Genomic DNA, 67,085 nt, shown 5'->3' with positions numbered 1-67,085 from the left:
GAGCTCCCACCTGCTTGACCCAAGCTCTTTGGGGACTGGGTCAGGTGGGTGTGGCTGGAAACCCCACAGGCAGGTGGGGGGGCAACCTCAGGGGGAGCCAGGGGCCCCCAGGCACCAGTGACCTTAGCGCCTGTCCTCGGCCTGTCCTCCTGTCCTCGATTGAGCTGAGGCAGTGGGCGTGGGGCCCCCAGAGGCGTGAAGGGTGTGGCCCTGCAGGGGCTCTGGAGAAGTGGGCGGGCAGCCAGTGGCCCAGGCCTGGAGCGAGGGGTGTGGTAGGAAATGGCCGGAGAGTAAGGTCAGCCGGGCGTGGTCTCTAGTGAGACTTAATGAGAATCGGAGACCCGGGGTCTGGGGGGTGGTGACAGGAATCGTACCTGAGCCGCTGTGCTGAGCAGGGCGAGGGGAGGGGCCGTCTGGAGTCCAGGTGGGCACTCGGGAGCCACAGCAGGGGCAGGGGCACCGTGGGCCTGAGTGACCGCATCTGCCTTGAAGGGTGGACCGGCTGGGGGTGGAGGCCGCAGGCGCTTGGCGGGAGGGTAGAAATGGGAGGCAGAGGGTCCGGCTTCCCTTGGGAGGAGGTGCCTCTCCCTGGTGCGGTGGGGGGCCGCGGCTGTGGCCCCCTAGACCCTGGCTCCAGCATCCTGGAGAAGGGCAGGTGTGGCAGGGATGCTCGTGGAGGGCTGATGCACTTGGCAGAGAGCCGGCCAGAGGCCACGTGTGGGTCTGGGGTCTGTGGCTCGCAGGGGTTGAGTGATGCGGTGGGGGGGGGGAGGGGGGGCGTGATGATGGCCTAGGGGTGGTGTGTGGATGGGGGGGGAGGTGGGTGCTGAGGAAGGGCTGCAGGGAGCCACCCTGAAAGTGGGGTCTGGGCACGGAGGGTACGTGCCTACATGCTGACCTTTGCCCCCACGCCCGCCTGCCCACTGGGCCTGTGGCTTCTCCTGCCAGCGGCCTGGCTCCCTGGCTCACCTTGCTGGTCCCTGCAGGCGTCAGTCGTCGCCTGGGCCCCGCAGACTCCCTGGCCGTGTGTTTGACGTCCAGAGGGGGTCTGGGTCAGGCCGATGGCATTTGTCCCCGTTGTCCTGGCGGTAATGCCCCGCGGTTTGGTCTTCACCGTAGAAGGTTCTGCCTTTGGGTTGTTATTTCCTACACGTTGGTGACGCTTTCCCTGCGGCGACCAGGTGGGTGCTGCCCACGGGTGACCCTGGGCTTCCTGTGCCTCAGTTTCCCCACCGGTGAACTGGGATTGACCGCTCAGATGCCTCCATCCCAGGACCTCTGGGAGGATCGACTCAGTGACCCAAGCAAGTGCTTATGACAGTGGTCCAGGGCGAGCTTCAGTAGAGGCGGGGATGTAATCCGGGGCTTGAAAAGACGCGGGGGGCCGCTTGCCACGCCGCTCCCGGGGGCTGCACTCGGGACTCGCTTGTAAAGAAGTGAGTGGAAAGCGGACGAGGGTAACCTGACCGTGGAGAAACCCGGCAGACCCCCACCTTAGCCAGGGGTCAAGGTCACCTTCTGAGAGATGCTGAGTGGCTGCGGGGGCCCCTGATAGGATGGGACCAGAAGGGCCCCTCACCTCCAGGTGTAGGTGTGTCCCCGTCCTAGCCTGTGATACCTATGAGTGTGACCGTACATGGAAAAAGTCTTTGTAGGTATGACCAAGTTAAGGGTCTGGGGATGAGCTCACCCTGGATTCTCTGGGGGGGGCTCTAAACCCAATGACAAGGGTCTTCCATAAGAGACCCAGAGGAGAAGCCACGTGATGACCACGGGGGGCAGGCACTGGAGGGACGAGGCCAAGGAATGCCTGGAGCCCCCCAGAGCTGGGAGAGGAAGGAAGGACCCTTCCCTGGAGCCCCCCAGAGGAGGCGGTCACACCTTGACCTGGAGGGCTCCGAGCCTCCGGGCCTGGGAGAGGATGAAATCTCGTTTAGACTTGTCCAGCCCCGGGAAACCAGACTGACTGCAGGAAAACATCCCACAATCGGGGACACACCGCGGGCCAGCTGGGGTGGCTCATCCTGGAGGCTCTCAAGGTCGTGAAAGCTGTCACAGCCTAGCAGAGCCCAAGGGGGTGACCAAACGCCACCTGGGGCCCTGGGTGGCGTCCTGGGGCAGGGAGAGGATGTGGTGGCACGGGAGCCGCGTCTGGGGTTCAGGCCACAAAGCGGCGTGGGGGAGGGGCTCTCACGGACTTCGAGAAAGGCGCCTCGGTGTGGCCCCGCCGGGGCCCGGGTTCGGGGAGCGGCACGGGCCAGGGCTCAGAGTGGCCGTGGGCTCTGGGCGCAGGCTGACCTGGGGCGGGGGACACGAGTGCTGACCGGCCCTGGCCCCTCGTCCCGTCCCAAGGCTCTGGGCAGCCCTCCGCCTGCACTGCCTTTTCCGTCACTTTTTCCTTCTAATCTGATGCCCGGTGCTTCCATCGCGGCTGTTGGCGGCTTGTGTGAGCAGGCGTTAGCTCCTCTCCTTCCCTGCTGCACCCCAAACCCCGGGAGCTCTGCGGCACCCCGGCCGGCCTGAAGCAAGTGTCCGCGTTCTCTTGCCGGGCTGGCTCCGAGGAAACACAGAGTCTCCTCGGGGTGGGGAAGCTCCTGCGGGAGTTGGGGAGACCCACAAAACCAGCACCTGAGAGGTGGTTTGTGTTCTCTCTCTCTTAACGTTTTATTTATTTTTGAGAAAGAGAGAGAGAGACACACACAGAATCCGAAGCAGGTTCCAGGCTCCGAGCCGTCAGCGCAGAGCCCGACGCGGGGCTCGACCCCACGAACCGTGCGATGGTGACCCGAGCCCCAGTCAGAGGCTCAGCCGACTGAGCCCCCCAGCGCCCCTCAGATGTCTTTATTCCTTCAGCCTGGAAAGTGTAGCACCGCGGAGAAGCCTGGCGGGTGGAACAGCCCGTCTGGGGTTTCTCATTTCATTGATCTGTTTGTGTTCTCCGTGTGACAGCACAGCTTCTGGTGACTGTGGCTTTCTGTTCTGAGAACTGCCAGGACCCTTGTTCCCGCTTTTCTTCTCTGTCGAGACTTTTTCAGCCGGTCTCACACAGTGACCCCTCCAGTACCCATCACCCTCCCGTCCCGCCCTCCCCCTTCCCTCAAACTGTCGTTGAAACGTGGTGCTGGGACGGCCGCTCTAGCACAGCATCAGCCAGCACAGGTAAATGGCCAGACAGCGGACGATTTCTTCAGGCTGCACAGTCTGTCCCACTTCCTGAATCCTGTCTCAGCAGCACGGAAGTGCTGTAGTCAACGCAAGTGGATGATCACGGATGCGTTCCAATAAAACTTTCTTTGCAAAAGCACGCGGTTGGCCAGTGTGCCGGCCCCCAGGCATCCCGTGGTCCCTTATGACCTTTAGAGTCTGTTTGTCAAGTAAGTGCTCAAGGGATTTATTGGGGGGGGGGGTTGGTCCCCCTCCGATACCAGGCTGGGGAGAACGGGCAGGTTAGCACACAGAGTATCTGGGGCACGGTCTTTCTGTCTTTGTTTAGGGCATTTGTGTTCTTAGGATAGCTTTGTAGCTTTCTTCATATAGTTTTCTTGCACGTTTATTGCTGATTTTTGCTCCTGTATTTTTTTTTTTTCCTCTGTTGTGAATAATCTTTAAACACATTTTTTTAAGTTTATTTATCTTTGAGAGAGAGAGACCTACACAGCGAGCAGCGGGGAGGCCGAGAGAGAGGGAGAGAGAATCCCAGGCAGGCTCTGCAACGTCAGCACGGAGCCCGATGAGGGGCTCGAACTCACAAGCCGTGAGATCATGACCTGAGGTGAAACCGAGAGCTGGGCGCTCAACCCACTGAGCCACCCAGGCGCCCCGAATCTTTAATCTGATTTTAATTTCGATTTAAATAGCACTGTGTGGGGGCCCCTGGGTGGCTCAGTCGGTGAAGCATCCCACTTTGGCTCGGGTCCTGATCTCACGGTTTGTGGGTTCAGGCCCCGCATCGGGCTCTGTGCTGACGGCTCAGAGCCTGGACCCTGCTTCGGATTCTGTGTCTCCCTCTCCCTCTGCCCCTCCCCGACTTGTGCGCGCCCGTGCGTGCTCTCTCTCTCTCTCTCTCTCTCTCTTTCTCCATCTCTTTCAAAAATCAGTAAAATGTAAAAAAGGAAAAAAATTTAAATAGCCCTGCGTGACCAGGAGCAACCACATTGGGCAGTGCAGTCCTAGAATTTTCAAATTCGAAACCATGTGGTGGGCAGATTATTTCTCTCCGTCCCTCCTGTTTGTGCCGCTTAATGCTTTTCTTGGTGCATTTCTGGCCACGGGGCATCGCCCCCTGACGGGGGTGGAAGCAAGCCACCTTTGCGCTCAGTGGGACAGCTTCGCTGAAGTTCCTCTCTGTTCCCCGCCTGCTGAGAGGTGTCCTGAGGTGTGGGTGCGGGGCGTTACTGGAGTCTGGTCTGTTTGACCCGACGGCTGTCTGTGCAGATGTGCAAGCCTTGTGCCCTGGCGGCCGCCACCCCCGAGGTCCCCCCCGCCCCCACCCAGAATGCCAGGCCTCCCCGTATTTAGCCCGCTGTCTGTGTCATCTACGGTATCCTTCGTTATTGCGTGTGAGCGGCCCCTGCACGCTCGAGCCCGTGTTGTTCAAGGTCAGCTACAGCTCTTTTCTTTTTATTGGCAAGTAATTCACGCGATTGCTGAATTCGGTGGTACGAACGGACCTCCGTCTGTCCCTTTGCCAGCCGGTGGGTGTGTGGGCTCTGTTTTTTTCACTGTCACGAATCACGCTGTGTGAACGCTGGTGTGCAAATCTGGTCCTGTGGTCTTGGGTCAGCACCTCGGAGCGGACTGTTGGGATTCTAGGGTAACTCAGGTGACATTTTCAGAAAGTGCCGGACTGTTTTCCGACGCGGCCGCGGCATCTGCGGCCAGCCGTGCTCGGGGGCGTCTCCGTTTTCTGGGAGAGTCTGCCTGCGGTCACTGTCACTTCCGGCGTGATTGGGAGGGGTCCCCCGTGAAGCCGTCTGGGGACAGGCTTTGCCGTGGGGTGAGATCGTGTTCCTTACGTTCCTGAACGATGTTCCCACCCTTGCTCCTGATTTCGGTACCTCGCGGCCCTCCCGTTTCCAGTGGTTTCTCTGCACCCCCTGCCATCCCCATGCCCGATTTCACGAGGTCCTGTTCCCACCTTGGCTGTTCCCTTCTCTCCGTGGGTTTGGTTTACTCTCCATTTTCTGGACTCCTGATGCGGAAGCTCGCCTCGCGGATTCCTGGGCCCTAAATAGACGCGTGGCGTGTCCTTCGAGCTGCGACCCTCAGGTCGGCCTGTCGCACTGTGGTCTCCTTTGCAGCCAAGATCTTTCCTCGCTTCCTCGCGTTCCTTCTCGGACCCGTGGCTGCTCCCACGTGGGTTCATTTGCAAGCATTTGGGGATCTCTCAGACTTCCTCTGGTTGCGGCTTGGTAATCGAAGTCGGCTGTGTTTGGAGACCACGCTCTGGCCGACGCCAGCGCTGCCCGGCACACCTGTTGGCCCCGAAGGACGTCCCACGTGTGCAGGCAGGGTCCCCGGAAGGTTGGTCGGTTCCTGCTGGCGGCCGGGGGCGGCCAGGCTCCGGGGCCTGGGCTGTGTGCGGACGTCTGGTCTGCCCGCCACTCTGCCGGCATCCGGAACGTTCCGGAAGCTCCAGCGTGGTTGTCCAGTGGCCTCGTTCTCCCGGTGCCGCTCAGCTTCTGCCTCGTGTATTTAGGGACTCTGGTGCCAGGCGCGCGTGTGTGTTTGTAACTGTTACCGATCCCGGGCGTACCGGGCTCCAGACGTCAACAGCCTCCTCGACGGCCGTGGCCTCCGCTCCGGCTCCCATCCCTGCCGCGTGTGTGGATACAGAGCAGTGATGTGCGCCCTCCCCGGTGGCCGTGAGCGCTGTCCCCGCGGGACGCCGTGGGGCTGGGCAGACCCCCTGTGTCTCCTCCGCTTTGCCCGCTGGCTGCCGGGCGGAGGGCTGAGGATCCGCCCCGGAAACGGTGGCTACTCCGTGTCCGCCGTGTGGCCGTTTTCTGCGCTTCATTGGCTGGAGTCCTGATGGGGGGGGGGGGGGGGGGGGCGGGGAGGGCTGGCGCTCACTCGGTTCAGTCCCCACGGACCCCCGGCCGTCGCTCTGTCCCCAGCTCGGCCGCGAGCTCGCCGGGTGGGCGCCGCGTCCGCGTTTCCCCAGCACGTTGGGAGCAGCCCTTTCCTTCTGGCCCCGCAAGAGACTCCGAGCCCGTCGGGTCCCCCCCCCCCCCCCCCCGCCCCGGAATCCTTTCTCCAAGGAGCCTGGACCCTCTGTGGGTGTGGGATTTGGACACCAAGCTCCGGGCTCTGGGCATCCCCTCGCTGCTGGGCCGTCCTCGATTGGAGCCCCGTGTTCGTTTCTGTGGCTTGATGCCCACCTCCGCATCTCAGACTCCTTGCCCGCTGGCGGGGACGCCCGGGGTGCGTGAGGTCCGTGCCCGTCCGCCCCGCGTCGGGTGGCTCGGCCCTGACGTGCCGGGTACAGTCAGCAGCCTCTTCTGTGTTTGGATCCGTTTTCCAGCAGGAGATTGAGGTGCTTCTGGGAAGGCACCTTATCTAGGGACCGTGTGCGGGAGGACAGCGGGGCCTGGGGACCTGCCGCGGTGGCGTGAGAGCCCAGGGCCTCCGAAGACGTGGGCGAGGCTGGCCACGGCAGGGACAGGAGCCCACCCGGTGCGGCTGGAACCTACAGCTCGGGGGCGCGAGAGCCACACGGGGTCTCCTGCCCCAGCTCCGGGGCTAGGCGTCGGAGGTCCTGGTGTCAGCAGGGCTGCACTCCCTCCGGAGGCCCTGGAGGGCCCCCCCCCCCCCGCCTCCTCCAGCTCCTGGGGTCCAGGCGTCTCCTCCAGTCTCTGCCTCTGTCCTCACGTGTCCTTTCCCCGTGTCCGTGTCCAGATTCCCCTCTTGCAGAGACACCAGCATGGGGTTAGGGCCACCCTCCGTGCCCTCGCCCGAACCAGTCACATTCTACAAGGACTGTTCCCCAGTGAGGTCCCGTTCTGCCTTGCCGGGCGGACGGGATTTTGGGGGGACGCTGTTCACCCCACTGCACTCGGGTTCCCGTCCGTCTCGGGTCTGGTCCTCGGATGGGATCCAGCCGCCGTGCCGCACTGTGGCCCAAACGAGGGCCGGAGTCGCCGAGGGAGGGGGAGGGAGGGGCCGGGGGAAGGGGTGCTCTGCCCGTCAAGGGTGGGGGGCTGCTCAGCTTGGGGCAGGCAGAGGCTGGGGAGCAGGACGTGGGGGCTGGCTGCGCCCCGCCTGCAGATGCGTGCCGACCCGGAGGGCTCTGAGCCGGGGTGGCCGCTCGGAGCCCTGTGTTTGTCCCCACGTGGACCCGGGAGTGGGTGGGTGTCCCGGGGACGGTGCCTGGGCCACGTGGGGTGGGCCCCGGAGGCTGTGCGTGGACAGCTCAAAGCGCAGGGCGGGCGGCGCCTCCCTGAGGTCGGCCACCGCGGGGGCCTCCCCACGTCGTGGTCCTGCTGGAGGGTCCCCGGCTGGCTTGGGGGTCCCCGAGTGGCCACACCGCACGCGACAGAGCCCGCAGGCCTCCTCGCGGCCACCGCCTCCCGAGGCTGCCCCGGGGATTCGGCCCCGCTCAGGTGCCCCTGCCAAGCCTTCCCTGACCCTCGCTCCTGTCGCGGCCTTGGGTTCTTCCTGCCCCACAGTCAGGCTGTCCCTGCACTTACTGTGTCTGCCCCACTTCAGGATGGCCGGGACCCTCGTGCCCACGACCTGAGCGCGGGACGTGCGTGCAGAGCCGGGGGGTGGACGGATGCGCGGACGGGGCTGCGGGGGCATGAGGCCATCCTGCCGTGGGGCCGGTGACCTCACTCGTCCCGCCCAGTGTTACCACTGAACCTTCTGAGCAGCCTTGCTCCAGAGTGCGGCCTTCTAGAGCCATCTGCCAGCAGGACCTGCTGGGCCGGGGTCTGCCGGGGTGCTAGCCGAGGTCGCTCCCGCAGCATCTCCTATGGGGACCGCCGCCCCCCCCCCCTGCCGCCGACAGCCCCTGGGGTCAGTAACGGGAGCAGTCAGGGCCACGTGGAGGGTAACCTCGGTCTTCTCTGACACGCCAGGTTCGTGCTGGCCGTGGGCAGTGCTGTCTTCGACGCCATGTTCAACGGGGGGATGGCCACCACGTCCACCGAGATCGAGCTGCCCGACGTGGAGCCCGCTGCCTTCCTGGCCCTGCTCAAGTAAGACTTTCTAGATCTTTCACACTGTGGGGTGGGACGGACCAGCCTGACGTTCTAGAAAGTACACAGAGTTCAGGAAGAAGGTACAGAGACCCCCAGGGACGGCACCTCCGGAGCCCCCGAAGATCTCCAGAATTGCCTCTGAAGTGAGGGGTGGGCTCTGGGGGCCCCCACCCCATTTTCACTTTCGCAGACTTTTCATTGAGATGTGATTCGCACACCGTGCGATTCACCCGTTGACAGTGTGCTGTTGAGCGCTTTGCGGGCATTCGCGGGGGTCGTGTGCCCCTCACCACTGCCTCATTCTACCTTCTCATCGCCCCAAAGAGCAGCCCCGTCCCCATCGGCCGTCACCCCCTCCCCCGGCCCCCACGAGCCCCCTTCCCGTCCGTGGATGGGTCTGTTCTGGACGTTTCACACACGCGGACTCACACCCCACGTGGCCTCTCGTGTCGGGTTCCCTCCCTGAGCGTCGCGTGTTGAGGCCCGGCCACGTTGCCGTGCGCGCGAGTCCCCGTCTTCATCTTTTGGAGTCGGCACGAGTTTCGGAGGAAGTGAGACGTTGCAAGAATGTTAAATGCCACCTCTAGCTTTTCCTTTTTTGAGCCTCAGAATTTCTCCTCAAGTACTTTAAATAAACACGGTGGATGCCCAGGGTGGGGGCCGCAGGCAGCCGGCAGCCAGAGGCCACAGGTGAGGCCTGGCCGCTGGCTCTCCCGAGCTTCCAGACTGTTCTCCTTGCTCAGCCGAGCACAATTCTCTTGCTTCCAGAAGCGCTGGGTGTGAATCACGGTGGGTAATTTAAAGATTACCCCGAACGGTTAAAACGTTTTTGTAAAAGCAGTTTATTTTTTCTCTCTTATAATGATAAAGATGGCACAGGTTCACAAGAGAGAGAGGAAGGGAGGGAGGGAAAAGGGAAAAAAAGAAGGTTCCAGAAGAGCATAAGGGACAGAACAGACCTGCCTCCCGTCTGCCGTGTCCGAGGCCATGTGCTTCTTGGCTGTGCCCCCCAGCTGGTGTCCCTGAACCCCCCTGCCCCTGGGGAGAATTTTGTTCCGGTTGGTTCCGTCTGTGGATGCCCCTTAGTCCTTGACGCTGACGTGGTTGGTCCTGTGCGCTGCCCCCAGCGTCTTCCCGGTGACAGGGAGCGCTTTTGGGAACAATCTCATGGCTGCGTCTCTATGTAGCTTCTCAGACCGCTAAGGCCAGGGGCGGCCGACTGCCCGTTTGGGGCCAGACGGGCTCTGTCACCACCGCTCACACTGCCGCGGTTCCCGGAAAAGCAGACACGGCCTATTCGTAAGCTATGGGTGGGGCTGTGTGCCGATAGAACTTTATTGACAAAAACAGGTGACAAAACCATAAGCGACCACTTCGTACCCACCAGGGCGCCTATTACTAAAAAAACCAAAAGCCAGAAAAGCCAAAGGAAAGTAACAACAATTAGGAAGTGAAGACATCGGGGCCCTCGTGGCCTCCGCGGAAACAGTCTGGAGGCCCCTCAAAAGACGTAAACGTAGAGTCACCCTGTGACCCGGCTGTTCCACTCCCGGATGTCTGTGCGGGTAACCGGAAGCCGGGGCGCGGACGGATGCTTGCACCCCGGTTTCACAGCAGCAGCGTCCGTGAAAGGTGGACGCAGTGTCTGCTGGCATGTAACAGACAAACACGGGGTGTGCATTCACCCCCGGAGGATGACCCAGCCTCAGGGAGGAAGCACGTCCCGCCGCCTGCCGCAGCGTGGACGGGCCCGGAGGTCGCTGTGCGCGGTGACCGGAGCCGGACACAAAAGGACGCGTCCCGCGCGACCCCACTCACAGGGGATCCCCGGAGGAGTCCCGTCCACAGGGACAGAGAGCGGACGGTGGGAGCCAGGGGTGGGGAGTCCGTGCTTCGTGGGGACAGGGTCTCAGTCTGGGGGGATGGACGGTTCTGGGGGCGGATGGCGGGGGTGGGTGCAGGACAGTGTGAGTGCGCCCGATGCTGCTGAAGCGTATGCGTAGAAATGCTTATGATGGTTTAATTAAAGTATTTTTTTAAGTTTATTTAATCTCTACACCCCATGTGGGGCTCGAATTCACGACCCCAAGGTCAAGATTTGCGTGTTCTTCTGACTGAGCCAGCCAGGCGCCCCTGTGTTGTATTTTATTGTAACGAATAGAAGAAAAGTGATAGCCGTGAGAACACACATACGCACGCACGCACACACACACCCCCCGGCAGGGGACAGTTTAGATGGAAGTCTGGTGACATACGGGTTCCGGCTACAATCTCCCTGCTCTGTCTCTCCCGCCGTCCCCCCCCCCCCCAACCTCTCCCGGCTTGAGTCAGTTTTGCTGGGCTGCCCCCAAGAGGGTGGACACTGTCATAACTGGTGTGTGAAAGGCTCAGCCGTCTCCTGGCACCGGTCCTGGCCGTCCCCCCCCACCCCTGCACTGCTGACTTCCGGGTTGGGTCCGGGGTCCTGTGGGGGGTCCGGCAGCATCCCCGGTCTCCTCAGGTCCAGGGTCTCCCGGACCCCACAGGAGCGTAGCTGTTGATATGTGGAGCTGCGTTTGGCTTCCGGCACATTCTGCGGGGGGGGGGGGGGGGGGGGGGGGGGGGCGGTAGGAGGGCAGGCACACCCTTCCAGGTGTTTGCCCTTGTGGCTGCATCCTGAACCCCCTGCCAGCTCTGCCAGTGGAGGTACCTCCACTGCCTCGTTGTTTTTCAATTGAGCCCAAGTTCACGTCGCGGGAGGGGCGGTCATCGTGTGGAGTGTCTGATTCAGGCCGGCGTTTCTGGTCCTCTGCTCGCCCAGAACTCGCTGAGCTCTGCAGCCAGGCCTGCCGTCCAGGCCCGGAGGTGTGGCAGGCTCTCCCCAGGGCAGATCCCATGCAGGTGCCTCTGGGGGAGTCTTGGTGGCCCTGGTGCCCCCGCATCGGGGTGTCACCGGGAAGGAAGCCGGTCGCCGCACGGCCCCGCGTTCTGGTGTCCGAGTGCGGGTGGCTTAGCCTCTGGCCGGTTTCGAGGCAGATGGTCTTTGCCGGGTCACGTCGGTAGGCTACAGCGCGAAAGACACCGGCTCTGGAAGGTTCCTCGGGGCCGGGTTGGTGGGGCGGGGTCTGAGCGAGCGAGCCGTCTGTCTTGCAGGTTTCTCTACTCGGATGAGGTTCAGATCGGGCCCGAGACAGTCATGACCACGCTGTACACCGCCAAGAAGTACGCGGTGCCGGCGCTCGAGGCCCACTGCGTGGAGTTCCTGAAGAAGAACCTGCGGGCGGACAACGCGTTCATGCTGCTGACGCAGGTGCGCGGGGGCGGGGCCGGGCCCCGGGGGCGGCTGGGGAGGGCAGTGCGACCCGGCGGGGTGCTCTGCTCCAGAGAGGGTGCGGGTGCGTGCGCCGGGGCCGGGCAAAGGCGTGGGGGGGGGGGGGGAACCAGGTGAGGATGAAGGGGCGGGGAGAGGGGTGAGGACGCGGGGGCGGGGCCAGGCCGAGGGCGCGCGAGGCTACAGGCGCGGCCGCGCCGCCCACAGAGGGCGCAGGTGTGCTGCGGGGAGGGCAGGTGAGGGCGCTGGGACCTGGCGAGGACGCGGGTGGGAGGACGCTGGGACGCGGCGGAGACCAAGGTGCGCGAGGTGGGAGAGGCGGCGGAGACGAGGGTTTGGGGGGCGCCGGGGGGCGGGCGAGAACGCGGGTGGGCTGGGCGAAGGCGCAGGGTTGGGGGCCTGGGGAGGAGGTGCGCGCGGACTTGGGTTGAGGAGGAAGGTGTGGGGGAGGGGAAGGGCCAGGCGCGAGCACGCAGGTGCGGATAGGTTGCGGGGATGGGGGGGGGGTGGGGGGGGCAAGGGCGAGGACCTGAGATGGGGGTGGATCCCTGAATTTTTGATGTCCCTTAAATTTTGCCCCCCCCCCCCCCCTTCCTGACCTGGTGCCCTCGCAGGCCCTTCACGGGCGGGCACCTGGCACTTGTTGACTGAAGATTTTCCGCCTGCGTTTTTCCCTTTTCCAGGGGGCCGGGCGTGGCCAGGTGGGGCTGGTCAGGCCCAGAGCGGCTGCGCAGGGGCTGGCGGGGGTGGGGGGGGGTGTCCCTCTCCCTGGGGGTCCCGGACCCCTCACTGCGTTGCCCTGACAGGCTGGAGCTGGGCCCGCGGGGCTCAGAGCTGCGGCCACGCCGGCCCCAGGCTGTAGGGGTCGTGCTGGGTGGAAGGGGCCGGAATCTTCTGGGCTCCTGGTTCCCCCACCCTTCGGGCAGGTTCCCGATGGCGCGGTCTCGGCGCGGTCTCCGGTGCTGGGAAGTGCGCGGGCCGTTCAGGGCCCCTCCCCCCCCCCTCCCCCCAGGGGCGTGTCCTGTCCACCTACCTCGAGACACTGGGAGACTGCGACAGGGTCAGAGCGGCAGCGGGGTGGGGGTGGGGGGGCGTGCCTCCCACCGCGGCTGACGCGCTCCCTCTTTCCAGGCACGACTCTTCGACGAGCCGCAGCTGGCCAGCCTGTGCCTGGAGAACATCGACAAGAACACGGCCGACGCCATCACCGCCGAGGGCTTCACGGACATCGACCTGGGTGAGGCGTGAGGCGCGCCGGCGTGGGTAGGGGGGCGGGACGAGCGCGGCCGCGAGGGGGAGGGGCATCTGCGCTGAGCCGGCCCCTCCCACAGACACGCTGGTGGCCGTGCTGGAGCGGGACACGCTGGGCATCCGGGAGGTGCGCCTGTTCAACGCGGTCGTGCGCTGGGCCGAGGCGGAGTGCCAGCGGCAGCAGCTGCAGGTGACGCCCGAGAACAAGCGCAAGGTGCTGGGCAAGGCGCTCGCGCTCATCCGCTTCCCGCTCATGACCATCGAGGAGTTCGCTGCAGGTAACTGTCAGGGGGCGGGGGCCGCTCGGCGGGAGCCTGACCCCCGGGGACCCCAGGTGTGACCCGCCCCGAGAGCTGGACGGCGAGGGTCCACGTGTGAGGACGGAAGGCCCCGCGGATGCCGCCAGATCGGCGCCTGGGTTCCCTTCCTTCTGCGTCGCGTGTCTGCGTTTGCGCGCTGGTCCCCCCGGGGCTGGGGCCGGCGTCCCAGGGGCCAGGCTCTGGCATCAGCATCCTTGACAAGCCTGTGGGGGGTGGGGTGGGGGGCTCGGCCCCGGGCGGACGCGGGGGCAGCCGGCCGTGCCTCCTGTCCCGTGTGGATGCGGCTCCCGCAGCGGACCTAGAGCCAGCCCTCCCCTGCGGGGCTGGAGGGTCCTGGGTGAGGCTGCGTCACTGCCGGTGGCCTGGCCGGTGCACCCCCGTCCCCGGTTAGGGCTGTTTGGGACCGTGTAGCATGAGTCTCTTGTCTGTGCTCCCTGGGACAGATTTACCCCCCGAGATTAGCTCTCTTTGATCTGAAATTTGGATGTGACAGGGTCCCCTGCGTCGCGTCTGTTCGTCCATAGTGGTGTCAGTGCTGGGGTGAGGCTCTGTGTTCCGGGATCGCTTGCTCATCACTTAGTGCCTCCCGTGTGCCAGGCTCTGGCAGTAGGTGGTGACTGTGGGGGCCTGGCCACTTCCGACCGGGGCTGGGTCGTTCTCCAGGATGGATGGGGGCTGTCACTGGGGCCAGGAGCACCCCGGTCATGAGGGCCCCAGATGTTACCTGGACGTGGCTCAGGGGGCCAGGCTCCAGGCTGCACCGTCCCATCCTAAGACCCCTCCCTGTGTGAACCTAGCTGGACCCCTCCAGACTGGTGCCCCCAGCACTCTCCTGGAGGCCCCCCGGCCCACCTGGCAGCCAAACCCAGTGGGGTCCCAGGCCCCTGTGACCCGGCCCACCCCCTCACCCTGGGAGGGGAGTGTTTGCTGCTTCCTGCCGCCACCCCGTGTCCACCTCCCCCCCCCCCCCCCCCCGGACCGTGTGCGTCCCCCAGGCTGAGGTAGCCCAGTCCTGGCCCCTGCTCTGCCGAAATCGCGGGGAAGGACACTGTGTGTGTCCTCTTGGATTGAGCCGGGCTTTCCGGTTCCGTTCCTCCGTGATGGGTGTCCCTTGTTACTCAGCATGTTTTAGAGAAGTGTCCTGCTTCTCAGGTACCCCTAAATATAAGAGACCTAGAGGGAAGTCTGAAAAAACCCTCCGAAGACCCCCCCCCCCCCAGCTAAGTGTGCCCCAGCCGCGGCCTCCTGTAGCTCCTTCTGCGTTTTCTGTGCAGAGATTAAAAAGCCCTGGTTACCGTTCTGTCTCCCGGTTGTATCCTCCTTACTCACGTAGAGGCCCTGGGGCCAGGGCACAGGAGCGGGGGGACCGAGCAGCCCTGGGGCAGCCTGCAGAAACCGGCTCAGAGCTTAAGGATTCTCGTGAGCCTGCGGGGAGGGGGGGGGGTCGGGGGGGGGGGGTCGAGGGGAGTCCCCCCCCACGCCGCCTGTCCTCCTCTGCTTCCACCTCCTGGAGCCCCTCCGGCTCGGGGCCTGTCCGGGGAGTCACGCCCTGGCAGCGGGCGGCCCCACGTGCGCAGGGCAGGGGTGGCCGTGTGCTAGGTGGGCAACCTGGGCCGCGGGGTTGCTGAGTGAGGCCATGAATCGGACTCCCTCCCCCTTCCCCCCTCCCCCATGCAGGGAGGGGCCGTCCTGCTCCAGGGCTGCCCGCCCCCGGCATCTTCACTCTGGTGCCCTTGGAGGCTCACCGCCACCCACCCTGCCCGCCCTCCCCAGCCGCCAGCCCGACCTCCGCCCCCTGTGCCCGCAGGGCCCGCGCAGTCGGGCATCCTCGTGGACCGCGAGGCGGTCAGCCTCTTCCTGCACTTCACCGTCAACCCCAAGCCGCGCGTCGACTTCATCGACCGGCCTCGCTGCTGCCTCCGCGGGAAGGAGTGCAGCATCAACCGCTTCCAGCAGGTGGAGAGCCGCTGGGGCTACAGCGGCACGAGCGACCGCATCAGGTGGGCCAGGCGCGGCCGGGGTCCCCGCGGCACCGGGTGGGGCGCCGCCCCCTGCGGCCGCTCTCGCGGGACCGGCCAAGGCGGCCGGCCCGGCGGCTCAGCATCCCCTGTGTCCGCGGCTCAGGTTCTCGGTCAACAAGCGCATCTTCGTGGTTGGCTTCGGGCTGTACGGCTCCATCCACGGGCCCACCGATTACCAAGTGAACATCCAGGTGCCCGCCCCGCCCCCGTCGCCTCCGCGCGGGTCCCAGGCTGGACTCCTCGCGTGGCCCCCCCGGCCCCCCGTCGGCCTCTGAGGGGCCCCGCGGGGGTGGGGGTGGGGGGCCCTGGTGAGCAGCGCCGGCTCCTGCCCCTCCCCCCCCCGCCCCCGCAGATCATCCACACGGACAGCAACACCGTCCTGGGCCAGAACGACACGGGTTTCAGCTGTGATGGCTCCGCCAGCACCTTCCGGGTCATGTTCAAGGAGCCGGTGGAAATGCTGCCCAACGTCAACTACACAGCCTGCGCCACACTCAAGGTGAGCCCTGGGCCTGTCCGGGATCCGCCTCTAGTGGGCGCAACTATAGGGTGCCTATGTAGTGTGTCGCGGTGGGGGCGTCTGCCGCGCTGGCCCCCCCCCCCCCCCCCCCACAGCACAGACACCCTGGGGAGGGGCTCTGCCACCCCCCGACCCCCCCCCCCACAGCACAGACACCCTGGGGAGGGGCTCTGCCGCCCCCCATCCCCCCCCACAGCACAGACACCCTGGGGAGGGGCTCTGCCGCCCCCCATCCCCCCCGGCCCCCCCTCACAGCACAGACACCCTGGGGAGGGGCTCTGCCGTCCCCCCACAGCACAGACACCCTGGGGAGAGGCTCTGCCGCCCCCCGACCCCCCCCCCCCCACAGCACAGACACCCTGGGGAGAGGCTCTGCCGCCCCCCGACCCCCCCCCACAGCACAGACACCCTGGGGAGGGGCTCTGCCGCCCCCCATCCCCCCCGGCCCCCCCTCACAGCACAGACACCCTGGGGAGGGGCTCTGCCGTCCCCCCACAGCACAGACACCCTGGGGAAAGGCTCTGCCGCCCCCCGACCCCCCCCCCCCCCCACAGCACAGACACCCTGGGGAGAGGCTCTGCCGCCCCCCGACCCCCCCCCCACAGCACAGACACCCTGGGGAGGGGCTCTGCCGTCCCCCCACAGCACAGACACCCTGGGGAGAGGCTCTGCCGCCCCCCGACCCCCCCCCCACAGCACAGACACCCTGGGGAGGGGCTCTGCCGCCCCCCATCCCCCCCGGCCCCCCCTCACAGCACAGACACCCTGGGGAGGGGCTCTGCCGTCCCCCCACAGCACAGACACCCTGGGGAGAGGCTCTGCCGCCCCCCGACCCCCCCCCCCACAGCACAGACACCCTGGGGAGAGGCTCTGCCGCCCCCCGACCCCCCCCCCACAGCACAGACACCCTGGGGAGGGGCTCTGCCGTCCCCCCACAGCACAGACACCCTGGGGAGAGGCTCTGCCGCCCCCCGACCCCCCCCCCCCCCCCACAGCACAGACACCCTGGGGAGGGGCTCTGCCGCCCCATCCCCCCCCCCCCCCACACCCCCCACAGCACAGACACCCTGGGGAGGGCCTCTGCCGCCCCCCATCCCCCCCCCACAACACAGACACCCTGGGGAGGGGCTCTGCCACCCCCCGACCCCCCCCCCACAGCACAGACACCCTAGGGAGGGGCTCTGCCGCCCCCCATCCCCCCCCCACAGCACAGACACCCTGGGGAGGGGCTCTGCTGCCCCCCATCCCCCCCCACAGCACAGACACCCTGGGGAGGGGCTCTGCCGCCCCCCATCCCCCCCGGCCCCCCCTCACAGCACAGACACCCTGGGGAGGGGCTCTGCCGTCCCCCCACAGCACAGACACCCTGGGGAGAGGCTCTGCCGCCCCCCCCGACCCCCCCCCCCCCCCACAGCACAGACACCCTGGGGAGAGGCTCTGCCGCCCCCCGACCCCCCCCCCACAGCACAGACACCCTGGGGAGGGGCTCTGCCGTCCCCCCACAGCACAGACACCCTGGGGAGAGGCTCTGCCGCCCCCCGACCCCCCCCCACAGCACAGACACCCTGGGGAGGGGCTCTGCCGCCCCCCATCCCCCCCGGCCCCCCCTCACAGCACAGACACCCTGGGGAGGGGCTCTGCCGTCCCCCCACAGCACAGACACCCTGGGGAGAGGCTCTGCCGCCCCCCGACCCCCCCCCCCCCACAGCACAGACACCCTGGGGAGAGGCTCTGCCGCCCCCCGACCACCCCCCCCCCCACAGCACAGACACCCTGGGGAGAGGCTCTGCCGCCCCCCGACCCCCCCCCCCCCACAGCACAGACACCCTGGGGAGGGGCTCTGCCGCCCCATCCCCCCCCCCCCCCCACACCCCCCACAGCACAGACACCCTGGGGAGGGCCTCTGCCGCCCCCCGACCCCCCCCCCCCCCACAGCACAGACACCCTGGGGAGGGGCTCTGCCACCCCCCGACCCCCCACCCCCCACAGCACAGACACCCTGGGGAGGGGTTCTGCTGCCCCATCCCCCCCCCACCACACCCCCCACAGCACAGACACCCTGGGGAGGGCCTCTGCCGCCCCCCATCCCCCCCCCCCCCCCCCCCCCGACAACACAGACACCCTGGGGAGGGGCTCTGCCACCCCCCATCCCCCCCGGCCCCCCCTCACAGCACAGACACCCTGGGGAGGGGCTCTGCCGTCCCCCATCCCCCCCGACACCCCCCACAGCACAGATGCCCTGGGGAGGGGCTCTGCTGCCCCCCACCCCTCCTCACCCTGGGCCCCCCCCAGCCCCCGCCCTCCTGGGGCCCTGGGTGCCTGACCGCAGGGACTGTTCCCACCCAGGGCCCAGACTCCCACTATGGCACCAAGGGCCTGCGCAAGGTGACCCACGAGTCGCCCACGACGGGGGCCAAGACGTGCTTCACCTTCTGCTATGCGGCGGGGAACAACAACGGCACGTCCGTGGAGGACGGCCAGATCCCCGAGGTCATCTTCTACACCTAGGCCGCCCGGTCCCCGAAGCCACCTGATGCAAGTAGGCCGCCCCCACCCCGTACCGCGCCCCCTGCCACGTTTCTGGGCGTCAGGAGAGGGTCTTCACTCCCTGCTCGGGGGAGCCGGGCAGGGGCTGTGATGCGGTCCTTCAGGACGTGGGGGGGTGGGCAGGGCTGGCCCGGACCCGCCCTGAGCCAAGTGTCCCCCCGGGGCCTTGGACGTGGGGGGTCCCACACGCCGTCCCTGCAGCTCAGGGCCACCTGACCAACCGCCTGACCACAGGATTCAAATAGGATTCCGTCTCATGTTTGTTCTAACCGCACATAGCAATGCATCTTGGGTCCCCATTTCTCTGGTAGGAGGCGGCGTGTGGCGTCCTGGTCTATTCACTGGGGTTGCTTGGGCCGCCCTGACCCTGGCCCCCAGCACGCTGGCCCAGCCCCCCTCGAGGTCCCACAGGCTGGCTTTCTGCCAGGCCCTGGCCCGCCCAGAGAAGGGCCCCTGCAGCTGCGGGCAGGAACTCCCGACCTGATCTGCCCAGGGGGGCAAATGGTGCGGGGCCTGCCTTGGTGGCCGCGACCCCCGGCTGGCCCCGCCCCCTGTACATACCGAAGCCCCGCCCCACCCGGCCTCTGAGTGAGCTCTAGGTCCAGAGGTGCTGGAGGGCGGAGCCCCTCCCCTAAGTCCCCCCCAGTCCTTCCCCCACCGCGTTTTCACCCCAGTGATCCCTTCCGGAAACTGTCCTCCCCAAGCCATGAAAGGTGTGCCCCCCTCACACCAGACCCCCAAATGATTTTTTTAAATAAAGGAAAGAAACGAAACCATCCTGACCTGCGTGCTTCTTCCGGTCAGGGGTGGTGGGAGGGGACCCTGGCAGCTTTGAGATCTGGCTCTTCTCTCTGCAGTTGTCTCCCTGCCCCATCCACCTGTAAGATTGGGGGTGGGGGGCTGTGACTCTGCCTGCATCCGGAGTCGCTGCTAACACAGATGTCCCACCCCTAGGGCGTCCAGACCAGGTGGGGATCCTCCCCATGCCCTCTGTCCTCACAAAACTTCTGTGATGCCCATCATGTCCCTGCAGAAGCCCCCACCCCAGACCCTGCTGCAACAAGCTGTGCCTACACCTTGTTGGCTCTGCCCTCTGGACCGGGGCTGTGCCTGTGCAGCGTGAGTAACCTGACCCGGGTCCGCCACCTGGCTCTGCCCCACGTGTTAGGGCGTTCCTGAGAAAAAGCAGAGAGGGAACAGCATGGTAGCCAGGAATTTTCCAAAATGAATAAAGACATCAATTCACACACTGAAAAACCTCAGACCCAAAGTGAGGTTAAAAAAAAAAAAATTCACGTATACACACACTGCTAAAAACCAAAGGGAAAAAAATGTCACAAACAGCCAGCAGAAAGAACTACCAAACTAGAATTCTGAGCCCTTCGAAAATGTAAGTAAAGACAGACGGAAACTCAACCGCATCAGTTACGTTAAACGTATGCAGATCTAAATGCTCCGGTTGAAAGGTCAGGACCATCAGACTGAATGCAAGACCAAAACCAGACAACTTCCTGATTGCAAGAGTCTCACTTTAACTACAAAGAAACAGAAACTGAGGCTGAACGGTGGGAAAAATCGCCCTGTGCAAACACTGACCACACCTGTATCAGTACCAGACCTTAAGGCAGTGAGCGTTCGTAACAGTTAAAGGACATTTCCCGAGGATGAACGGGTCAATCCCACAGGAAGAAAGGACTGCCCTAAGTCTGTGCACCAGAGCACCATTAGATATGTTTAAGAGTCGGCCGAACAAAAATGAGAAATCTATGGCCCTAGTTGGAAATTAACACTGTCACCTCTCTCTCTAAATGACAGAACGAACAAAAATCAAGAAAGATCTTTAATAGTTGAACAGACTTTACCTAATCAATATCTATAGAACACTACACCCAGCTCTGATGACAGTGGAATCAAACATGGGCTAAAAAAGCCATATGTAAATTAACTATGTTGAACTGAATGATACTCTGATTATAATACACCAAAATTTCAGGATCCTGCTAAAGCAAACTTGGGGAAATTTACATATACATTAGAAAAGAAGAAAGGTTTAAAGCCAAAGGTCTAAGCTTTCATTTTAAGAAACAAGAAAATTAACAGCAAATCTGACCCCAAAAATGGGAAATAAAATAGACCAAAAGTGAAGACAAATGAAATACAAAACAAACCATTAGCTGGTTCCTTGATGAAATCACAACAACAAATACATTTTAAAGAGTGAAAACCCAGGAGCAATGTCAAGATCGAAAAGGGAACAGCACTACAGACCCTATAGACCTTGAGGACACAGTAAGAGGGGTGACTTCTGGTTAGAACATAGACCACTGCAGCAGGCCATAACTTTGCTGGTTAAATAAAGACAAGATGGGGGCGGCTGGGTGGCTCAATTGGTTGAGTGTCCAACTTGATTTCAGCTCAAGTTATGATCTCACAGTTTGTGAGACTGAACCCCACATTGGGCTCTGTGCTGACAGTGTGGAGCCTGCTTGGGATTCTCTCTCTGCCCCTGCCCTGCCTGCATTCTCTCTCAAAATAAACTTAAAATGCACTACAGAACCATACACAGGTGCAGCCAATGAAAACAGTCTTAGAGGCGCCCCCAAGAATTTGAAATAGAAATACATGATGCGGGGGTGCCTGGGTGGCTCAGTTGAGCGTCTGACTCTCGGTGTTGGCTCAGGTCACGATCTCATGGTTTTGTGAGTTCAGGCCCCTCATCGGGCTCTGTGCTGATGGCTTGGAGCCTGCTTGGGATCCTCTCGCTCTCTCTCTCTCTCTGCCCCTCCCCTACTCACGATGTCTTTCTCAAAATAAACTTAAAAAGTTAAAAAATTTATATATATATATAACACGCAGCAATTCCACCTCTGGGTATACATGCAAAGGAAATGACATCAGTGTCCCAAACATCTGTACTCCCAAGTTCAGTGCGGCCCTGCTAACCAGACATGGAAACCAAGTGTCAAGGATAGATGAAGAAAATGTGTAATATTCAGCCCTTTTTTTTATAAAAAGAAAAGCTTCGCCCTTTGCAACAACGTGCATGGCGCTATGCACACAGAGGCAGGGGCCATATGACCTCTCACACGTGGAATCTAAAACGACATCAGAACTCACGGAGGCGGAGAGCACAGCGGCGGCCAGGGGTGGAGGAGACGGGCAGGTGCCGGTCGTGGGGTACGGGTTTCAGTTGTAAGGCGCGCACGTTCTGGGGGTACAGCAGACAGCCTGGCGGCCACAGTCACTGCTATCCCATATGCCTGAGGACTAACAGCGGACCCGGTGTTCTCACCGTATGCACACGTGGTCGGCTCTGAGGTGGCGGGTGTGTTTGTTGCCCCGATAGTTAACCTTGGGCTAATTATTTCATATTGTACGCGTGCATCAGACCACAATGAAAACCCTAAACTTAAAAGAAAACGTAAAAGAAATATTTAATTGTAAACCCATCAAAGGGACGTGGATGCCAGGCCGTGGAGAGAAGCTGGGTTTTCAGGGGAAAAGCCACTACCAGATGAACAGGGGCCGGCAGGCCACCCCCGGAAGCACTCGCCCAGTGGGGTGTGCCGCGGGCAGGGCGTTCTCTGACAAAAGGGAAGCCGGCTGGGGCCGGTGCCCGTGGGGGCGGCACAAAGACCTGGAACCTGGAGGGGCTCGAAACACGGCAGGCTTTCTTCCTCCCTTGGCATTTTGCTTCGCGCTTGGCTGCTGATGCGGGTGGGTGGGGTGGAGAGGCAGAGCGAAGTCTGTGGTCTCCCCATGCCTGGAATCAGAGCCCCCGCTACAACCCGGGGCTGACAACAGAAACGCAGCAGCTCAAGGGGCGCCTGGGCGCCTCAGTCGGTTCAGCGCCGACTCTTGATTGAGGCTCAGGTCACGATCTCGTGCATCAGGCTCTGTGCTGACAGTGCGGAGCCTGCTCGGGGTTCTCGCTCTCTCCCTCTCTCTCTCCCTCTCCCCGGCTCACAAGTGCGCTCTCAAAAAAAACATTAAAAAAAAATAACCCCTCCCCCAAGCAAGGCAGCTCAAGACAGGAACCAAGTTCAAGACGTGCAAACTGGAGGTGAGCTGAAGCTAGGTAGAAACCCGGTCTCACCAGCGGCCCAACCCCCTGGTCCAGCCGGTCCGGGAAGGGGGTTCCTCATCTGTCACGCACGATGCTGGAGTGCAACAGCAATTCTGAGACGTGCGAAGGGGGAAAATGTAACCGGCAGCCAAGAGGAGCAAAAGCCACTAAGAGAAGCGGACCTACGGGGGACGGGACGCTGAGGTGAGATGTCAAGGCTCATCGGGTGGCTGCTGTGGATCTGTTAAAAGAACGGAGAAGACGACGAGGCCGAGGTGAAGAGTTGGGAGGATTCGTGGAGAAACCGGCTTCAGACACGAGCAGGGCCTCTAGAAGGTACGAGATACCGGAGAAGCCTGCACCGGAGAGCTTGAAAGCACACGGAGCAAAACGGAAAAGGACCAGTAAGTCCAAGACACATCGGGACCGGCCAAACTGGAGGCACAAGGGAAGAATAGAAACCTGGGGGCTCAGTCGGTTGAGCACCGACTTTGGCTCAGGTCGTGATCTCATAATCCGTGGGTTCGAGCCCCGTGTCGGGCACTGGGCTGATGGCTCGGAGCCTGGAGCCTGCTTCGGATCCTGTGTCTCCCTCTCTCTCTGCCCCTCCTCCATTCACACTCTTTCTCTCTCAAAAATAAAGATAAAAATAAATAAAAATAAACAAAAAGGAAAACCACAAAATCAAACAAAATCCCCAGAGTGTCAGAGACCCTCGGGGTCAGATGAGACTGTCCTACATGTTGATAACCTGAGTCCTGGGGGAGAGAGAAGCTGTGGAAAAACACGTATGAGCTAACAGTAGGAAATCTGCCAGAGCTGATGAAAGACACAACCCACAGATCTAAGGAGCTCAACAAACGCCCTGCACAATAAATCCGAAGAAAACCACACATCACAGCCAAGTAACTTACACACATAGTCTTACAAGCAAAGAGGTACGCAACCTTCAAGGGAACAATGATAGCAACTCACCTTACGTCAGAAACAACCGGACGAGGTCTTTAAAATGTTGGAAGGCAACAAGGGGCGCCTGGCAGCTTCAGTCAGTTCAGCGTCCCACTCTCGACTTCGGCTCAGGTCACGATCTTGCATTTCGTGCGTCCAAGCCCCACGTTGGGCTCTGTGCTGACAGCATGGAGCCTGCTTGGGATCCTCTCTCTCTCTCTCTCTCTCTCTCTGCCCCTCCCCTGCTCACACTTGCTCTCTCAAAATAAACTTAAAATTTTTCTTTCAGGGGCGCCTGGGTGGCGCAGTCGGTTAAGCGTCCGACTTCAGCCAGGTCACGATCTCGCGGTCCGTGAGTTCGAGCCCCGTGTCGGGCTCTGGGCTGATGGCTCAGAGCCTGGAGCCTGCTTCCGATTCTGTGTCTCCCTCTCTCTCTGCCCCTCCCCCGTTCATGCTCTGTCTCTCTCTGTCCCAAAAATAAATAAACGTTGGAAAAAAAAAAAATTAAAAAAAAAAAATTTTCTTTTAAATATGCTGGAAGGCAAAAAAAAAAAACAAAAACAAAAACCAAACCCACATGCACACAAAAAAAATGAATCCACCTGCCAACCTAAAATTCCATTTCCAACAAAAAACACCCACCGTTAGTGCAGGCAAAATAAAGCTATTTTTCAGGCAACGAGAAGCCGTGACGCTTCGTTGCCCAAAAAACCCACACAACAAAAAATATTAAAGAGTCTTCAGGCTGAAAGGAGAGGCCCCCGGATGGCATCTCCAGTGGGCAAGGATGAAGAGTACTGCGCAGCCAGCGTGTGGACCACACGTGTCTATGGATACGTGTATACGAAAGCGTGTTCAACAGATAATCATGTAACACAAATACCACACCTGGGAACTGTGGGCTTGTGACATTTGTCAGAAATAAACTAAATGGCGAGAAGAGCACAAAAAGTGGGGTCAGTGAAACGGGAAATACGTGTGCAGGTCAGCGCGCACCCGCACGTCTGTTTTTGCGTTTATCTACCTGCTTATATATTACGGGGTCCGGTCTGAGCTGAGCCCTCTGGCTCGAACCCGACACCACAGGGCTCATGCCGGTCTCCGCTGTGAGTCTTGGGCCTACAGTTGTGTTATTTGAGCTTCTTCCTCTCCGTCTCAGGTGGACATGTGTATGCACACGTCTGCCTGCGGCCGCAGCGCACCCCACCCCCCCTGCCAGGCCAGCCCGCACAGGACTGCAACTCTGGGCGTGAGCTTCTGGGGCTTTCTCCTACCTTGACGCTTGAAGGACAGCCTGGCGGCACGCGGACGCCCGACTCATTTGACTTTACGAGAGGCTGCTGCCCGCGTGCCTCGCACCATGTGCCGGTTTGGAAAGTGTCACGGCTGAATCCTCTTGCCCCGGCGGATTGCTCTGTCTTCTTGCCTGCGGGCCTCGAGGACCATGGCATCTTTACGACGGAGTCATTTCACTAGGCGATGCCTCAGAGGTGGCCGTTCCGTGCGCTTCCAAGGGGCCCGTTCAGCGCGGCGTTTCGGGGCTTTTCCTCTGTCTGGAAAGTTTCCTCCAACGGCGGTGTTTAAACACGAGCTCCGCCTTGCCTCTTCCAGGGCTCTGCTGGCGTGCTGTTCCTCCACGGCCGGGCTTCCCCCACCTCTGCCTGCCCCCCGACGTGTGGCCACTCGCACCTCCTCTCCTTTCATCTCATTCTCCTGCCTCCCTGCCCTCCGGCAGATCTTTCGGGGCCCTGGGCACCCTGCGACTTACTCCCCGTTTCCGGAGTCCTTTCCTTCCCGAATTCAGGCTGTTTCCACCGGCAGTCTTTGCCCATTTCCGTCCTCAGGTTTTAAATTTCTGATCCAAGAGGATTTCCCCAAATTTCTTCAAATGCCGCTGGTAGCAAGCCTTGCCAACTTCTTCAGCTTTCCAGTTCCCTCCCTGGGGAGGCTGGACTTCCCCCTGGTCACACTCTCCGCCATGTAGTGTGAGGACCACGTCCTAGCTTTGCTCAGAGTTCACTCCCTTTGCTTCTGGCCACATGGCTCCTAGACCCCTGAACAAGGGCACTAATCCCACCGGGGGGGGGGGGGGGGGGGGGGGCGGGGGGGTCAAACCGTCATGGCCTCACCTGACCCTCATCACCTCGCAAAAGCCCCGTCCCTGACACTGTCCCATCCCACTGGGAGTAGGTGTCAACGTATGGACGTGGGGGACACATTGAGTCCACAGCATCCACCAAGAAGATCACTCTCCCTCCATGCCGCATTGAAGGCCACTTGTGAGACTGTCCTGGGGTGTCCCACCCTGTCTGGTGGGTGCACTGGAGACCCAGCCGGATGCAGCTGCTGCCGCCCCCCCCCCCCCCGTTTCTCCTCCAAAAACAAGCCATCCCGTTAGGGTTTCAGATGCACCTGTGTGGAGCCAGACCCAAGGTGACCTGTCCTTGACTCTCATCTTGGTGAACAGCTGTGCCCGCAGCCCCCAGACGGAAGCGCACCGAACTCGGACACCGATCGGAGCTCAGTGGTACTGCTTCCGACCATCGCTTTCTCCCCAGCAGGAGGGTCACCGCCTCTTAGCCTGTCCCCTCCCCGGGGGAGGGAGGCTGCGATACCGCCAGCCGGGCCTCCTGGAAACACCGGACACCACACCCGAGAGTGCTTTCATTTTCCTTTATTTTTTTAAAAAAGCCCCTAAATCCTATGGCTTCCAGGAAGCGCCGAAGAAACCGAAGTGCCGCTTCTGTACACCGTGTAAAGCAAGACCAGGACACACACCCCACCGCCGGGCCGCCCGCGGCTGCTCGGCCCCCAGCGGCACCGCGCGACCCACGCGGGGACCCGCGAGAGCCGCACCGCCACGGGGGCTGCCCGGCCCCGAACGCACCCGCGGGGCTGGGACGGGGCTTTAAGGCGCTTGTCTCCCGCTGCTCGGCCGGCAGCGCGGAGCGAGGACGCAAAGGCGCCCACGCACCCCCCCCCCACCCCCGGGCCCGGGACCAAGGGGGGGGGGGGAGGGGGGGGGGCCGCCCCCGGACTCCGGGCCCTGGACGCGGCCCCGCGAGCAGGTGCCGCGGGAACCGCCGCGGGGCTGTGCCCGCGGGCCCAGGCTTTGGTGCAGCATTTTGGTTGGGGGGCCGCCCCCACCCCACCTTCCCCTGCGGTGCGGGGAGGCCCGGGGCGGGTTCGCCCCCGGCAGCGTCGCCCACAGCGCCCCCTCGAGAAAACGGCCTTTGGATCGAGGGAGACAAGCTGGACTTTATGAAACCAACAGGGCGGCCGACTACTCACTTCGGCGGCGGGAGGGGCGCAGGGCGGGCGGCCGCTGTGTTTCCTTTCCTTGTTGCAAATAGTTAATGCTCTCGGAGGGGAGGACTAGACACGGGTGTAGAAATTTCGGCCAAAGTCTCGTGTGAAGGAGGTGACCCCACGTGGGGGGGGGAGGGGGGCGGGCAGCTGCGGCCGGCCCTGCAGTCTGCGTCTGGGCTGTGCGCCACACAGCCTAGGACGAGCTGGTCCCAGGGGCTGCGGTGGGAGGATTCAGGGCACCACTGCCCCGGGTCACTTGTGTCGCTGCGCCGATTTTCTCTTTCTTCTCTTGAAGAAGCAGCAGCACCTGAACGGGGTAGGAGGTTCGGGGGAGGTGGGTGCGGGGGAGGGGAAAAATAAGCAGGGGGAGGGGGTGTGGAGCCCGCCCCAGGCGTCCCCACCCCCCCGCGGCTGCCCAGGGGCCTTACTTGGTGTCATCAGTCACCTCCACCTCTGCGGGCGCCGTGATGGGGGCGTTGGAGTGACCGGCAGTGGGGTCGTCCGTATTCAGCTCCCCGTTGGTGGAGTTCAGCGCCTAGGATTGGGGAAGGGTGGGGTGGGGGGAGTACAGTAGGGGAGCCAGGTGGCCCTACCCCACCCCCACATCACTGGGGCCCTTGCCCCGGCCCCTCACCTGGTTTTTGCTGTACAGCTGGGCTTTGTCCCGAGGCTGAGGCTGCGAGGGCAGGTCGGTGTGGACCGTGCCGATGGGGGTCGGCTGCAGGGGGGGGGGGGGGGGGGAGGAGGAGGGCAGGACGCAGCGCTGAGGCCGGGCGGCCTCTCCCCACCCCCCACAAAGCCGGGGTCCCGCTGGCAGCAGGCACCAAGGCTCCTGGCCCGCCTGTCCTGGGGCCCCGCCCACTTCAGGAACCCGGACCCCCACGTACCAGGGGCTTCCCCGCCCAGTCGTACTCGTAGTCGAACACGAAGCCGCTGCGGTCGAAGAGATCGGTGAAAAGCTTGCGCAGATAGTCATAGTCAGGCTTCTCGAAGAAGTCTAGGCGCCGCACGTAGCGCAGGTATGTGGCCATCTCCTCTGTGGAGAGCCGGCGGGGACACAGGGGTCAGTGGGGCGCGGGCAGCGCGGGCCCGGGGCGGTGCGGAGCGGACCGGGCGTCCCTCACCTGGGAAGCTCTCGCAGAGCACCTCGATGGGCGTGGCCCGCTTGGTGTCCCCGATCTTCTGGTAGCGCTCCTTGAGCGTGTCGGCCTGCGGGGACAGCGGTCAGCCGACGCCGACCCGGCGGCGCCCCGCGCCCGCACCCCCGGCCCCGCGCCCACCTTGAGCCCCTGCCAGGGCAGGCTGCCACGCAGGAAGTACATGAACATGTGGCCCAGCGCCTCCAGGTCGTCGCGGCGGCTCTGCTCTGCGGGGGGAGAGCAGGTCAGCGCGGCCCGCGCGCCCCCCCGCCCGGCCCGCGCGCGGCTCACCCTTGCCCAGGTGCGTGTTGATGCTCATGTAGCGCGCCGTGCCCGTCAGGCTCTTGTGCTCGCGGTACGGGATGTGCTTCTTGGTCTCGGGGTCGATGTACTCCTTGGCCAGGCCGAAGTCGATGATGTGGATGGCGTGCTGCCGCTTGGTGCCCGGGCGCCCCACCAGGAAGTTCTCGGGCTTCACGTCGCGGTAGATGAGGCTCTTGGTGTGGACGTACTCCATGCGCGTGATCTGCGGGGCGGCGGGCCTCAGGGCCGGCCCCTCGCCCCCCCGCCCCCCGCCAGCCCCCCCCCCCCCCCCCCCCCCCGTCTCCGCCTCGCCCCGCCCCCCGCCCCGCCCCCGCCTGTCTCCGCCCCCCCCCCGCCCCCACACGCCCTCAGCCCGCACCAGCTGGATGGCGATCATGAGCACCGTCTTGAGTGTGAACGTGCGATCACACAGGTCAAACAGGTCCTCCAGGCTAGGCCCGAGCAGCTCCAGCACCATGGCATTGTACTTCCCACACGGGCCGAAGTAGTAGACCTGAGGGACGCCCTCTGCAGGGGACGACGCACAGACCTGTGAGGACCCTGCCTGCGAGGCGAGGCGCCCCCCACCCCGGCCCCGCACTGCGCCGGCGCGCGGGTACCTGTGGCGCTGAGCTGCTTGTAGAAGCGGTACTCCAGGTGCAGCTGAGGGGCCCGGGACTTGATGGGCTCCTGGGAGGGGCAGGTAGACGTGGTGGTCGGGTCACCCAAGGCGCGCGCCCACCGCCCCTCCCCTGAGCCCGGGCAGCGGGGACAGCTGTGGGGCTGGGAGGCGGGAGGGGGGGCCTGGACTCACCAGTTTAATAGCTACGTATTCATTTGTATAGAGATTCTTCCCTGTGGAAGAGAGGCTTGTCAGCGTGGTATGCACCCCACTGCAGGGAGGAGACCCCCCCCCAGGGGCCAAGCCCCCCCTTGAACTTGACCATGTCTAGGAGTAACAAGAACGCCTACGAGCCCCACCCCCACCCCCACCATGGGCGGCGCTCATGTGCCCCACACCCTCATCCTAGAGCCCACCCTCTCCTCCCCCTCCAAGCCCCACCCCGCCTCCTCAAGGGGGCTGGTCCCAAACTCCTCTCTATGGGATCCTTCCCTCCAGCACACCAGCTCGCTCCAATTTCTCCCATCTATAAAAACAAAGAGAACAGACGGCCGGCCGCGGTGATCCCGGGGCGCCCCCCTTCTGCTCCCACCGCGGAGAACCAGGAGGCGTCCAGGCCCCTGCCCCCCCCCCCCCCCCCCCCCCCCCCCCCCCCCCCCCCCCCGCAAGAAGCCCCACAGAGAGGCCTGTTCTGGTCAAGTCCTGCAAAGGACTCACCCAAGGTGCTGCATACCCTCCTCCCGGCCCTCAGGGTGGGGAGCTCCCTCGTGGCACAGAGAAGAAGGGACTGGCCCCAGGCCCCTGCCCGTGCAGGAAGGAACCTGTGCTCCAGTGACACCCTGCCCGGCAGCACCTGGTAGGCTGAGAGTCCCTGGCTGGCTTCTCGGGGCAACAGAGTCACCACACCTGGGGCTGGGAGTGTGTGCCTCGTGGGTTAGAGACACACACAGCCCAGGGCACACGGCCTTCCCAAGCCCATCACCAGCCCTCAGGACCCCTAGGGAGCCCAAACTCACAGAGCTGTCAAAACTCGAGCCCCTGGCACCGGCAGTACCCCAGACGGGCCTTCCGGCAGCTCGGGGCTTCTGTGAAGGGTCTCACCTCCCTGTGTGCGGACACCCGGCCCCCACCTGCCGCGTGACGGAGGGGCCGCCCGACCCCTCAAGTCTAACTGCTGGCCCCCAGCCCCTGTGCAAATTACCGTGCACGGCACTGTGCGCGCCTGTGCCCCTGTCCGCACTGTCCTGTCCCTGCCCTTGGACTGGCCTCACCAGGCCCTGAAGTCCACGGACGTGGCCCCCACATGGGACACCTGCTCCATCACCACCTGTCCCGCTGTCCTGAGTAGGATCCATCGTGGGAGAAGGCCTCGGCTTCCTCTCCATCCCGGTGCACGGTCTGGGCGACACCCGCCCCGATGTGGTGGCAGAGACATGGCTGAGTACCGCCACACAGGACACGGCCAGGGCTCCCCACGCACGTCAGCCCACCGCATGGGTCACCGCCCCGCCCCATCGTGCTCCGAGGCGTCTGCACCACGGCGGCGCCCGGCGGGGGGGGTGCCTGGCCCTGCGTCGGCCATTCTCGGGCCTCTGTTCCAAGTGGCTGTTTCAGAGTCAGCCTGTCAACGTCCCCAGAAGGCTGCAGGAGAGGCTGAGGAGGGGACATCCCGGCCCCAGCCACGACTGGGAATTAACTTCCCTCGCTGATGTTTTCGGTTCCTGGTGAAGAGCCTGCACGTCCTTTATTAACTTACTCCGGAGGCACTGGGCAGGTCTGGGCACACTTACAATAGTACTGCTTTTAAATTTTTATTTTCCAACTCTTTGTTGCTCAAACAGAAAAATTCATTTCTAACTGCTTCTTGAGAGATCGCTCTGGCTGTTGCGTGCGCGTGATCACGCCTCTGGGCTTAGCCCCAGCTCGCTGCTTCCCCGGTCGGTTTTTCCGCTTCCCCCATTTCTTGCCACGGCCTGGAAGGGGTGGGCAGAGGGGCCCCATCTTCCCGCAGACCTCAGTTCACTCGCTGTGACAACTGAGAGGCTTCCTGCGGACTCTCAGCAGGGAAAGAAAGTTCCCCTCAAGCCCTGCTCTCTGGGCTTTGATCACAAATAGGTTTTTGCCTCCTGTTATGAAAGTTTCAAACCAAAAAAATGGAAAACCGGTGCAGGGAAGACCCACGTCCTTACCGCCTAGATGACATCAGTAACCTGCTGTTCGTCCCACTGCGTATCTGCGCACCTGTCACCCCCTGCTCTTTTGTTTTTTTATTTTCGAGACAGAGCGCAAGCGCCAGTGGGGAAGGGGCAGAGGGAGGAGGAAGAATCTTAAGCAGGCTCTGTGCTCAGCGCAGAGCCTGGGACCGTGGCCTGAGCCAAAATCAAGAGTGAGGCCCTCAACCGACCGAGCCACCCAGGCACGCTGGATCTCCCTTATTTTTCATTGAAAAAAAAAAAAAAAAAAAAAAAAGAGCATCTCAAAGTCGCAGACATCAGCAGCCTGTCCCGTCAACATCCCAGCCTATTAAGACCTCGGATTAAGCTCAGGGTGGACCCAGTTCTCGTTCTCCCCAGGGAGACAGTTACCTGTAATGCACACACCTTACGTGCCTCGGACCGGGAGCTCTGGCAAACGCGGAACCCTGTGCAATGCCAGCCCTGTATCGGGACAGAAAACGTGGCCACCACGCACGCCCCTGCCCGGTCAGTCTCCACCTTCACGTCCCGAGAGGGAGCCTCTGAGGCGGAATCATCCGGCACGTTCTCTCCTCCCTGGGTCCTCCTGCACGCCACGCTGCAGCACGTCCGTCACGGGGACACTGCCTGGCTTACCCGTGACCCTGGGGGACGACGACCACCCCGTCCCCAGGGTCCTTCTACAAGCACGGCTGACGTGAGCGGCGCCACACGGGACCTCCGACGGGCCAGCCGGCTCCCTCGTCTGGCAGGTTTGCTGGGGTGGCCCGCCGCCCCCCCCCCCTGTGGGATGAATGCACTCGGCTGCCTTGCTCGGGCTCCTGCGGCGGAAAGCCTCCCGTGCTCCCCGGCTGTTGGCCTGTCTGCTTTTGCGAAGTGTCCGTTCACATCTGTCGCCCATTTTCAACTTACAGCCCACGGTGGGGCTCAAACTCATGACCCCGAGATCAAGAGCCACGTGCTTCTCCGACTGAGCCCGCCGGCACCCCTCTTGCCCGTTTTTCATCGCAGCATCTGTGCGCAGGAACCAGCGCCTTCACACGGTGCCCTGTGCGAGCGTCACACTGTGCAAGCGGTGCCCTGCCCGCGGCCTGCCCAGCCTCGCTCTTAGCCACGCCTTCTCATAAGCAGATGTTCCGTTGAGCCTTTCTGGGAACTGCTAACTTTACTGTGTCCTGTTGAAGAAACCTTCGTGTTTTGACTGCACACGTGAGTTCAGGGAGAGCCAGTCTCCTTGAAGTGCGGCCCGAGGTGAAGGCGAGAGTGGGTGTGTCCGGCACCGCTGGGGTCTGGGGACGCGCAGGCCGCGGGGGTGGAGCTCAGGCACTCGGGGCTCTGGGAGCCTCGCCCCCTGCACGGGCGGAAGGCAAGAGTCCAGAGGCCAGACGGGAAGTGCCTCCCGAGGGGCCGCGAGCAGGAGGAAGGTTCCGGGGGCCACACAGGGCTGGAGCCGTGGCCATCCAGCGTGCGGAGGCTGCCCTGACCTCCCCTGACATTCGGCCGAGAACCCAGAAAGCCCTCGCCTCGGGACCGGGTGGCTCCAGGCTTCGAGTAAGGTCCGCCCTCAGCCTCCCCTAATGGAGCCAAAAACCGGCCCTCGCGCTATCGAGAGGGGTCTCCAGGACAAGGCAGAACCCCGACCGATACCATGAGACACCCACAATTTCCAACACGTGAAACACCACTCGTGTAAAAAGGAGGCAAATCAGACAATCACAAGGAAAAACAGAGTCAAAGGCGCCAAAGCCCTGGCCCATAAAACGGTTACAAGTAGGTTTGAGGTTTAAAAGCAAACGAACAGGCAGCTGGGAGATCCCGAGAGAGAGAAGCAGGGGTCGAGCGGAGTCACAAATGCCACATAGAAAATCAAGAAGTCACCAGAATGACTCCAACAACAGACTGGACGCGGCAGCAAAGAAGGGTGAACTCACACGAGAGCAAAAGGCAACTGGAGTGAAGCAGGGGGGAAAAAAACTACAAGAAAACCGAAGAGCGGCCTGAGGGACCTACAGGAAAGCATCAAACCCTCTCCACATGCGTGTAACTGGAGTCTGAGGATGCAAAGACACAAACAGAGGCAGAAAAACACCCGAAGAAGTAATAACTCAAGTTTTTCCAATTTAATGAGGAAGTATCATACACACCTACGCGCTCCAAGGAGCCCCAACCGGGATTGTCACAAAGAAAACCACCTTAAACGGCGCAGGATCGAAATCGGACGCCAGAGGTAAAAAGGAGCTCTTGGATACGGAACGTCCAGCTTACTGTCATCAGGGAAGCCCACACGAAAACCCCTTCACATCCACGCGCACGTTCAAGGTGGAACAGCCTGGCCACTGAGATGATGGCGAGGACTGGGGTACCCCGGACCTTCACGTGCTGCCCGCGGGAGCTCAGAAAAGCTACCATCACTCTGGAGACCAGTCCACACTTTCTCATCGACACACACCTCCCCTCCGACCTGGGGCTTCAACAGAAACACTCGTGCGTGGGACTCGGAGAGGGGCGCTCAGGCCAGTTTTATTCACGGCGGCGGAAACCTACACCCGGCTGAGCGTCCCTGAGCAGGACGACAGACGTGGACGATGAGGTGCAGTCACACAGATGGACAGGGTGACAGACAGCAACCGGTCACCTACACACCCAACCGCAGGGACACTCGCAAAACCTCTCAGAGCAAAAGCCGGGCAGAAAAGCACACATACCTCAGTTTCAGAAAACGCTTTAAGCCCAGCACACGCGCTCTTCTGTCGGTGCAGAAGACCCCTGCTGTACAGACTTGTGATCCGGACACCAGGCCGCAGGTCAGGACCGGGCCCGCTGTGTGTCCGTCTGCTTGCACAAGCACGCGTGTGCACACGCACGCATCCTAACGGGGCAGGCGTGCGTCGAGGCGGCTCCATCTGGCACGAGCTGCAGACCGGTCACCAGGTTGCCGGGGGCCCTGCTGTGCGGGCCGGGCCGGGCACACCTGGTCCGTGCTCTGGGGAAGGCGCCTGTCTCTCCCGTGAAGCCGGCAGTGTCAGTCGCTGAATGACAGACGCCTCTGGTGTTGGAGCCCAGCACCCGCCCTGCCCGCCCCACCAAGCTGCACGCGGAGACTGGAGCCCAGCCCTTGCCCGTTGCTGGCTCAGAAACCCCGAGCCTGGGGCCGGGGAAGCCACAGACAGGCAGTGAGACTCCGCAAGCCCAATCCTGGCAGCCTCTGCAGCGGCTGAGGTACGGCTCTCGCTCAGGACAGGGAGGTCAACCCAGCCCCGAGGGGCCACCAGTGACACTGGCCCCGGCCCCGGCCCCGCTTACGGTTGCTGAGCCAAGTGCAGAGAGGGAGCCGAGCTCTCGCTTCACCTTGCAATGCACCCGCACCCACCAGCTAGAAGCTAACGGCTTCCACGTGGGTCCACCCACACGGGGGCCCAGACCCCCCCCCCCCACACACACAAAACTGGCCCTCAGCAACGCAGGGGTGAGGCCGGGCACCCGCCCCTCCAGCACAGCCTCCTCCTTTGGGGGCAGAAACTCACACGTACCTGAATTCCCAGTCCCGACAATTGGAAACCATCTGGGAGCGGTGACCGCGGCCCTGCCAGGACCTCCCCTCCCCGAGCCCCAGAACACACACACGAGTGGGCTCACCTAGCCGGAGCTCCCCGAAGTTGCCACAGCCTATCTTCTTCCCGACCCGGAAGTTGGGGCCCACCATCAGGACCCCCGAGCTGGTCCCCGAGCTCCGGACGCCATGGCTGGTCCGGCCGCTGGCCTTGGACATTCTCCGACCCTCCTCCGACTCCCCTTTCCCTCCTTTCTTGTCAAAATCCATAAGTTTGTGGTACCCTGGCCTCTCCACGGTGACTCTGCTGCCGAGCAAATCCCGGGTCTGTGCAGACCTGAGGTTGCGGGCGGCTCTTCGGGGCTAGTACACCATGGTGGCCCGGCGGGCTCCCTGCTAGTGAGACGTGGGCGCTTGCCAGGGCCCGGCCGTGGCGCTCATCTCGGTGGCCTCGGGGTCGCGTGCAGAGGGAGGACGCATTCTGTTGACCGGTCCCGCCGCCTCAAATCTCGTGGCTCCCAGCTGGCGGAGAAACGAAGGCACAGGTTAGAGTCTAGGTGGGAATCTGTCCCCCCGCCCCCGACGCAGCCCCGGGGTCCAGAGCCCCGGGGTCCCGAGCCCAGACTGGCAGGGAGACCCAAGACTGTGGTGGTAGCAGAAAACCACACCACAGAGGCTTGTGCAGCATAGTGGCATCCTGGAAAGATCTCTCAAGGCACAGATGCGACCGGGACTTTCTGGGGTGCCCAGGAGTGCAGTGACTCAGGCCATTGTGAATTGCACGTGTGAGGGGAGCTCTGACCCCCACCCCATGGCTCAAGCACAATTCTGCTGGCAGAGGTGACGGCCAGTCAAGTGACAGGGGCCCTAGAGCCTTAAAGCCAGGTGTGGAGACCAAGGCTGGGTGCAGAGAGGGCTGGGCCCTCTCCCCAAGCCAAGGGTCTGCTCCTCGGTAGAGAGAAGACAGACAACAGAGCAGAAGGTGCCCAAGGTTGGGAGACAGGCCCTCACCACTGACCTCAGAGGCCTCTGAACTGCACCCCGCACAGCACCCCACCCCACGATGTCCCTGGGCCTAATTCCAGGAGCCTGTGACCCCGCGGTCAGGTGGGGCTGCGGAGGATCCTGACCCTGGCAAGGCTTCACTTGGGCAGCAGCTGCCGAGGGAGGTCAGGCGGGCTCCGAGGTTGACAGGGCACAGGCCGTGCGAGCCACCGGGGTGGGACTGGCCTTGGCCCCTTGGGTACGAAGCTGGCCTTATGGAGGGCAGGGCAGACACTGAGCAGCCCCCAGGATGCAGGGGGCAGGCAGGCAGCCACCCCAGCTGGGTGCAGTGAGGGACAGGTGCCCACAGAAACCACCCGGGTCTGTGTCCCCAGGCCCAGCCCTCCCCAACCACCCCCCCACCCCCCGTCCCTGCAGCCTGTGGCTGCCACCAAGCTGGCCTCTCAGCCACGCCTCCGCCTGCAACCCCCGCCAGCTGCTCGCGCCAAAGCTGAAGGATCTCCTCAAAAAGAAACTACCAACGAGCTCCTCTAAGCGCCCCCTACCAAACGTGTCCCCCTTTACAGTCTGAGTGCAGTGCCAGGGGCCACACCGCCATCAGGCCCAGAGCGCCACAACCCAGCTTGCGAGTTCCCGCCCCACAGGCACCGGACGCCTTCCCACATCCTGCAGAGGCCGTGCGCCTCTGACCGTCCGTGAGCGACCACCAGAGCCCAGGCGACAGAAGACAGGGCAGTGTGGGCACCGCCGGGCTCAGCGCGGGTAGGGGCAGGCAGCGGTTTCACCTCGAGGGAACGACACCGAGGCTGGGTGAGGGGGGTGGGCAGGGCGTGGAAGCGCCCTTGCTGCGGGACGTCCCAGGGAGGCAGTGACCGTGTCACCTGACCCCAGTACTCCCTCGACGCTGACCGGCCCAGGACCGGGAGGCCCCCCTGGAGGGGGTCCGGGACGTGGTGCACACACACATGCCCACGCACACACGTGCGCGTCCGCATGGCTTAGAAAGCTCCTCCCACCACCCTGCCTGAGCCACGAAGACCTCAGGCCCTGCCTGCCTTGGGGGCCATCGCTCTGGTGCGCCCTGGGGACCCTGGGCCATCGCTCCAGTGGGTTCTGGAGGACCAGTCAGGAACAGGGCCCAACCCCAAAAGAGGATGTCTGCACAGATCCCCAACTTCCTCGCTCCATCAGTGGCATGGCCTAGAACAGGCAGGGGGGATGGGGTCTCAGGACGGTGGCTGGGCTCACCCAGGAAGGAATGTGTACGTCTGGGGCCGTCCCCCGCCCACCATGAGCGCCCAGAGGCCTGCGAATACCTCTGTCCACCTGAAGGTGAGTCTACACGGACGGACCCTAGTCTGAAGTTTACCATTAGAACCAAGTCCTCCACGGGCTGCAGCCGCCCTCCTGAGCTCATGCCAGAGCCTTGCTCCCCACGCATGGCGGGGGCATCAGGTCCAACCGAAGAGAAAAGCCAGAGAGCACTGCTTTCCTCCGCAGGGTGGAGGCTGCCTGCTTTGGCTTCGAAGTCCCTAGTTTATTGTTATTTGCATCACGGAGATACGATCCACATACCATACAACTCGCCCTCCAAAAGCGTACGATTCAGAGGTCTTCAATACATTCAGTTATGCAACCATCACCGTGATCCAATTCCAGAACATTCCATCAACCAAAATAAAAAAACCCCACCCCCTTCAAGCAGTCACCCCCCAGTACCCACGAGTCCCCCGCTTCGTGTCCGTGGATGAGCCCGTTCCAGACGTTTCTCACACGCGGGCTCACACCCCGTGTGGCCTCTCGTGTCGGGTTCCCTCCCTGAGCGTCACGTGTTCAGGGTCCGTCCACGGGGCGGCGGGTGTGGGCGCCTCGCTCCTGCTCGCGGCCGAGGGACGTGTGCGCGTGCGGTGGACCAAGTGTATCTGTTCGTCTGTCAGCGGACATCTGGGTCGTGTCCATCTTTGGGTGCTGAGAAGTGTGTGTGTGTGCGGACGGACGCTGGTGCACACGTTCCCGTGTGGACGCGAGCTTCTGTTTCTCCCGGTGCACGCCGGGAAGCGCACCTGCCGGCTCAGACGGAAACTTCCAACCGGCAGCACGACTTCCCGGAAGCCCGCACACCGCGCACAACAGTGCCCTCCAGCCCCGGTGCCGCGGTCTGCGGTGGGCGCGCTTCTGGGCTGCAGCCCCCCGAATGCCTGCTTTCCTTCCAGACACACACCTTCCGTCACAAAGTAATTAAGGACGTATGCGTGTGCACACACACACACGCACAGACACCATGGACAGACAGACACAGACACACACGGGCCGCCAGAGTCAATCAGATGGAAAATCCACGGGAAATCAAAGACCCCAAGGAGACAGAACTCGCCCTCATCTCATGATCTGCACTGTCCTGATGAGGGCAGAACTCAGGGCTGAAGGGCCCTGGGCGCGCCCCGAAGACGAAGCGGCAAAGAAACGTGGCAGAAGCCAGGAGTGGGACCTCCTCGGGGCCACACAGAAGCAGGCGGCCAGGGACGGCCTCCACGCAGACGAAGCCAGGGGGACACACACTCGGGGCGAATAATGATAGATGCGGTCTTTGTCCTGGGGCCTGGCACGCAGCTTCTCAAACCCTGGGCACCTCCTGAGTGATGGGAGGGTCTCTGCCCTTCTGAAGCAACCCGTTCCCGGCACACAGGAGCTCATGCCGGGACAGGGCACCAGGACGAAGCTGGAGAGGCTGCGGTGCAGAGCACAGGGTGTGGGGAGGGCTCGGCGACCCCCTCTGCAGGCAGGGAGACTCAGCTCCGGGGGGACTCCCCCCCCCACCCCACCCTGCACGCAGGCTTCATGGGGTAGGAAGTACCTGTACCACTCTGCCCCGAGGCACACAGGAGCCGCCCCTCTGGACGCCGCCCGCTTCTGCAGCTTAGCCCACAGCCCTCCTGGGAGGCCCCTCCTCGGCCATAGCAGCCCCTCACCCCCTGCGCAGCTTCCAGGTGGGAGGCACCTGCGCTTCCAGGTGGGAGGCACCCTCGGTCCCTACCCCAGGTCGGCAGGCACGCCCTCCATCTCCGCCCGGCCTCGCGATCTGGGGTGCAAACCCTTCCTGGGCGCGCAGAGCCGCCCTCTGTGGGCCAGGGAGGCCCGCGTGCCCCTGTGGGACGGCTTCGAGGGTCCCCTCTGAGAGATCCCTGTGACGCTGGGGGTCCAGGGTCTGGCAGCAGCCTCCACCAGCCTCCCCACTCCACAACAGGCTCCCTCTGCGTGCGCCTCCCTGCAGCCCCTCGTGGCCTCACGGTCCCAAGGGGGCCTCTGACGGCCCAGCGGGCAACAGAGACCAGGCGACCGGGCGCAACGCTGGAGGCCTGCTCGTGCACGCACCGCCCCACCGCCGGTCCCGGAGCCCACAGGTCCCTCGACACAACGCCGGCGCCCCCCAACGGCAGCTTCCCCAAGCCGCGTGCTGGCCAAGGGTTGGCTCACGTCTGCCCCTGTAGGTCTCCTTAAAACAGGGTGTACGGCCACCACGTGGGTCACCGCCCGCAGAGGACGGCAGGCGCCACGGAGGCGGGGGAGCAGCCCTCCACTGCGACCCCTTCCACGGACAGCCCGGAGGACACCGGCCCCTGTTCACGAGGAAAGGGCCACCACCCCACAACCCCAAAGGCAGCACAGACTTGCAAATGTTCCGGACGGTGGCCAAACTCAGCACGCCCTGGCAGGCCACCCCACCTAGCACGGGCCACATGGGAGCATTCTGGGTCCCCTCGGGACACTCTGAAAGCCAGGTGGGACCCGCAGGGGAATGGCAAGAGCGAATCACGTGCTGGCGGGTGGGAAGCAGGGACAGGGACGACACAGCGCCGCTGAAACAGGTCTGGGGCCAGAGCCTAGTGAGAACGATGCTGCTCCAGGTCCCAGGAGCGGGCAGGGGCCCAGCCCGGCATACCTGGGGGAGGCAGGGTAACCCGAGACCTCAGGGGAGCGGAAGTGTCTGCTGTCGGCCCAGGCCCAGCGCCAGAGCTAAAAATAATTGTCCTGGGGGAGAGGGCCTCCCATCCCTCACTCGGGCCGAAAATAAACCCCGTCCCAACGCAACCAACGTGGGCCCCGGTTCCTGACACGGGGTAGGAACCCCACCGCAGGACGGTGTCCTGCCCCCACCGCAGGGACCACTGCCCAGTGCCCAGGCAGAGCCCCTGGAAGCTGCCGGCCCGCTGTGGCCACACCGAGCGGGTTTTGGAGAGACTGCTCCGGGCCGGGGCAGTGCCGTCCTGCGAGCGCCCCCCCCAGCTGAGTTACCTGCTGTGGTTTTGGGGGCGTCCCCCATCTTGTCAGGGCCAGGGGCCAGCTCCCCTGGTGGAGGCTCCAAAAACCCCCTTCTCTGACCGGCCCCACTCAGTGATGTCACAGTTCCTGGCTGACATCACCAGCCCCGGCCCAGAGCTGGGGCACGTGCAGACACAGGCAGCCTCCTGCCTAAGCACAGGTAGGAGCCGGTGGTGGGCGCGGACTCAGAAGCACGCGCCTCGCTCGGGACCCAACCGGGCATCCCTGGGCACGCGCGTGCCTCCCGAGCTTGCTGACGTGTAGGCGAGGCCCCCTCCCCAAGAGTCACCTGGGCTCAGGGTCACAGTGCCCCAGGAGCCCCGAGCTCCCCTTGTGGGTGCCACTCCCCAGGAGCGACCTGGACCCCGGAGACACAGCCGACCTTGTAGCAGCAGCCGAGAAGTCCAAGGTCACCCGCGAGGTCACGTTATGACAAAGAGGAAGGAAGCGGCCCCAAAATGGCAGGCACAGGCGCCAGCCCAACCGGCCCCCCGTGACGAGGCCAGTGTTGACTCAAGTGAAGCAGAAACGGATCGTCACAGTGGAGCTACAATGAAGGACCCCAACCCCAAATAAACCGGGGAGGAGAGTGCACACCCCACCCCGACCCCCACAGCGGGGGCTGCCAGCTAGCCGGCGGGGTGAAATGAAAGCGGGAGAACCGTCATCCGTGGGAACCACAGACACAGGCTACGTGTGCCAAGAGGGTGGCCTGAGGTCACTTCTCAGTGACCAGGAGGGAAAGGCCGATGTCCAGGGTGAGCGTAAGCCCGCAGGCACACTGAGGGGGCACAGGGTTCCTGCCCAGAGTCCTGGCCGGGACGCAGGGACAGGAGACAGGCTGGTCCCATCACGGCAGGCGAGGGACAGAGGCACAAGGTGACAGGCTGCTGGGCCGTGAAGAGTAGGGGCGTCCAGAGCCTTGTACTTTCCTTGGGACCTCTGGACACACTGGAATTCTCCCAGAATTAATCAAATTACAAAAGAGAGGCAAGGTCCCGACCACAAGCCCCACAGCCTAGACTGTGGCCGCCAGGACCGAGCAAAGAATCGTCAGCAGCCGTCCTCCAGACGGTGGGGCCATGGCGAGGCCCAGGGTCACCTGCCGGCACCTCCTGCTCTATTTCCAGCGGCAGGAAATGATATCTGGGAGGCTGGTGACCGTGGGGCCTCTCTCTGCACCCAGCTGCGTCCGAACATTTCCGTAACGAAGGGCTGAAGGCAAACGGGAGGGGTCCGGGGTGATGGCAGGGATGCCCGCGTGGCTGGTCCGGGCGCAGGCCCTCCACCGGATGGCTCGCATGAGACACTGGGCCACTAATGGCACGAGCGTCCGGCTGGGTCCTGCTGCTCAGGCACCACTGACCCTCCCCCACCCCCCAACGCCCCGCACGCAGTCCACGCGGAGCCGTCCAGCAAGGAGTCACTGTCACGTCACCGGAAACACGCTCGGTCGTGCCGGACGTGTGCCAGGGATCGGCGGCTGCCCGGGGCTGGCGCACACTGTCCTGGAGGGCGCGCGTCTGGAACCAGCCATCATCAGCAAGCACCCGCCTGTGCCCACAAACCCCCTACCCGCACCTTTTCACGGAGCTACTGCCTGTCGAGGGGGCAGGCGCGGCCCACCGCACGTGATGGTCCCCAGGGCGCCGCTCACCTGGCAGGCCCACCGGCCCAGCGTGACTGCGGCCGCGACGCCAGCAGCACAGCAGTCCTTGGGGTGGGCGGGCTCGTGTCCCCAAGAAGTCACGTCCTGACCCCCAGAAACGTGACCCTATTTGCAAATCAGGGTAGGCCCTCTCCTCAGACCAGCGTCCCCGCGAAGAGAGGACACAGATGCAGGGAGGGGCGGTCACTACCTTCACGGTGACGGCACACTATCCAGAAACGACAAGACGCAAAAGAGAGAACAGGCAAAGCCCCAGAAGAAACACAAACGGCCCCACGACGGCGGGCCGCGTGCACCGGCCTCGGGAAGCGCGGGCTGGCTCCCACGCACTCCGGACTTTTCCATCGGTGCGCCCCGGAGAGCAGTTCCTCCTCCTCCGCCTTCCCGGGGCCACTCACTCCCGCTAGCTCACTCTGCCGTAAGGCACACGAAGACCCGTGTCGGTGACGGTTTAGTCGCGGGCAAGGCTTCCGGTCAACGGCGTTGGAGGACTCCGGCGTTCCACGTGGATTTGCGGCCGTCAGAGGCCGGCGCCCCCAACGCCCGTGTTGTTCAAGGCTCATCGGTGACGGAGACCATCGCCACCGGTCAGGCTGTCGGAGACTGAGAACAGGAGTGGCGTTCAGGAGCCACAAGAGCGCGGGAATAAAGACCGTGACGTCAGCAGAACCGTGCTTCCTAGGGGACATCCTCCAAGGGGGTGGAGGAGGCATCTGCACTGCCACAGGCCCGCAGGGGGACAAGGGACCGCCCACCGCTCTGCAGGTTCAGTGGCCTCCGCACAGAAAGGAAGCAGCGATGGTGCCAGCCCCACAAAGCACGTCCCTGTGTGTGGGCAGAGGTCCCAGAGGTGGCCTCTCGGGCTCAGGGGCCCCTCACAAGCTGGGGTGTGGGGAGAAACGCCAGGACTCCCGCGTCCGCCTTTCCCACGCAGGGGTCCGCTTTCTCCCTCCAGGTGAGCGCATACTCCACCATGAAAACAATGCACGACAGTGGGGGAGGAGGGGGGAGCGGGGGAGGGGGGTGGGTATGGAGTGGGAAAGAGGAGGGGGAGGGGGGAGGGGAGGAGCGGGGAGGAGCGGGGAAGAGGGGAAAGGAGGGGGGAAGGAAGGGGAGCCAGGCGGAGCTTAGCCTCCTCCCTTCTGCCCCAGGCCTGGCCACCCTCAGCGGTGAGCACGGCGTACAGCACACGCGAAGCCTCCGTGCAAAGGTCGGAGGTCATGGCGTGGGCCCTGGAAGGCCCCCAAGGCCCCTGCAAACCACCCAGAACGCACAGAGAGGGCACTGCCCCGTCTCTCTGGTTCTACTGGGGCTGCACTGGGCTACCTGCGGGAGGGACTCCCTCGGGGTAAGGACCACCCCTCGACCCACACGCGTCCCCCAGAACCAGGCACCCCAGTGACTCTCGCCAGGGCCGGAAGGGGCGACAGCTTCGTCAACGCAGGCGACACGGAGGCAGCAGCCCCCCCCGGAAGGAGTCTAGCGCGTGCCCCATGTGCCCCCCACTCAGCCCACGCGTGAGCCTCCACGGGGCCTTCCAGGGGTTTCTGTCCCCCCCCCAGTCAGAGCCACGCCGGCCGTTCAGGGCGGGCACCGCCTGGCAGGTCCCACGGTTGAGCGCGCTCCTGTGTTTCAGATGCCCACAGTGCTGGGTGCCAGTGGTGCCCACCTGCCAGGCTCCGAGGGGCTTCTCCCAACGTCCTTTCATGTTCCCCTGTAGGGTCAGCACGTGCTTACCCACACGCGCGCACGGCGTTTCCGCCACTTAAAACCACCAAAACCAGGGCACTGACTCTGTGTCCTCACAAGGCCCACGTGTCCCTCGAAGACACTGGACTTACCGCTCAGAGGGGGGTGGATGAGGGGAGCCCACGGCCTCGGGAGCCGGGAGACCTGCCGCATGAGGCTCGGGAGCCCGGCTTTCTAGAAAGTGCCGGGCAGCGGGGAGGCGGGCCTGCAGAGAAACCGGTCAGGGTGCCCAGAGGAGGCAGACGTGCCCGGAAAGGGATCAGACCCTGACCCAGGAAGGAGACACGAGTGGCCACTGTGGAAAACGGCCACCGGTTCCTCAAAAAGTTAAACACAGAGCCACCAAGTGACCCAGCAACACTGCTCTTCAGTGTCCACCCAAGAGAACCGAAAACACACGTCCACACGAAACCGTGTCCTCAGCAGCCGAAAGGCGGACACAGCCCACACGTCCACAGACGGGTGAATGGATACACACGCGTCCATCGCGCACGCGCACGTCCCCCAGGTGCATCCACCGCGCACGCGCACGTCCACAGATGCACGTGTCCCCCGCGCACGCGCACGTCCCTCGGCCGCAGCAGGACGGACCCCGAACACACGACGCTCAGGGAGGGAACCCCACACGAGAGGCCCCGCGGGGTGTGAGCCCACGTGTGTGAAACGTCCAGACAGGCTCATCCACGGGCGGGAAGGGGGCTCGTGGGGACCGGGGGCTCAGGGGGCTGGGGGGTGGCTGATGGGGATGGGGCTCCTTTTGGGGTAATGGGATGCTCGGGATTTGAACAGAGATGACGGTTGCACAACCCTGTGACTGTATTAAAAACCACCAAAGTGGGGCCTGGGTGGCTCAGTCAGTTAAGCTCCTGACTTGATTTCGGCTCAGGTCACAATCTCACAGGCTCACTGAGTTCAAGCCCCCAGTCGGGCTCCGTGCTGACAGTGCAGAGCCCGCTTGGGATTCTCTCTGCCCCCCTCCCCCATGCGCGCACAAGCGCTGTCTCTCTGAGATAAGCTTCAAACACACACAAAAAAATAAAAAACAAACCTACCAAGGTGCACATCCCAGTGAATTTGTCCGGTTTTGTGAATTCGTCTCGACTTAAACCAAGTAGAGAGTGTGATGTGTCAATAAAGCTGGTGAAAAAGGCACAGCGAGTGGGGAGATCCGTGCAGAAAGCCCACAGCCGGGGCCACGCCTCCTGCTCAGGGCCCGCGGGGCCACAGGAAGTGTATGACGCGGGAGAGGTGGGAGGGCTGGCTCAGCGACCCCAAGCTGCGCGCCTCAGCCCCTCTCCGAGGCCCTGGGCGAGCCCCCTGCCCCCACAGGCACAGCCCACGGGGAGGACACAGAGCTCACCTGGCACAGCTGAAGGCGCACCAGGCCCAGTGAGGGGCTCGGGGCGACAGCAGGACCGGCACTTAACTGCGCAGGGCTCAGCAGGAGCTGGCCGACCTAAGGCACACGGGACGCTGCCCTCCCCATGCAGCAGTGGGGACCGGTTCAAGACCCAAAGAAACCCCACAGCTGCCCAGCCCTTGCCTCTGGCCCCAGTGTGGCAGCCCCCAACCACAGTCCCCTAGGTCGGCCCCGAGACGGAACAGTCCCCAACACCCAGGAGACCGCACCAGAATTCACTCGCAGGACTGCTGAAAACTCAGATTCCGTCCGAGATGCTGATGCGGGTGGCCGGAGTGGCCGGAGTGTGGCCTGGGGGCCACTGTGAGACCGTGAAGGTTCCACTCCACACTTCACAGGCCAGTCAGCCACCTGCCCCAGCCCAAAGCGGCCCTGGCATCGGCAGCCAGGTAGAGCGGATAAAAACGCAAGGCGCGCAGTGAACACCAACTCCAGCTGAGCAACGGATACCTTTTGGTATGGCTACGCCCCTCGCGGTCTGGGGGACACGCTTATCCCCGGCAACATTTGGCTGGCTGAAACCGAGGTCCCTAGACACGGCCCACTGACAGACCTCCCGAGAGCCTCCTGGTTGCAAGGGCGCTAATTTTCTACTCAGTCCTGTGTACTTCTTAAGATCCGGCATTTCCAAAGAAAATTTAGCTTCCAAGGGGTGACGAACCGAGACTATAAAATACACACCCAAACGGGAAGAAAACAGCAAACCGTCTCAACAACCTCCAAGAGCAAGGACACGCTTATGTGACCCTAAATACATTGAACAAAACAAGATAAAGTGAGTTTCACCTACTGTGTTTTCGCCAAGGCCACCGGTGTCCTGTCAACTAGCCGTGTGGCCCGAGTCCCATTCCCACCGGGGGACTCCACCGGGGTCACCACCCAGCGACCTCAGCCGAGGAAGCCGAGGCCCAGGGGTGAGAGGCACCGGGGAGCAGGGCGCCAGGGCAAGAGCCACGAGGTGGGTGGGGACCAGCCGAGCAGGGCCCTCAGGTTTGGAAGGAGACAGTGCAGCATCCACTGTGGCTCTCTGCTCTCCACCAACCAAGGACATCTCCTGACCAGCTCCCCGGCCCACCTGGCTGCGGGGCCTTCCACCCGGAACAGAAGGCAGATCCCCCCTCCCCTCCCCTCCCTGGGCAGCAGGTACGAGTCCTCCCCCTGCAGCCAGGCGGCCAGCGAGGAAACCAGGAAGGAGCAGGACACGACAGAGTGGCAGGAAGGCACAGCTGCCCCCTGCGGGGCGGGCGTGGGGCGACCCTGACCACCAGGGAGCCACAAGGCAGCACAGGCCACCTCCCCAATGGCTGCTGGAATGACCTGCCCCCATCGCCTTCTCCCCACCTGCTTCCTCAGCCTTCCTGCTCCGGGGGGGCAAGGGAGGGCCATACTTTATAGGTCCGGGACTGGGACCGAGAGCCAAGGAGGCCCGGCCACACCCCCAGGGAGGCCCCGAGACGGGCTCCAGCTCACGGCAACAGCTGCAGGTTGGCAGGAAATCTCTAGGGCGGGGCTCTCACCCGGGACAATCCTGCCCCCAGGAACAGTGGGCGACACCTGGGACATCTGTGGCCGTCACGACTGGAGGGCTCCTGGCATCGCGTGGGTGGGGCCCGGGACGCCGCTCAGCCCCCACAGCGCCCAGGACGTCCTCAGAGAGCGATCCAAGCCCAATGTCAGCAGTGCCGAAAGGAAGAGAGCCGAGTCTAGAAAGTGTCCTCAGCAGAAATGTCCAACAGACCCATCAGTGCAGCTGAAGGAAAGAGAAGGCGGCCCAGAGCGGGGGCCAGCGGACTAAGAGGGTGGGCCGTGAGCGAGCAGAGCCACGAGCCCCCTGACCACCCTCCCTGCCGGTGTAACGGCAGAGGCACAACCCTGCGCCCCCCCGCCCCCAGTACGTTGGCTCTTCCTGAGTCGGCTGGGGGTGAGTCCTGAGAGCCAGCACAGACGCACAGGTGGCACAGTAAACACACTGTAAAGACATCTGCCCCCCAGCACAGCCCCTAAGCGCTTCTAGAACCAGTGAGACAGCCCTCAGGTGCCTGCGTCCAGGCAAACCACATCCCTGTCCCCCCCGCCCCCGCAGCCCCCAGACTTTCTGGAAATCTCTGTCTCGGAGTTCTCATCCCTGGGGCACCCAGGTGAACCTGGAGAAACTAACACGTCCTCAGTCCCTCTGCTGGGAAGCGACCGAGGGGTGCTGTCTAGAGCCCCTACGGCCACAGGCTGGCAGAAAAGTTCCACTGGGCCCACTCCCCGCTGGGTCAGCCACCCCGCCTACTCAGTGCCCAGCAGTCCGGTCCTGGGACCACAGCAAGCAGAGACCCCCGATGACAGGCACAGCCTCTGGGGCAGCACTGGGAACGCTTGCCCGTGGAGGCCATGTCCGCAGAGGGAAGATTACCCGGTCTCTCCAGACCCAAGACCAGATGAGCTGTCAGCTCCAGGAGGGTACACGACTGTCTTCGGACTCTAAGGTATCACAGCCCAACAGGAAGGCGGGTAACAACACGTCACGTCCCTTTCCACCTCTGAGACAGCAACTGCCGGCCCCGGGACCCCCCCCCCCCCCCCCCGGAACCACACAGGGTCTGGGAGGAGGCTCTGAGCAGCGCGGAAATGGCAGGCACCTGGCCCACCCGCCAAGAACGCTCCTGGAGCGGCGCTTCTGGGGGGAGCTGCCCGAGTGCGAGAAGCCCCCCCTCGGCAGGGGGGGGGGGGGGAGCGATGGCCCCTGGGTGTCCACCCAAGGTAGTGAGGCGTCCCTTCCCCACCCTCCCCTGCACGCACTCTGTCCACGCTGGTCCCCACGGCCACCCTCTCCGCTGAGGGACTCGCTCCTCCGGGTCACTGCGGCTCTCGAGAACCTCGGGAGGTGTAACCTGAGAGCCGACCTTGCACCCCAGCTCCGGCCTGCTAGTTGACTTGACTGCCTTCTCGCGCCACCAGGAACTCACAGGAATAACCCAGCATTCGACTATGGCTGTGGCCAAGCTCCCAGAAGGGAAAGGACCTGTCCCAAGGGGGAAGGCTCCCAGAGGGGACCTCCGGCTGCCCCCCCGAGGTTGAACAGAGCACGTGGGAGGCCTTCTAGAGGAGGGGACCCCAGACAAGGCCTGGACAGGAGCGGCGTGACAGCCGGGCCCAGAGCCACGGTCTGTTCTTGGGAGCAGGAAGACACGGGGTTTCTGAGGAAGGAAAAGATGTGCTGTCATCCCCACCCTGTGACAGCGCCTCCGGCCCTGCGTGTGGACCCCCACGCCACTAGGGCCCTGCGCGAGCACGGCCTGCACCAGAAGCTTCTGTAGAAGCGGGGCAGGAGAGAGACGCAAAGGCAGGCCACCATCCACGGGGAGAGTGAGGGCGGGGGAGTGCTTACAAGCAGGCTCCCGCCACACCCACTCCTGCGTGGGCCGGTCCTGCGGGCACCGGGGAGCACAGGCGTGCGCGCTGTCTTCCACACTCAGAGGGTCACTCGGGGCTCGGCCCAACACGGGCTCCCCAAGCCCCCAAAGGGGAAGGGAGCAGACTCGAAACCGCCCTAGGTGGGGTCCTCCCACGCCAACCAAGACTTGGTTCGGGTGTCCCCTTCCCCAAAGGTTCACGGAGTGTGCCACACGTCAACATTGCCGGCCAGTCATCAGAGCGCTCCCTGGCATGTCCCGCTGCGTAGCCCAAGACCCCAAGGCATTCATCGGGTGCGACGGGCCACCCGACACTGACGCGGACCCCAACCCCAACCAGCACGCCCACACTGGCCTGCCCAATGCCACCAAAGGCCTGAAGGCTGGCGGCCCCCAGCACCCCGTCTCTCCTGCTCCTTCCCCAGCCCTCTGCCCATCACCTGACCCATGGCCTTGATGGACTTCTAACTCCTCATAGGAGGAGACGGAGCCCCAGCTGCTCAGGCCTGGGTTTTCAGGGCCCACCTGGAATGAATCTGCCAAGAATCCACCACAACCAGGACAAGGGACCCTGGCTGCTCGTGAGGTGGCCTGGGACAGCTCCATGGAGGCCGGGGGATGGGCACCAAAGTCAATCACGGGACAAGAGGTTACTGGGCATCCCAGGAGAAATGCCACCCTCCATAAGTACAGCCCTGAGGGAACCGGGTCAGCGGGGGCCCCCAGACCTGTCCCAAGCATTTACTCAGACCCACCAGGAAATCCCCATGGACACAGGTGACACCGTAGGTGTCTGGAATGTCCACTGACTAGCATGCCGGCTTCCCCAGAGCGGGAATGAGTAGATGGGAAGGCTTTCAACTTAAACAAAAAAAACACACCTCACCTACTTCCTCTCTCGACCCACAGATAATTACTATGTAATTAAGAGGAAAAGGAGGAAAGCCAGCTGGAACCGGAACCAGGAGTTCAAAGAAGTCTGTCTTCACAGGGGCTCGGTCCTCCCCGAGCAGGGACACGCCCAGGACCAGGCAATGAGACGCTCATCCCCAATCCGCTCGAGAGAAATGAGAAGTAGTCAAAATCCGACCACAAGCCCCTTTACCCAAGAAGGTCCGACTGCCACCCTGAGGCAGAAAAAGCAAGCCCTGTGCCCCATGACTACTGCGAGCCCGGAGCCCCTGGGGTTCTGCCCACCGCTGGGGCGGGGCGGGTGTGTCCAGCCAGCTCCTCTCACACCTCCCTCCCCACGGCCCCACGCAGGTCACACTTCCATCAGCCAAATGCAGCACACACAGCGGGGCCCCCCAGCCCCTTCCAATTATCAGGGCTACTGACACCATTCTGGGAAGGGGGGGGCCGATCATCTCAGGTGTGTGCACCCCCTATGCACTCCCAGAGGTGCTGCAGTCAGTCCCCAGCCATCACCCTGCCCATCTACTTGCAGAGCCTGGGGGTCCCTTTCCGGGGGCACAATTTGGAGACACGAGCGAAAAACAAAAACAAACTACCAGGGAAACCGCAAACTTCCCCCTTTCAAACCTGCGGGTCTGGCTCCCAATCTGTTCTCGTCACAGACACCACCTCCTTCGGCGACCAGATCAGGTCCCTGCGGACATCACCCCCCTACACTGGAGCCTTTGTGCTCCCACTCATCTCTCACACCCACGAGCTACAGGGACCTGAGCCTGGCCATGTCCTTCAGGGTAGGCACAGAGGACCCACGCAGATGGAGCCCCAGCAGATGGATGATGTGTGGACACCCCCGGAGGCCAGGGTCCTCTGTGGGGAGACTGGGAACAAAGTGCTGGAGCCCTCCAGGGCCACTGTCCACAAACAATGCCATCCAGAGGCCAAGAACCCCCAAGCCTGCCTAGGACGACAGCCCCTAACATGAAAGCTTCCCCAGAAAGTTGGGGCAGAAGGGGGCAGGGAGATCAGCGTGGCCACCGCCCCGGGCGCATAGACACCTCACCCCCTCCCTGATCCGAAGTGTTTCCGGAAAACAAAACCGGTGGCAAGGGCGGAAGGGGGAGGGCACAGCCACACCGAGGCAGCAGTTCCCAAGCAGTGCCCTGCAACAGGTCACCCTGGGCGAGACCCCTCCTGCTGCGATCTCGGGCTGCACGCCCCTTCCCCACCCCAGTGCTCCCCACCCCCCAGCCCCTGCTCTTCCCTCAGGGCCTTCAACACCACAAAGCCAGGAATGGATGGGTGCGCTGGGGCAGGGGTCCAGGGTGAAAGATGGAGGGTGGGGGACCTGGGGAGTGGGCACTGGGGTCTGGAGTCAGGAGACAGTGGAGGAGAGCAGGGTCTGGAGTCAGGGCACACCGGGAGTGGGCAGGAGGGTCTGGAGTGAGGGGTCCATGGAGGACAGCAGAGTCTGGAGTGAGGGGTCCGGAGAGAACAGCGGGCTCTGGAGTCAGGGGGTCGGGGAGGACCGTGAGATCTGCAAGGTAGGCGCCAGCCGGAATGAGTAAGGCCTGAGCCCGGGGAAAGGGGCAAGGTCTGGAGCGAGGAGGCGGCGGGTAGAACGCGGGAGTCCCCGGGCTGCGGGGGACGTGGGGTTGGAGTACGGGCCCCGGGGGCGGGGGTGAACAGGGTCTGGAGTGAGGGGTCCGCGCGGTGGGGCGCGGCGGCCCGGGCGCGTGGCCGTGGCGGGGGCGAGGGCGCGCGCGTCCTTACCTCGGGGCCTCCGCCGTGGCCGTGGCCGTGGCCGGCCGGGCAGCAGGCGGCCCGGGCTCCCTCAGCAGCGCGGCGCGGGCCCCCGCTCCGGGCCCCGCTCGTGCCGCGGCTCCGGCTCCAGCGCCCGCTCGGGCCCCCGCTCCCGCGCCGCCGCCGCCGCCGCTTCCGCCGCCGCCGCCGCCGGCCTCCGCATGTTGGCGCGGGCCGTCCCCGCCGCGCGGGCGCCCGGCTCGCCCCGGTCTCGCAGCGTCGCCCGCGGCCCGCGCTTACGCCCCGGCGTCGGGGGAGGGTCCTCACCCACTGCGCAGCCGCCGTCCGGCCCGGGGCGCGCGACGGCTCAGCGCGGGGCGGGGCTTCGAGGCCGCCCGGCGCCGCCGCACGACGGCCGCCGCGCTTTGCGGCCGCTCCGGGGCTGCCAGACCGCTGCCCGCGGGGGGTTTCCCGGAGGCGCGCGCCCCGCGGCTCGGGTGGGGGCAGGGGAGAGCGCGCGGGCGCGCGGGGAAGGAGCCGGGCAGCGTCCACCCTCCCGGGGGCGGGGCTCCCGCCGCTCGCCCGGGCCCGCCTGCCGTCGCCATGGCGACGCGTGGCCGGCCGCCCCGCCGCGCTTCTGTGACGTCACGGTCTCGCCACCTGACGTCACGGCCGGGCGGTGGCGCGGGGCGTGGCCGGCGCGGGGACGGGCCCGGAGTGACCGGGACTCGGTGGGGCGGCGCCCGCGAGGCGCAGCTGAGGGCCGGTCAAGGCGGGGCGGGGGAGCGCTCCCCGGGCCGCCGCCGGCCGCGCGCCGCGGCAGCGGAAACTCGAGGGGCGGGGGCAGGTCCACCTGATCTGGCGCGGCCTGCAGGGCTTGCCCTGGGCTCCCAAGGTGGCTGCCGGCCAGGACCCCGGGCGCGGCTTTCCCGGGGGGTCCGGGCAGTGAATAATGGGCAGGGCCCTTCACGAGGTCTTGTGGGCAGCGTGGGGCAGGGCCCAGTACTCTGGAAAAAAGATGTGATCAGGTGGAAGAGTGCCGTCCTGCTGGTGGCGGCCAGATGGGATGCAGAGGAAACCGGCTGGGAAGAGTCCAGCCGGAAGGGCCAGCGGCCGGGTGCCATGAGCGGGCGGGGCGGGGTGGGGGTGGGGGGCAAGCCAAGCGCTCGCAGAGGCTGGCGTTGGTAACCCAGGACTTCAGCCACCTCCATTCCACCTCAGTCGGTACTTTCTAATTGATGAACTTCTTTCCAGCTTCTCTCTTAACTCAGGCAAAAGAGCCTGCAGGGGAACCATCCCCTGATGGGAACCAAAATTTACTCCAACAAGCAAGAGGGACTGCCCTCAGCCAGCAAGACCCCACTCGTGATGGACCCGGGGACAGCGATGTGCTTGACATCACTGGCCACACGCTCATACCCACTGACTTTGTCCCACAGTTTCCTTATATAAACCTGGAAGTATTTTCGTCATTTGGGAGGGGGTCTTGAGACGCTAGTCTGCTTTCTTCCCGGCGTTGGCCTCACTGAAAGAAATTTCTCATTTTACCACCACTCGGGTTCTCTGCCTTTGGATTTTGTTGGCAGCGAAAGGCTGGACCTGGCCTGTTTGGGACCCCCGGAGCCAGGTGCTTTTGCACCCCTGGACCCCCCCCACCTTAGGGCTTATCCTGCCACACCTTTCTCCAGCCCCCTTGCCCTGTCACCACCTCCAGGGAGCTCATGCCACGTTCCCGAGTTGTCCTTTCTCACCACATCCTGACCCTTTTCCATGAAGAAGTCGATTTGTTTAAAATCAGCCTCCTCCTAAATACAGTGCTCAATGGATTACTAGGAAAGAAAGGAAGAAAGGAAGAAAAAGAAAGAAAGAAAAGAGAAAAAGGCAGAAAGCAATCTACCTTGTCCACCGGCCAGGCCAGGGACCACATCTGCTCTGCTCACTATGTCTGTGCACCCAGCAGCAGGCACTCAGTCTGTGTGTGATCACTGCGTGTGGCAAAGGAATGACGGAATGGATGAACAGAGTTCACAGTCCTTCCAGATTCTGGAGCACTCAGGGGTTTGTCTCCTCGGACTTCCTGGCCCCATCTCTCCTCTCCTCTCATTCCTTAGGAAAATCTGCTCTCTGCGCTCAGTTCCCAGGGGGTCAGGAAGCATGGTGGCCGCTTCTCCAGAGGAATTTCAGCCTAGCCTTAACCCTGAGCTCCAGCCTCGCCCCTGTAAAAAGCTGCGTGGCTATGCAGCTGAAAGATCACGGGAAGTGAGGCCAAGTCTGGGGTTGTGCCAGTAAAAGGCTGTGTGACAATGCACCGATCACCCACCCTCTCTGGTTCTCCGCATCCTCATCTGTAAGTTAGGACTATCCACAGCCTCCTCAGGTATATTATGGGAATTCATGGACAAAGAATTGCCAGCACAGGACCCTCTGCCTCAAATGAACATCTCTCTAATCGCTCAGAGTCTCTGAAAAAGCAAACGGCCTCTGTGCTTCCTCATTTTGGACCCACTTCAAATGTGGTCCACATGTTCCTGCCTCCTTTTAGCTTTGATCATGGGGACACCATTTGGAAAGCTGGGGTGGGAAGCAGCCCCGTGGGAGCTCTCAGCACAATAAGAACATTGTAAAAAGGGTGAGCTGCTCTCTCCATTGCCCATCCCCCCATCCGGAAAAGCCAAACAAAATCCCAGCCTCCCGATAAATCCCAAACAGCTGTGGATTTCAGGGAGGACATGGGCAGGAAGCGACCCCTTCTGTTCCTTTACCCTTACGAGAGGCAGGCCCATCTCTCTCCCTGTCCTTGGAGAGACCCCAGCACAGGAACAGGCCTGCATCCTGGGGTCCAGTGACAGCGTACAGGCACAAGCAGGTGCCGGGGGTCACTTTTGTCAAATTGAATTGGATTTTCGCTCCCTGCAGCCAGGCCTTTCCCCCTGTGGGGCAGGGATGCAGACGTGCACCTTCCCGTTTTCGAGATGTGGAAACTGAAGTTTACAAAGGAGAAGTGGCTTGCCCGCTGTCCCCTGGCTTCAAACTTGCAACGCTGGTGGGTAGCACCTGCCCCCACTGTTCTCCCTCCAGTCCCCCATCCCCCCGCTTGGGGGGAGGTAGCACCCCCCACTCCCAGTCCCAGTGTTTGTGGTGGAAGAGAACGCTCAACCCAAGGTGAGGCCTGGTGCCACACGCTCACAGTTCCGTCTCTCTGTGAGCTCTGGAGGGGAAACCGAGGCCAGAAGGCACGTGAGAGGCAGCCAGTGAGAGGTAGCCAATGAGAAGGAACCCAGGAGTTTCTGGGAGAGAGTGCAGAAGCTCCCGCGCGTAACTGCCCACCCCCAAGGTCTCCCATCCTCTGAGAACGGACCCCAGCAAGGCTGTACCATGTGACCAACCAGCCACCTCTGATTGGCCCAGAGCGAGCCAATCAGCTCCTCCTCTGGGATTGCGGGGCGGGACGTATCTCTGTCTGCTTATGTTAAATGTGCCCCGGATAGTGGTCTTCTGACCTCGTGTGGCTTCTCCGGCATCTGACTCTGGTGGCGTTGAGATGCACCATAGGTGAACAAGCGTGTGCCCCGGCCTCCTGGGACCTGAAACTTCTCGTGCTAAAACCCTGAAAGTCCCAGCAAACCAAGATGGCCTCGTCACCCGAGCATGGGACACGCAATGTGCTATTTGTCACCACAGATCCCAGATGAGGAGCGCCTCCACCCCACTCCCAGGGGGCCAAGGCCTGGGCGAGGTAGAGGGTTGAATAGCGTCACCTCCAAAAGTCAAGTCCACCTGAAACCTCAGAATGGGACCTTATTTGAAAATACGGTCTTTCGTCTTTGCAGAGAAAATTAAATTCAGATGAGGCCATGCTGGATCAGGGTGGGCCATGACTCAATGGCTGGTGTCCTTAGAAGACACACAGGGACAGAGTGGACACCCGAGGCATGCAGCCACAAGCCAAGGCGCGCCTGGAGCCTCCGGAGCTGGGAGAGGCAGGACGGCCCCTCCCCTGCAGCCTCCAGAGGGAGAGCAGCCCTGACACAGGCTTCGGGGCTCCAGCATTTAGGAGGATAAATCGTTGTCTCAAGCCACCCAGTTCGCGGTGCTTTGAAACGGCAGCCTCAGGAAACTCCCACAGACGTGGACCCAGAGTTGGCCACTGTTTTGGGTTGAGTTGTGGTCCCCGAAAAGGTATGTTGAAATTCCAACTCCCATACCTGTCCAAGACCAAGGTGTCACAGGGCTATTCCTGCTGAGGGAGAATCTGCCTCAGGCTCTCGCAGCGTCGCTGGGAATCACTGCAACCTTGGTGTTCATTGGCCCCATCGTCACGGGGCTTCTCCCTGCTTGTGTGTCCTAATGTCCCCTTTTTACAGACACCTGTCGTATTGGATTAGGGCCACCCTCCTCCAGCGTGGCCTCACCTTAACTTGAAAAATTACTCCTTCAATGACCCTATTTCCAAAGAAGGTCACCTTCTGGGATCCTGGGGGCTAGGACTTCCAACATACAGATGGAGAGGTACCCAACTGAACTCGTAGCAGGGCACAGATGCAAGCACACGGGCCCACGGCACGGACCCGCCACGGGGGGTATGCACACGGGCACGCGGACCAGCACCCACCACGCTCCACCTGAGTGAGGGCACAGTCAAGGCCCTCCAAGCCCCAAAACACGGACGACCTGAGACAGGCTCAGTGCCTTCCAAAGCGTCCCAGAGGGACGGAGCCCCGACTGCCTGCACCTCTGACCTCCCTACTGGCTCCTGCCCTCTGGTCTCCCACATAAAGCTTTCACCCCCAGTCTTTATGTTGGGCCCAGACAGGTCACAACACAGTGAATGCAGCGGCGACGGGAGAATAGAGCTGCCCTCTCTGCAAAAGTGAAAAGAATACGACTCATCCCTTTTTCTAAAAAATGTTATGTTTTTAATCTTAGAATGTAATGAGCATATTTTTAAATAACATTAACAAATGTTAAACTTTGTCTTAAATTCTGGTTAGTCCTAGTACTTAACTGGGAGAGGCAGGACGGACCTGTCCCTGGAACTTGCAGAGGGAACACAGCCCCACGGAGACCTTGATCTGGGATGGTCCGGCCCCCAGGATTTGAGAACGCTGAGCCCCCACACCGCCCCATCATCCCCGCCAGGGCCTTTCCGCCTGCCTCGCCTGGATTGCAGGCTCTGCCCTCCAGAAGGTGGGAGGATAGACGCCTGTGGCTTAAGCCCCCAGTTCACGATCTCCTGGAGCAGCCACCCAGGCAAACTGTCCCACTCTCAACGCCACCCCCGTCCTCTGTCCTGACAGGTCACCTGGGGGCCGAGGACACGTGCACTCCTTCCTCCGGGCCTGGGCGTCCATCTCCTAGGCCGTCCCCTCCTCCTCCTCCTGTCACCAACACCATCTCCCACCCAGCCCAGGGACACCTGCAGTCAAGGCACATCCACGCAACCCGTGTCCCATGTCCATAGGCGCGTCCCCCCAGCACAGCGCACCCCATCTCTTCATGGTTTCGTTTCCCTAATATCTGCGGGGCGCCTTCCTGCTGCAGCCGAAACATTTATCTTCACAACTCAGGACATAGCCCAGGACGCATCACAGGGCTGTGGGGATCACTGCGATCTTGGCGTCCCTTGGCCTGTAGAAGCATCACCCCATCTCGGCCCCATCGTCGCGGAGCTTCTCCCTGCTAGTGAGTCCCAACGCCCCCTCAGTCATTGCTTTAGGGCCCACCCTACTCCAGCGTGACCTCACCCCGACTAACTATACCTGCAACAACCCTATTCCCAAATAAGGTCCCCTTCTGAGGTCTGAGGGTCAGGACTTCAACATACGGATCTGGGGGGAGGACACAGCACAACCCACACTGCTTTGCCCGGGGCTTTGCTTTGTCTGCTTTCTGTCCGCAGGTCTCGTTTCCTTCCTGTGGTGGCAAAGCGTCCTGCGGAACAGGACTCCGCCCTCCCTCCTGTGTCCACGCGGGATGTCCACTCTGCCGACAGGCCGCCGCGCTGAGCCCTGGGGAGGCCCCTCCAGGTGGGTTTCCGTGAGACCTTCCTGTTTTTATTCCAGACACTTCCACCATTACTTTTCCTTCATGCCAAGTGACGCTGGTTTCTCATTTTCGGCAAAATCCCTTTTTCAAATTAGAAGTCGAGCAGCTGGGGGGCTCAGTCGGTTACGCGTATCTGACTCTTGGCGATTTCAGCTCAGGTCATGATCCCAGGGTCGTGGAATCGGGCGGGGTGCTGAGTGTGGAGGCTGCTTGGGATCCCCCCGCCCCCGCCACGCTCTCTCTCAAAATTAGAAAGTAATAATTAAAAACAAAACCAAAAAAACAGCTAAGCATATAAAACCAAGTTGATTGAAAAGGAGGACAGGAGGGAAGCACACCGTGGAGGTCGATGGGCAGGGCTGAGGGGGTGCCTGTGCGGGGCAGGGTCCATGGGCAGGGCGCAGGGGCGACAGGCCACCGGGGCCGTGCGCCGGGTAGGGCAACGCCGCGCCAGCCACAAACGGCCCCGCAGAGGCTCTGCGATGCAGGCAGGACTATAGTATTTATTTCCAGGATCCTCCCCCATAACAAAACCCACCGCGACGTAACAAAGGTGCCCAGCGCCGCAGGGACACGGGCTGTGCAGGGGCGAATCCGTACGTGCGCACGCACGGTCCTCCAGGACAGGCTACCGCCTGGCGAGCCGGCCATCGGGAGGGACTCGGCCCCACGGTTAGTGCAATGCATGCCTCTCACGGAGGCTGAATTGGGGACTTAGTTAAGGGACCCCCGGGAGACCCAAGGCTTGGGTTTTCCACGCAGGAGGCCTTGACCTTCGGGCACCCAGACCCGGGCGCTTTCTCAGGGACCGCGGCCACCTTTGGACACCACGTGGTGTTCAGCACGAGTAGCCAAAGCAAGCAAGCGTGTGTGGAGAACAAGGCTGGCCGTCCTGGGGCTTGTGGAGAGGCCGGCGACCTGGTGCGGCAGTGTGGGACGGAGAGGGTCCCCGTCCTACCCCGAGGCAGCCAGCTGGGAGGAGAGGGGCAGCACTCGGGGCGCCCGGGAAGCCTGGCCAGCAGGGGCGAAGAGCCCACTACTCCTTTGGACCATCTGTTCACAAGGGTGCTGCGGAGATCCCCATGGGACATTCGGCTGCTCCGTCTCAGAAGGAGCTAGAACAATCGGAGGGGAGAAAAGTGGAGTCTTGTTCCGGTTCCTCACTAAGGCACAGGTTTGTCCTGTCTTCTTTCCTTCCGAAAAGCCGTTCTCCTGAGAAACTCCATTCCCCGCTTCCTGCAGCTCGAGCACAGGGCTGTGAGGCCACAGGCTCCGAGCGGCCGGGGGCAGGCGGTGAGCGTGCGGGCCACCCGCCCTCTGCCAGGCGCTGCTGCTTTCCTCGGCTTGTACGCGGAGGGGAGAGGCCAACGGCCCCCCACCCTCCCCCAGAAGGATTCTGCCCCCGGTTTCGGATCTCGACAGAGGTCTGCTGCAAGTCCCCAGGAGGAGAGCCACTGCGGGCAGGAAGGCTGGAGCCAGGCTGGCCAATGGCCCCAGCACGGAGCGCACGGGGCAGGCGGACAGGGAAGCCCAGCTAACGAGCCTCTGGACAACCCCGGAGGCTGGTCCACAAGAGCCCTCTGGCTGCAGGTGAACAGAGACTTAGAAGGACGAGGACATGGGCGACTCGGCCACACGCCAAGCCCGTCAGGAACGAGGTGAGAAGGCAGAGGGCGAGTGGGCGGACACGGGGCAGTCAGCTCTGCAGGTAGGGCGGGTGGGTGGCCTGCTGCTGCCTTGTCCGTGGGGAGGCCTGTGGTCGGCCCTCTGAGACCTCGACAGGAGGGGGCGTGGGCGTTTCGGTAACCAGACAGGACTCGCAGCCAGGGAGGCTCCTGCTAGGCAGCAGAGGCTGGACCTCCACGCCTGAAGGTGAGATGAACACGAGTGGGCCCCACGCTCTGGCCGGGGGCGGGGGAGGTGGGCGGCGGGGGCGGGCAGCAGGGCTGGTCGGCCCCTCTAAGGCCACTGGCTGCCAGCAGCCGGGTAGCTGGGCACGGTGGGGTACTCGGGCAGACTATTCCCCGAGAAGTTGTTGTACTGAGCCTCCCGAGACGGCGGGTTCCGCCAGGTGCCCGCATTCCACTCTGTCTGTGCCTTCTGGAAACTTCCACCGGCCCCCCGGTAGATCCTGTGCACCTGCAGGGACAGAAGGTGGGGGTGGGGGGCAGAGAAGAGAAGCCAAACTGAAGTGCACGTGACCAAGAGAGACCTCGTGCTTAAGGCTGTGCTTTTCCTAAGCGGACTATAAAATACCAGAACGATCCTTGTGGAGACTTCAGGAAACGCGTGGAAGCTGAGGCCGTCCCTCCTAGCTTCTCTCTGTGGACCGCCCCCCCGGACACCCACCCTCGGGCCCCTCGTGATGCTAACAGCCATCCCTGGGCGGGACCGGTGGCTTCCAGGCAGAGACCCCCAGAAAGGACTAACTCCCCACGGCCCAGCAGGCCTGTGCTGACAGGCCCCCCACTGCACCTCTGGGAATGCGGGGCAGTACGAGAAACTCTAGAAGTCCTGGAAAAGTCAGTAAGCGAAAACTGGCATTTTAACTCAATGCTCTTGATGCTTAGTGACGCTGAACACTTTCCTCGTTTCTCACTGGGATTTGCCTTTCTTCTTCCACACGACTATTACTAAATATGTTTCTTCTCTTGGAGGCAGTGGGGGGTGTGCAAGACAGAGCCCGCACGGGCCTGACACCTCCCGCCCCCCGAGGCCAGCTCACGAGGCTGGCCCTCAGCAGCATCTGGACCCGGACTCCGGGGCTCCCGCCACCCTCGCCGGCAGGGGGCTCGTGTCCCGGAGCTGTCTGTGCAGACACGAGGTTTGCGCCGAGGACCTGCTCCCCTCCTGGGGTCTGGGGTCTCCGCCCGAGTCCGGCAGAGGGGCCTGCTGACCGACACCCGGTGAGAACCTGGGCGCTGGGTCCCTTCGTACCCCCTGGAGACCACACCTCACACGTGGTCACATGCCGTTTTGGGGGGACACCTGGGAGAGGATTCTGGAAGCTTAGCCTGGTGTCCCCACCCCCACCCCCACCCCACAAGCCTCTGCCCTTAGGTCACTTTGCTTCTCATCCTTTCTCTGTATCAACCTAGGCCTTGGGGAGACTGCTGAGCCCTGGGGGTCCTCCCGACATGCCCCGCCCCCGGGGCATCTCTTTGTTTTGGAAGCACAGGCTCTCCTTCCGTCCAGGCAGCCTTTCTTTCTGGCCCAAGAGCCCTTTTCAATTTGCATTTGCTTTCTATTCTGTGAGGTTTGCTGCTCGGAAGTCCCTGGTTGGAAAGTCGGCTCCTGCAGGAACCTCGTGGTGGAACCGCCTGGAGGCTCATTCGCGCGTTTTCTGCCGGCCCCTCCCTGCCCTCAGACTGTCCACACGGCTGAAGGCATCTGGGGTGCAAACGGTGGGGGGGGAGTGGCAGGATCCTTCTGTCCGCCCAGCCAGGTGCACCCGGGAGAAAGCCCACGTAGGCCAGGAGCCCCACTCAGACAGCTAGAGGCGCGGGGCCAAACGCTCACGCCACTCCGCGCGCAGAGCCCGCACCGCTCCTCTTTCCCACGGGGACTCCACGCACGTCCCCGCGCCCCAGCCTGTGACCACCACCTCCGGGAGGGCTCGAGGCCGCTGGCCAGGTGCGGCCGGCTTCCCCAGCACCGCTCGGTGCGCGTTCCTGCTGCGGCCTCCGCACACCCGGGGCGGCACCGCCCGCGGGAACTTTCCGGCACAGAGACGGCGCCCCAGCCCCACACGGCCGGCAAGTATCTGAGATGCGGTGGGTGGGTGCAGCGGATCCCCCCGCTCTGTGTTTAGCTTTACTTAACTTTACCTCATGTGACTTTAACCGTAAATGGCAACAAACGTCCGGTGGCGGCCACATCGGGCCGCGTGGAGTACACCCTGGGACACGAAAGTGCGGGGACACTAGTGGGTGGGCCCCAAAGGCCGGCGCGGTCATCATCAGCCCACACTCTGCGGTTTCCCTAAGCCTGCCTTAGCAGAGATCAGCTCGTCATGAACATCAGGACACGTCCTGGAACGAGGAGGATATGGGCCCCCAGGGCCCGGGCGATCCGGCAACCAGACGCACCATAAGATGCTGGAAGTCCCGGGCCCAGAGGACTCACCTTTATGATCGCGATGGCCATCATGGCAGCTGACATGGAGAACATGATGGCCGGAAGCAGCATGACCACGGCGGCCCCGACATTGGTCTGGAAGAACCCGACTGCCGCCAGCCAACCACTGCAAGGGGCAAGAGAGAGCAGCATGGGTGCCAGCACGTCCACCAAACAAGGGCCCAGCATCCTTCATATGTAAACAGCTCCAACAAATCAACAACAACAAAAACGAATGGCGGAGAATGGGCAATTTGTGCAAGGGCTCGCAGGGGCCAATGCACACATGAAATGATGCTCAAACCCAGCAGTGGGGAATGCAAGCTAGAACGCGGGAACGTGTGGTGTGCGTGAGGGGCTGAAAGGAGCACTGCACTGGTGGGAGCATGTCCCTTTCCAGGAGCGTGTCCCTTTGCGGGAGCAGTGGGAGTGGCCTACAAAAAGCCCTAAGAGCTCATTTCCTGCACCCCGGCTCTCCTCCTCTGAGAATTCACACCACGGCAATGACTTATAATGAAAGCCAGGAGTAACCCAAATGTTCACCAGCCAGAACACAGCCACACGACAGAATGCTGAGGAGACGTTCACAAAACCAGAGCAGAAAAGAAAGTTGAAGATGAGTCAGGACAGCAAGACTCTATGAGACCCGTTCTGTCCATGGCACATGTGCAAAGTGGAAAGAACACCCACGCCCGCCTCTGGGGGGGGAGAGACAGAAGATAACCATTGTCGAGACTTTATCATTTTACTGATTTTTTTTTAAAGTAGGCTCCACGCCCAACGCAGGGCCTGAACTCACGACCCTGAGATCAAAACCTGAGGTGAGATCAGGAGTCAGACGCTTAACCCAGTGAGCCATCCAGGTGCCCCTTGAGATTTCGTTTTTCTAAACAGGTAATAAAGACACACGGCTCAAGGTTCAAGAAACCTAAAGGCTAGGAAATTATCACCAGTTCATTACTATTACTGAAACCATATGCTTTATTCAGGTTTCATTGCTGTTCCCCTGGCGTCCCTGTTCCAGAGCCTGTCGTGTGGCCACATCCACTGAGAGTCCAGCCAGGTCCCCCCCGCACAGGCTTCTGTGGCCACCCCCGCACTGTGGGAGCGTCACACCCAGAGAGGTGGCTGCCCAGCACACACGTGGTGGAGCCCCACATCTCCAGGGGCTGCCCGTATTTGCTCGCGCCTTCCGGAACAACACGAGGACCGCAGCGCTCAGCAGCACGTGGGCTTTCCCGCACGCATGTTTAGGGACGATGCCACGCTCCCACCGAAAGGGAAGCTGTGTCTTCCTCACCCAAGTGTGTGAAGTGGGGCAGAGGACCCCTGGCCCACAGGCCCATTCTGTGCTGGGTGCCGGGGCCGAGAATGACCCTGGCGGTGGGGACAGGCCTGCTGCCTGTTCCCACTCAGCCTGGGGAGGTGGAAAAACTACTGGGGGCGCCTGGAGGGCTCGGTCGGCCAAGCGTCCGCCTCTTGGTCTCGGCTCGGCTCGTGATCCCAGGGTCAGGAGATCAAAGCCCCATGTGGAGCTCTGTGCTGGGCGTGGAACCTGCTAGAGATCCTCTCTCTCCCTCTGCACCTCCCCAAAATAAAATTAGAAAAATGTTTGAAATAAAAAACTTAAAAAAAAAAACAAAAAAAGAAAAGCCACTGGGAGGGGAGACTCGGCTGGGTGTTTAGGCCGAGGGAGAGGTAGGGGGGTGTGGGCACAACTAGGCAGCCGCAGGGCCAGGTGGGCACCAGGTGCTCCTAGGAGGGGAGAAACGCTGGCTCTGCTGGGGGTGTCACCTTGGGGACAAACATCCTTCCACCAGATCTGGGGCTCTGGAAAGAGGGGCCGGTGGGCGGGGGCCCCAGCCTGAGGACCGTGGTCTCCGGGGAGGGTGAAGGCACCCACAGGCTGAACGTAGGACGGGGAGCCTGCCCCAGCCTCCCAGCAATGAGAATAACCTCCTTTATTACCCAGGATGACAGCACTCAGGTTCTAAGGACAGCAGGTGACAAACTGGCCCCCGTCAGGACCGACTGGATGAGCGACGGAGCCTGCTGTATGCCATCCTTGTCGGGGAGACACCACGGCATCAGGGCTGGGGAGCAGGGAAGATGGAGAGGGCAGGGCTCAGGGAGGAGATGAGGGGGTGCTGGGTGTTCCCCCAGAGAGTCTCAGGAGATCGCGGGGCTGGAACCAGGGAGAGGACAACATGCACGTAAAAGAACGGTGCGGACACAAGACCTAGGGAGTCTGGCAGCCCCCCAGAAGGTCAACTCAGCTGCCGCGTCACCAAGCAACCTGGCAGCCCGGCGCACACCCGAGACACCGAGGCCCGTGTCACAGCAGCACTAGTAACGGCAACGTCCAGAGACACCCAGAACCCGTGAGCTGTGGACGGAACGACAGCGTCCACCGCGCACGCGCACAGATGACCGTGTCTACCGCGCATGCACACATCCCTCGGCCGCGAGCAGGAGGGAGGCGCCCACCCCCGCCGCCCCACCGGCCGACTCTGAACACACGACACTCAGGGAGGGAACGAGACACGAGAGGCCACGTGGGGTGTGAGTCCACTTGTGTGAAAGGTCCAGAAAAGGCTCATCCAGGGACAGGGAGGGGGCTTGTGGGGGCCGGGGGAGCGGGTGGGAGTGACGGCCAACCGGGGCGAGTTGTTTTTGGGGCAATAGAACATTCTGGCACTAAACAGAGGTGATGGCTGCACCACCTGTGAACGTACTCTAAACCACTGAATTGTTCACCTTAAAAGTGAATTTCTGGTCTGTGACACGTACCTTACCAAAGCCACTATTCTAAAAACTGAACTCTGGGAAACTACAGGACAAGCGAGCCTCTGTTTCTTCGATGAATCAATCAGAAAAAGACCGGGAAGAGCAAAGACAGAAAGCGACTCATGGAGACGTGCGCGCCTCATCTGGGTCTGACCCGGATGGACGGCTGAAGCAGAACGTAACTCAATGCCACGTGGCATCCTGAGCAGGGGGCAGCCGTGGGGACGCGGCGGAAATCCAAACGCGGCCCACGTCCGGGCACCGGCACTGCAGCCGCGCACACCTGGGGTCGTACCAAAGGCGTATCAGACACCCCTGCTGGCGCACGGCCACGCGCTGTCCTGTCTCCGCGCCTTTCTGTAAACCTCCAAGTAGCCTGACGTAAAGTGCCCTGTTCAAGGGGCGCCTGGGAGGCTCAGTCGGTGAAGCGGATGAGTCTTGATCTCAGGTTTGTGAGTTCAGGACCCACGGTGGCCATAAAGATTACTTTACAAATAAAATTGGGACACTTGGGTGGCTCAGTTAAGCGTCCGACTTCGGCCTAGGTCATGATCTCGTCGTGGTTTGTGAGTTTGAGCCCCGCGTCGGGCTCTGTGCTGACAGCTCGGAGCCTGGAGCCTGCTTCGGATTCTGTGTCTCCCTCTCTCTCTCCCCCTCCCCTGCTCACGCTCTCTCCCTCTCAAAAATAAACATTTTAAGAAAAGTTTTTTTAATTAAAAAAATTACTAAATAAAGTTGAACTCATGAACCAAGCCACCCAGGCGCCCACCCAATGTGGGTTTTGAACTCACAAACCCGAGATCAAGGATTGCACGCTCCACGGACTGAGCCAGCCTGTTTAAAAAGACAGGATCTCAGCGAGCGGACGGCACGAAGGACTTTAGGTTGGTCTGTGAGGCGTGAGGCAGCATCACGGTCTCGTATGTAGGGACACTGCGTAGGATACTTGTACGTCCTGAAAGTTCTTCTCCTTTATGAGTTTGCGGGGAAGCGTCTGCGGAGGAGATGACCCACGTGTGGAGCGTGAGGGGGGCAACAGACCCGCAGAATACAGAGCTGCTGCGCAGCGCGGCCGGCACCCCGAGAGCACCCTCCGAGGACGCGCTGGACCGTCTCCGGGAAGCGCCCAGCGGCTGCTCTGTGTCCCATGCGGAAGGTCGCGAGCAGGGACTGGCCCGGGGCCGCAGCCGCGGTCCACCCGGCCACCGGGGACCAGGAGGACGGGGAGACCCTGGCCGGGCTTTCAGGGGGAGTGCGGTTTGGTGAAGCGCACCTTCGGTCCCAACCCCCTGCTCCGCGCCCTGAGAAGGCCAAGGGGCCGGCGAGGGGGCCGGGGGTGTGCCAGCACCAGACAGTCCACCTGTGTGACAGTCAAAGAAGCCAGAGCAGGGCGGGGGGGCGGGGCGCCCCACACACTTGGGGAAATGAAAGCGCCCGGAGGCCCTGCCCTGCTTGTGCTGGCCCCAGGCCTAGCCTTGCGACAGAACGGGAGCGGTGACGAGCTTCGGGAGAGCGGATGGGCCTGCAGCGTCCCCCTCCCCCCGCCTCCCCCTAATTTTCCAGAGCAGCTCTCTGCCCAGGCGCACCAGCTGGTTGGTCACCGTCCCCTGCTCTGTTTGGCCTACACTCAAAGAGGGCAGGGACGCTCCTGAAGTCCTCTTTCTGCAAGCCGACCCCCAAGGAAGGTGCCCACCATGCCAGCCCAGTGTGGAGAATGGCGTGGGGGTGGCACCGGGCAGAAAAGAGCCCGCACGGGCCTGACACCTCCCACCCCTGAGGCCGGCTCGCGAGGCCAGCCCTCGGCAGCATCTGGATCCGGACTCCGGGGCTCCCGCCACCCTTGCCGGCAGGGGGCTCGTGTCCCGGAGCTGTCTGTGCAGACACGAGGTTTGCGCCGAGGACCTGCTCCCCTCCTGGGGTCTGGGGTCTCCGCCCGAGCTCGGCAGAGGGGCCTGCTGACCGACTCCCGGTGAGAACCTGGGCGCTGGCTCTCTACGCCCCCTGGAGACCACACCTCCCACATGGCCACATGTTGTTTTGGGGGAATTAAGCGCCTCTTGGGGGACACCCTGGGAGAGGATTCTAGAAGCTTGGCCCAGTGTCCTCGCCCCTGCCCTCCATCCCTTTGCCCTGAGTTCAAATTACTTCCCATCCTTTCTCTGTATAAACCGTGGCCTTGGGGACGACAGGCTGCTGAGCCCTGGGTGTCCTCCCGGCACAGCCCCGCCCCTGGAGTCCGAAGCCAGCCCCTCACTGGCCCTGTAGACCGAGATCTGAGAGGGCATCAGAGAGAGCTCATCTGCCCGACAGGTGCAAAGACCCAGAGGGAGGGTGTATCTTGGAAACGGTCCCAGGCGAGAGGGGACTTCGAGCCTCTATAAAGGGGGCAGAAGACACGGGAGGGAGCTGAGGAGCAGGTCCAGGAGGCCACCAGCACCCACCCGGGGCCTCGAGCAACAAGACAGCACACGTTCAACGTGCGGTGACCAGGACAGAGCCTCGTGGCTCTTCCAGGGCACAGAGGAAAGAGTGACAGGAGTGAAAGCCAGGAGGATGGCAGCAGGGTGTCCCCAGCTGAGAGCTGGAGACACGGCGAGGGCCACGGCATGTGACACCCGCCCTCAGGGGACGAGCTCCCGATACCGAGATTTCGACCAAGAGACCGAGCAAGACACACATGAGCACAGAGGCGCGTGATGTCACAGTACTGACCAAGCAGAGCCACACACACGCAGCCGTGGCTGTCGCCCACAGGACGCTCGGTGCCGCAGACGTGACCTGGGGGTGCCCACATCCTCATCCTGGGACTTGTCCCCTCATGCAGCAGAGGGGACCTTGTCAAGGCCCCCGAGGCGGGGTGACCCTGGGTGCCCAGGGGGCCCAGCATCCTCACGAGGTCCCACGAGAGCAAGGCAGAGCCAGGCGACCCGAGCTGCTGGCCATGAGGATGAGGAGAGCCCGTGGGCCGAGGATGCAGCGCCTCTGGGAGCCGGGAAAGGGAGGAGATGGGGCTCGCTGGGGCCCCGGGCGGGGGGGATTCCAGCCCTGCCCGCACCTGGCCGTGAGGCCCGTGTCAGATCCCGGAGCCCAGAGCTGTGAGATAAACCTGCTTCCCTCCGAGTCACCACGTTTGCCGTGATTTGTTCTGGCAGCCACGAGACCAGGTACGAACCCGTCCAGGCAAACTGAAGGCCGGCCCTCTCTCCGGCTGTGCCCTGAGCCGCTCCTCCCAGGACATGCCACCGGACCGCACTTCCCAGTGGCCCCGGTGGCCCGCGAGCGCGTCCTGGGCAGAACCTGGAGGGCAACAACCCCCAGCCCCACCCCACCCCCCACCGCCCCGTGCGGGTGCTCACGATGGCCGGGGCACCGCTGAGCACACACCCGTCACACCCCTGCGCCACAGCCTGGGGGCCCGGCTCACCACGCGCCCCATCCTGAGAGGCCGATCGCCTGGATAACGGTCAGGACGAACTGGGCTCCGAAGATGAAGAAGAACGCCATGAAGTTGAAGGAGCTGTCGGCCCTGCGGAGGGAGAGGAGGGAGAGGACGGCCGTCACTGCGCACGTGCACGGCCAGTGAGGGGACTGGCTGCCTCCCCGGGTCAGCCCGGGT

The 67,085-nt window shown here is 63.0% G+C and overlaps 4 protein-coding genes and 1 long non-coding RNA gene across 9 annotated transcripts in view; 2 read left to right on the top strand and 3 right to left on the bottom strand.

Annotated features, from left to right (window-relative positions):
- BTBD2 (BTB domain containing 2) overlaps positions 1-18,946 on the top strand; it is a 20,514-nt gene extending 1,568 nt beyond the window's left edge. Inside the window, exons 2-10 of one of the 2 annotated variants that reach the window (XM_045491301.1) lie at positions 8,079-8,198; positions 11,334-11,490; positions 12,643-12,748; positions 12,843-13,040; positions 14,890-15,082; positions 15,207-15,294; positions 15,456-15,602; positions 17,970-18,162; positions 18,482-18,946. In XM_045491301.1, coding sequence (XP_045347257.1) covers positions 8,079-8,198; positions 11,334-11,490; positions 12,643-12,748; positions 12,843-13,040; positions 14,890-15,082; positions 15,207-15,294; positions 15,456-15,602; positions 17,970-18,131 — 1,171 coding nt within the window. In that variant the 3' untranslated portion in view covers positions 18,132-18,162; positions 18,482-18,946. Of the gene's footprint in view, positions 1-8,078; positions 8,199-11,333; positions 11,491-12,642; positions 12,749-12,842; positions 13,041-14,889; positions 15,083-15,206; positions 15,295-15,455; positions 15,603-17,969 lie in introns of both variants that reach the window. The other variant, XM_045491300.1, reaches the window with a different exon arrangement.
- On the bottom strand, positions 3,863-14,493 carry LOC123605038. Its single transcript, XR_006715557.1, has 3 exons — positions 14,027-14,493; positions 6,271-6,273; positions 3,863-3,873 (listed from the first exon to the last, which is right to left on the bottom strand). It is a non-coding gene; the product is annotated as an uncharacterized LOC123605038 (long non-coding RNA).
- Positions 18,947-26,422: 7,476 nt separating the features above from the next.
- CSNK1G2 (casein kinase 1 gamma 2) lies at positions 26,423-50,671 on the bottom strand. Its single transcript, XM_045491303.1, has 12 exons — positions 50,552-50,671; positions 34,389-34,824; positions 28,750-28,790; positions 28,556-28,625; positions 28,315-28,463; positions 27,924-28,158; positions 27,774-27,859; positions 27,618-27,702; positions 27,381-27,529; positions 27,128-27,211; positions 26,922-27,028; positions 26,423-26,800 (listed from the first exon to the last, which is right to left on the bottom strand). Exons 2-12 carry the CDS (start codon positions 34,570-34,572, stop codon positions 26,746-26,748), a joined length of 1,245 nt encoding a protein of 414 aa, XP_045347259.1. The 5' UTR covers positions 34,573-34,824; positions 50,552-50,671; the 3' UTR covers positions 26,423-26,745.
- On the top strand, positions 48,120-52,996 carry LOC123604882 (translation initiation factor IF-2-like). The gene is made up of 4 exons (XM_045491037.1): positions 48,120-48,255; positions 49,444-49,572; positions 50,468-51,416; positions 51,776-52,996. Exons 1-3 carry the CDS (start codon positions 48,120-48,122, stop codon positions 51,376-51,378), a joined length of 1,176 nt encoding a protein of 391 aa, XP_045346993.1. The 3' UTR covers positions 51,379-51,416; positions 51,776-52,996.
- Positions 52,997-56,853: 3,857 nt separating this feature from the next.
- SCAMP4 (secretory carrier membrane protein 4) overlaps positions 56,854-67,085 on the bottom strand; it is a 20,201-nt gene continuing 9,969 nt past the window's right edge. For all 4 annotated transcript variants that reach the window (XM_045491305.1, XM_045491308.1, XM_045491306.1 and 1 more), the window contains exons 5-7: positions 66,894-66,995; positions 60,692-60,809; positions 56,854-58,705 (exon numbers count right to left, since the gene is read on the bottom strand). In XM_045491305.1, the coding sequence (XP_045347261.1) occupies positions 58,526-58,705; positions 60,692-60,809; positions 66,894-66,995 (400 nt within the window). In that variant the 3' untranslated portion in view covers positions 56,854-58,525. The remainder of the gene's footprint in view (positions 58,706-60,691; positions 60,810-66,893; positions 66,996-67,085) is intronic.

Source organism: Leopardus geoffroyi, chromosome A2 (genome assembly GCF_018350155.1).
Source record: "Leopardus geoffroyi isolate Oge1 chromosome A2, O.geoffroyi_Oge1_pat1.0, whole genome shotgun sequence".
Lineage (NCBI taxonomy): Eukaryota > Metazoa > Chordata > Mammalia > Carnivora > Felidae > Leopardus > Leopardus geoffroyi.
This window is presented reverse-complemented; position numbering and strand designations above follow the sequence as displayed.

What these genes read in the sequence shown, in the direction of transcription:
- CSNK1G2 (XM_045491303.1), bottom strand. Translation starts at nt 34,572, where the DNA reads ATGGATTTTGACAAGAAAGGAGGGAAAGGGGAGTCGGAGGAGGGTCGG. An exon ending in GCTCTGCGAGAGCTTCCCAG is followed by an intron (nt 27,530 to 27,617) that starts GTGAGGGACGCC and finishes GGCTCTCCACAG; the next exon opens with AGGAGATGGCCACATACCTG. An exon ending in ACTGGGCGGGGAAGCCCCTG is followed by an intron (nt 27,212 to 27,380) that starts GTACGTGGGGGT and finishes CCCCCCCTGCAG; the next exon opens with CCGACCCCCATCGGCACGGT.
- LOC123604882 (XM_045491037.1), top strand. Translation starts at nt 48,120, where the DNA reads ATGTCCCGCTGCGTAGCCCAAGACCCCAAGGCATTCATCGGGTGCGAC. An exon ending in CAAAGGCCTGAAGGCTGGCG is followed by an intron (nt 48,256 to 49,443) that starts GCCCCCAGCACC and finishes TTCTCGTCACAG; the next exon opens with ACACCACCTCCTTCGGCGAC. An exon ending in GCCTGGCCATGTCCTTCAGG is followed by an intron (nt 49,573 to 50,467) that starts GTAGGCACAGAG and finishes GGGGGTGAACAG; the next exon opens with GGTCTGGAGTGAGGGGTCCG.